Source organism: Bidens hawaiensis, unplaced genomic scaffold (assembly GCF_021521415.1).
Source record: "Bidens hawaiensis isolate Kalapana, Puna unplaced genomic scaffold, B.hawaiensis_p1.1 tig00020106_1, whole genome shotgun sequence".
In the NCBI taxonomy this organism is placed as follows: domain Eukaryota; kingdom Viridiplantae; phylum Streptophyta; class Magnoliopsida; order Asterales; family Asteraceae; genus Bidens; species Bidens hawaiensis.
Window position 1 is genome coordinate 1 of NW_027493056.1, and position 72089 is coordinate 72089.

At 35.7% G+C, this 72089-nt stretch overlaps 4 protein-coding genes and 2 pseudogenes across 6 annotated transcripts; 2 read left to right on the forward strand and 4 right to left on the reverse strand.

Annotated features, from left to right (window-relative positions):
* Window positions 1-3380: 3380 nt before the first annotated feature.
* Window positions 3381-6484, reverse strand: LOC143559875 (O-fucosyltransferase 20-like). The gene is made up of 4 exons (XM_077048313.1): window positions 5716-6484; window positions 5270-5343; window positions 4862-4981; window positions 3381-3508 (listed from the first exon to the last, which is right to left on the reverse strand). Exons 1-4 carry the CDS (start codon window positions 6315-6317, stop codon window positions 3381-3383), a joined length of 924 nt encoding a protein of 307 aa, XP_076904428.1. The 5' UTR covers window positions 6318-6484.
* A 16031-nt stretch (window positions 6485-22515) lies between these two features.
* On the reverse strand, window positions 22516-25851 carry LOC143559858 (oxoglutarate-dependent flavonoid 7-O-demethylase 1-like; annotated as a pseudogene). Its single transcript, XR_013140009.1, has 4 exons — window positions 25537-25851; window positions 24211-24448; window positions 22950-23274; window positions 22516-22873 (listed from the first exon to the last, which is right to left on the reverse strand). The product of XR_013140009.1 is annotated as an oxoglutarate-dependent flavonoid 7-O-demethylase 1-like (transcript).
* A 1131-nt stretch (window positions 25852-26982) lies between these two features.
* Window positions 26983-30748, forward strand: LOC143559887 (zinc finger CCCH domain-containing protein 14-like). The gene is made up of 3 exons (XM_077048323.1): window positions 26983-27193; window positions 28284-28344; window positions 29722-30748. Exons 1-3 carry the CDS (start codon window positions 27121-27123, stop codon window positions 30500-30502), a joined length of 915 nt encoding a protein of 304 aa, XP_076904438.1. The 5' UTR covers window positions 26983-27120; the 3' UTR covers window positions 30503-30748.
* A 1096-nt stretch (window positions 30749-31844) lies between these two features.
* On the reverse strand, window positions 31845-35652 carry LOC143559859 (protein N-terminal asparagine amidohydrolase-like). The gene is made up of 9 exons (XM_077048306.1): window positions 35475-35652; window positions 34533-34706; window positions 34384-34448; window positions 34189-34291; window positions 34042-34080; window positions 33165-33326; window positions 32906-33084; window positions 32211-32330; window positions 31845-32139 (listed from the first exon to the last, which is right to left on the reverse strand). Exons 1-9 carry the CDS (start codon window positions 35517-35519, stop codon window positions 32025-32027), a joined length of 1002 nt encoding a protein of 333 aa, XP_076904421.1. The 5' UTR covers window positions 35520-35652; the 3' UTR covers window positions 31845-32024.
* Window positions 35653-37766: 2114 nt separating this feature from the next.
* LOC143559876 (uncharacterized) lies at window positions 37767-42573 on the forward strand. The gene is made up of 7 exons (XM_077048315.1): window positions 37767-38109; window positions 40019-40068; window positions 40178-40223; window positions 40362-40439; window positions 42097-42189; window positions 42266-42333; window positions 42468-42573. Exons 1-7 carry the CDS (start codon window positions 37804-37806, stop codon window positions 42571-42573), a joined length of 747 nt encoding a protein of 248 aa, XP_076904430.1. The 5' UTR covers window positions 37767-37803.
* Window positions 42574-52785: 10212 nt separating this feature from the next.
* On the reverse strand, window positions 52786-55610 carry LOC143559860 (homeobox-leucine zipper protein HAT1-like; annotated as a pseudogene). The gene is made up of 4 exons (XR_013140010.1): window positions 54837-55610; window positions 54217-54518; window positions 53484-53563; window positions 52786-53140 (listed from the first exon to the last, which is right to left on the reverse strand). The product of XR_013140010.1 is annotated as a homeobox-leucine zipper protein HAT1-like (transcript).
* Window positions 55611-72089: the final 16479 nt, after the last annotated feature.

Consider the following 72089-nt stretch of genomic DNA (forward strand, 5'->3'; position numbering starts at 1 on the left):
AAGAGTACGGTATTCGGATGATCTTTACAGTCCCTGGCACTCCTCAACAAAATGGAGTGGCAGAACGAATGAACAGGACGTTAAATGAAAGGGCAAGAAGTATGAGACTTAATGCCGGGCTTCCAAAGACGTTCTGGGCAGATGCAGTTAACACTGCAGCTTATTTAATTAACCGGGGATTGTCAGTACCGCTGGGTTTCAAGACACCAGAAGAAAAGTGGAAAGGTAAAGCTGCAGATTATAAGCATTTGAAAGTCTTTGGGTGTAGCGCTTATGATCTAGTGAAAAATAACAAGCTTGATGCTAAAGCTAAAAAATATGTTTACATTGGATATGGGTCAAACGAAATGGGCTACAGGCTTTGGGATTTAGAAAGCAGAAAAGTAGTCAGAAGCAAGCATGCAACTTTTAATGAGGCTGAGTTATACAAAGATAGAAACACTTCAAAATCAAGGGTTCAGAAAGAGCAGGTTGAATATGAAAATTGATGCTCAGAAAAAGACAGTTGAGCCAGCTACCGAACCCGAGACAGAAACTGAAGAAACCACAGTTCCTGAATTTGAAGATGATGATATTGGTGGAAATGAAGAGTCAGAGGGAGTCTCTGACAGTGGGAGTTCAGAGTCTGAGGATGAACAGTCTCCACAAGAACCTGACCCGCCTCAGCACTGGGTTAGGAGGTCCACTTGAGTTTCTAAACAGCCGGTACGTTACAAACCTTCAGTTAATTATCTCCTTTTAACTGAAAATGGTGAGCCAGAGAGTTATTATGAAGCACTTAAGTTGAAAGATTCGCTCCAGTGGGAGCATGCTATGAAGGAGGAGATGAACTCTTTGAGTAAAAACCAGACATGGGTTTTAACCAAGTTTCCACCAGATAAAAGAGTTCTACAGAATAAATGGGTCTATAGAGTCAAGGAAGAACATGATGGGTCCAAACAATACAAAGCTCGTTTAGTGGTCAAGGGTTTCCAGCAAAAGAAGGGAATTGATTATAATGAAATATTCTCTCCAGTTGTGAAGATGACCACCATCAGATTGATCTTAAGTATTGTTGCTGCAGAAAATTTACATCTAGAGCAATTAGATGTTAAGACAGCATTTTTACATGGTGATCTTGACGAGGAGATCTATATGGCACAACCTGAGGGATTTCAGGTTGCCGGGAAAGAAAAATGGGTCTGCAAATTGAAGAAAAGCTTGTATGGTCTGAAGCAGGCACCTAGGCAATGGTACCTAAAGTTTGATGATTTTATGGTGAGAACTGGGTACAAGAAATGCGAGGCCGACCATTGCTGCTACTTAAAGAAGTTTAAAGGCTCATATATCATTCTACTTCTTTATGTAGATGATATGTTAATTGCAGGATCTGATATGAAGGAGATTCGCAAGTTAAAGAAACAGTTGTCTGATGAATTTGAGATGAAAGATCTTGGTCCAGCCAAACAGATTTTGGGGATGAGTATATCCAGAAAGAAAGATGGCTCCATAACACTATCCCAAGAGAAATACATAGGGAAAGTGTTAGAAAGATTCAGGATGAATGATGAGAAGACTAAACCGAGAAACACACCTTTGGGAAGTCATTTCAAACTTACCAAAGACCAGTCTCCCAGAACAGAGGAAGAAAGAACAGAGATGGCTAAAGTTCCGTATGCATCTGCTGTTGGCAGTCTCATGTACGCCATGGTTTGTACACGGCCAGACATTGCTCATGCTGTCGGGGTAGTTAGTCGTTTTATGTCGGATCCGGGAAAGGAACATTGGGAAGCGGTGAAATGGTTACTCAGATACTTAAAGGGTACTTTCAGTTTGGGGTTATGTTTTAAGGGGAAGGATACAATTCTCAGGGGTTATTCAGATGCTGATCTGGGTGGATGTAAGAAGACGTTTAAAAGCACTACTGGTTATGTTTTCACAGTTGGGGGAACAGCAGTATGTTGGATGTCCAGACTTCAGAAAAGTGTTGCTTTATAACCACTGAGGCAGAATATATGGCAGCAGCCGAAGCAAGTAAAGAATTAGTATGGTTGAGAACTTTTCTTGAAGAGTTGGGAAAGAAACAGGCAGAGTTCTTCTTATATTGTGACAATGAGAGTGCAGTGAAACTTGCGAAGAATCCAGTCTATCATTCGAAGACTAAGCACATCGGGAGGAGATATCACTTTGTCAGAGATTTGATCAGTGATGGTGTTTTCAGTTTGAAAAATATCTCAGGTGCTAAGAATCCAGCAGATATGTTCACCAAGCCAGTGATACTGGATAAGCTGAAGCTGTGCAGAGCTTCAGCAGGCCTTCAGGAATAATGTTGAGAAGACGAAGGGTAACTAGGAGGTGCAAAACCAGATGGGTTTTTATTTTACATGTACAAGACAATGCAGGTGAAGACATTTTACGTCTCCAAATAGGAGCAGGTTGAAATGTTTGACGCATCCAAGTGGTGGTTTAGAGAAGATGTCTCGAAGCCCAAGTGGGAGATTGTTATGTTGTGGTCTCCGATCCATCATGGGTCGGGTCCGGTTTAGACGAATAGACAGAATTAGGAGTTTAAGCTGTTTGAGTTTTGGCCAAGCCCAAAAGCTCTAATCAGGCCCAGTTTAGTTAAAGGGTTAAACCCTAATTGTCTAGTCTATATATTCTCTCCTGTACTTGTAAGTTTATATCACACAATAATAAGAAAACCCTGGTTATCGACAGTGGACGTAGGTCATACACCGTGACCGAACCACTTAAATCCTTGTGTCTCTTTCGTTTATTCTTTCGGTTTTACTATTGTATTCGTGTTTGTGTGTGACTCCGAACCTAACACAATGCACTTCCATTGATTCTCTTATATCATAAGATTCATATCTCAGCTTTGAAGAAGGATATCCACCAAAATCCGACCCACCAGATTCACTTTTAAATAAACTCTCATCATGGATGTAAGTTAGATTACGAAGCACTGGGGAATATGGTGGTAATTTTGGCATTAATGAAATAACATCTTCGACAAGGAAGAGCACACTGGACACGCTAAAACATAAAAACAATCACATAATAACTAGTACGGACATATATTTTAAGATTGAAACTTAGTGATATGAGCTCACAGTGAGGGCCAGTTTTTTTTCTTGTCTGCTGATGGAGGTGGCAAGGTGAAGGTCTCACAAGGATTTTCGGGAGGAAGGGTGTACCCTGTGAAATAAGCAGGTGGTGGACGAGGGCTGGTGGCAGTAGGTGGTGGCGGACGGGATACAACTTTCCCATCATCGTATAATGCGATCTTCGTCTGCTCCCACCACCACCCACCATTTACCACCACCACCGTCCACCGTCTACCACCACCCACCATCCGCCACCACCACTGCCCATCACTTACCACCATTGTCTACCACCACCTACCCATCATCGTCTAATGCGATCTTCGTTTGCTCGCTCATTGAAGCAGAACTTAACTTCTGATCTCTTATTTCATCAATACCTAGTGAAAATCTTATAGATGAATGGTTCTTCTGGTTGATATCACCTTCAAAATTGCCCAAAGGGGAACTAATTATTGATAAGAAAATAAACAAGTTTATCCACATAGTATTTACTGATCTATTATGGGCTAACAATTATAACTAGTACTATACCCGTCCCAGTCCGGGTAACGTAATGTACTATAAAAAAACTATAAAATAATATTTCTTTATTTTGTCAGTTATGTATTCCAAAACAACAATTCTGAAATTCAAAATTAACCAAAACTGAACCAAAGTAACTTAAAACTAACAGAAGTACGAAAATACTGTGGTTTAAACTAATAAACATGAAAAGTGCTAAATGCATGATGCAAACTCAAACCACATATTAACTCTAACAATGTCCCACTCAGGGTCAACCCATCTTGTAACTACCAGCTTTAAACAACTATCATTTTCGACTCATTACCCAACTCAACCCAACCACATGATCCGTTATGGGCGTTACCAAACACACCTCCACCACCTGTTATCCAAAAATGTAAACCATCCTGCCTAAATGGGTCTGGTGGTGAGCAACATTCCAAGCAAAACCTGCTTAAGAAACTCATGCTACCAAAAGAGTTGCGCCGGCGAAATGTCTCGTTTGAAATTGCACCATTTTCAGCAACCTTGGTTTTAACCCTTGTTGAGTAAAGGATATAGTCTTTATATTAAGTTATTATATGCTTATATAAATAAATGAGTATATAAATGGAAACCTACAAAAGTTTAAGAGTAAAAAACCTCCAATTCTATTCTATATATCATAAAATTCTAAACAAAACCAACCAACTCAAACATCCTACTTTCACAAGCTACAACTTCAAAAACAATATTAAATCTATTTTCAGAAGAAAAAAAATAAGACATTACCCCCTATCTTATGCGTCTTTGGTTTTTTATCCTCACATATGGAAGAATCCCATAAAATTAACAAATCAGGGGCTCCACTTACATTACTGGGCACGACAATACTTCAAGAACATGTTCGCAAAGTAAGAATTGGAGCCAATGAGGACGTGCCACATTGCTTGACCTTGCAGCTTGTCTGGGCAGCTAGATATCTGATTGCAACAGAAGCAGTCAACCAACCAACATAAACTATTGAGGAAAAGTGTAGCCACACAGAACTTTGCAAGGTGTTGGCGGGTATGCCTTTGTAATTGAAACAGGTAAGTAATCTTGATTAGCAACCCATCATAGTATTAGGATATCATGGTTCACAAATATATGGGTCATTTGTGTTATGAAATAAACCTCACAACTCCACTTTCTCTATGTCTCAAGCTTGTGCTATGATCAATTTGTGTATACCTTGAAGCATGGTCTAATTATTGAACTTTTATTTATATATATATATATAAACGACTTACCACTTCTAATAGGAAGTTTAGCTGAAGTATACAATGTTAAACCCTCCTTTTTATAAAAGTCAATCCGGAAGTCAATTGAGGCGTTGTCATACTTTGCAGCCACCTTATTAGCTTCAGCTTCTAGAAACACATCAAAACGCTTATAATGCCTTGAAACTTCAAAATTGGTGAGATTATCAACTATGTTCAGTCTCTCCAACAAAAAGCTGAGGTATGTTATTTCCTTTTATACTCAATCATGAACTTTTTGTTCATAGGCTATGAATTTGAGTTGAAATCAAATGGATAGTCTTTGTTTATATGTTTATATCAGATCTCAAGTTTCTTAAATTTAGGGAAATAAGTTAGGTGATTGAAATCATGCGAACTCAGAGTCGAACACTGTTTTAAAACTATAAAAGGTTATACCTTTGCTTTGAATTTGATCAATTTTGGCATTAGCGCAATAGCATCTTCCACAGGGAGGAAACACACTGGACACGCTAAAACATAAAAACAATCACATGAAATTAGTACAAATATATAATTTTAAGATTAACAAAAAGAACTAGAACTGAATTTTAGTGATTTGAGCTCACGGCGAAGGCCGGTCATTTTCCTGTCTGTTGGTGGAGGTGGCAAGGTGAAGTCTCAAAAGGATTTTCGGGAGGAAGGGTGTACCACATTTTAGGCTCGAGCCCGGCCCGATCGAGCTTTTTCACGAGCCGATCTCGAGCGGTTTGGCTCGTTTACACCCCTAAAATTCGACAAATACGGGGCCAAAAAAACAACAATCCGGGAAAACCCTCATTGAGGACTTTCCACAAACAGTTGGTATGCAACTACAACACCACCACCACCATGAAATAGCATACCTTTCATCACCCCAAATAACATTAACTTGCAAAATCGGGACGACGAGAGTGGCCCCAAGGATCCTAGCAATGACAACCGCATCCACAATCTGGTTCCTCTGCTGATTCATCCCACCAGACACCACCACCACCAAATACTTACTCCTATTTTTCATAATCTCAACACTTGCCTTCCTATACTCATTACTAAAATCCAAACACGGCTTATACCCTAACCCATCCGGCTGCTCCCAAAACCCATCATTTTGACTTTCATTCCCATAAATTTGACTTTTTGATTCGTCAATTTTGACCAGAGAAGAAGTCAAACCCTGATAGATCGAGTTTTTCCCACATGGGTATGGGAAATTAACCATCTTTAAGATGAAAAACAACCCACAGATCAAAATTAAGGTGGAATAAAATCTGGGGTTTTTGATTAACTTCAATTTGGAAATGATAATATTATTATAATTATTGATCTTGGCAACGGCTGCTGTTTTCTTGGGGGTGTCAGCGAGTGATTGGATTGAATTGGATGAGAGAGAGTTGATGATCTCAGATGGGACTGAGATGTAACAGTGAGGATGCTTCTTGTTGATGAGTGTCTTCTGAATCGCCATTGAAGAGTTTGAGAAAATGGGTTTGTTTGGTGAAGGTGGTTGGTTTATTATAGAGAGAGAAATGGACGGTGAAGATGAAGACAATGGTTGCCGGAGAATCCGCGTTTGGGTGGAGGAATTGAAATGGGAAGATGAGAAGAAATGTATGTTTTTGTGTTTAATGTTTTAAGTTTAATAATATTAATATTATTATATATGTTGGGTGGAGTGTATATATAGGTGTAAAGGTGTGTGTGTGGGGACTATTTTAGTATTATTGTTTGGTTTTTGGTTCAGTCTAAGTGGATGGGTTACTTTATTTTGAGAATGTTATTATGATCATTTATTGAAAGAAAAAAATGTTTTGTCACTTTTTTTGAATTAGATAGTTTTCTTGTTTTATTCTGAACAGACTATATTGTATTAACTGCACTTGTGTTGGCTTTAGAGTTTGACTTTAACATTTTCTCGGGAAACTATATCGTCGGTTGCCACTTGACAGTCCTTGTGTCGCCACAAGAGTAGAAATTTCTGGCGTAATACACGGTGGGCGAAAACCCGGGTGAGCTTGAGATCCGAACCGACAACCTCGTAAGGCCTAACAATATCCACCCAAAATGACACAAGTGGGTATCAAACTTGGATCTCCACTGGAGAATCCAAGCCTTTCTACCTATAGGCCACAATATGTTAAAATTAGTGTTTAAAGGTTGTGCCTTTGGTAATGGATCTACATCCACTGATCTAAGATGTTTTTCGAGTTGATTTTTTGAGTTTTAGGGTTTCTTGGGTTATGTTGTTTTGAGATTTTGGTAAGATGCATGTCGAGTTGTTGACTCTCTTGTATTGCATGTGTTGTTGGAGTGTATATGGTCGACGAGTGTTATTACATGCGTTGGATAACTCAATGTTTTTTTTTAATATTTATTGAAAGCTTAAGCTTTGTTTTTGTAAGTTGTTTTGGGAAAAAAAATTAAGATAATAAATATTGTTTGATTTAGAAGAATTTTAGAATCTTAAATGAGTTAGTAATTTGCATATGATTCATTGATCTCACAACTAATTACATGTATTATATACTAATTTGTGTAAAAGAAAACACTGAACATAGAGTAAACCATGTGTTATTAAAAAAAATATATATTACATAGTATATTTATCTTCACATTGTTCCAATATTTTTTTATTAAAACCCGATCTTATTGGTCTTCAAATCAATGACTGCACTCGCATCTATAGGTTTGGCATTTTGCTTAGTACTATTGTTTAATTCTTATGTTGTCTTTGAATATCAAATTGTTGTAATGTTAAAATACTCAAAAGTGGTATACATGCACACAGTAAGGGTTAAAATATAATAGGTTTTTTTAGCATAGAAACCATGAAAAAAGTTTTAGATTATAGTTAACTTTAACATGCATGTTTCTCAGATTTTCTAAAAACTAAATAACTTTTATATATTTTATTTTTATCTTATTTAAATTTACACCATAAAATCAATAAATTTATTTTAAGTATGGCGTTGTCCTTTGATTAAAAAAAGGACATTATATTTTAATAATCATGATTTTGCCTCAATGTCCGGTATTGTGCCCATCAGAAGATATTAGAAATGTATCAGGGCAACACCGACTTTCAACCTATTTTCTTCTATTTCTAGTTACAAGTATGATGGACTGATGGTGGCTATCGAAACACTAGCTAACCAAAATATTCTTCATGCCCTCGATATGCAAAACATTATCGTATTGCTCTTTGAGCGGTTGTGGCGTGCAAGCATCAATCCAAAAGCGTGTGGTTTTTCATTACCGATTTTACGCTTTATTAAGGGGTGTTTGGAATTCCTTATTTTACTTTCTTATAACTTTTCATTAATAAGTTACAAAAGTGTAACTTATAAAATTTTTTCTCGTACAGTATAAGCAATACCAAACATCATATTATTTTTCAAAAAAAATGATTTTTAAATCCATGTGAAACGTTCGAAACGAGGCAACATGGGCTACGGTTTTCATGTATGATGTAGGAACCGTAAAATGCGTTTTGACTTTGAAATCAATGATTAAAATTGTAATCGTAATAAGATTGTAATTAACAAGAAGTCAAGAATTTGAATGCATATAAAAGAAATAGAAAATGACTTTTAAGTAAATTAGAAAAAGAAATAACTTTCACCGTATATCACTAGTAAATCAAGTAAATAAAATAAACATTTTTATATAACTCCAGCCACTTTTACCTAATATTTTGATTATATATTATAAATCTCAAAAATAAAAAATTATGATAGGTCTTAAGAGTGTAAGATATAGACAATCTTACTTGTACCTCGTATCATTTATTATTAAAGAAACTGTTTCTGATGAGACTCTCAACTTGATAGTAGTTTTGTATCAATCATTGAATATAAGGCACATATCACTCAACCATCTGAACATATGTCAATTGGTTCATGTATCCATGTCTTTCGGCTATTAGCGCCACCACATAATGCATGTTTAACCTTCGTCACTTTTAACATTATTTTCACGAAATTAGTAAAATATCGTCTGCAATTTCATTTTTACCCCCAATGACCCACGCATATGTCTTTTAACCGATTGATGCATGTAACCTTATATTTTAGCTATTAAACGCTGCCACATGATAGATTATATGTCACATTGAATTTTAACATTTAATAAAACCAAAATAAAGGTATTTTAATATTGTAATAAGTACATATTTTGGTCAATTCCTTCGCAAAACGTGTGGAGGGATTAAAAGTTTTATAAAGTGTGTTTATTACGCTTAATTATTGATCTTTTAATTCATATTAAATTGATGCTAACCAATAAAAATAACTCTATGAATATTCCTTGCCGATAAGTAAAAAACAATTTTTTTAACACCAAGTGAATAAGCCTGACTACTCGGGATCATATAATAACAAAAGACGACCTTATACGCCCGTAATCGCAGAAATCTAACACAAATCCACCATCTTCTGTTCCGTGGAAACCCGTCACCCAAGGTCCACTGTGATAAAACCCGGTTGAGATCATATTTGAATTTGAGACCTCGTTGTCTTCAGCCCAATTCTTCACATCCCACCGTTACTAGTTGAGCTAGAACTCATTGACAGCTTAGAGACAGATAAACACAGGAGAGTTTTGCTAATTTAATAGGAGAGAGAAAAAAAAACGTGAGGTATATAGTTGCTTAACCGCATCAACAATAATACTAAAAGCAAATCGTTTTCTTTAGTTACTTGTTCGTGTTGTGGCTAGCGGCCACTATGATTTAAGATTAGTTCGACTCGGAACAGCGTGATAAAATATTCTTTATTAAAAAGAAAGTACATAAAAATTCAAAATTGATAAACACGTTTTAAATTGAAGTCTAAACATTTGTGTAAAATAAGTAAGGTATTTAATTGTTGCTTTCTTGATTCTTCATAAGTTCATCGATGGTCCTCTTAGATGCCAGCTGGTGACAGCTACTGGTTGGCTCTTTAATCCAATCCTACGTGGTGATACTTATCACCTTTTATATCATCCGTTTATAAAATTATTTAAAGTGTAAAATTTGACCATCCTTGGCATGTATGGCTCAATGAATGATTTAGATCATATTTTCAGTATAATTACGAATGCGTTCGGGTTTTATCAGCAGTGGATTTATGAATGGGTGGATTTCCCCTGAAACTGAAGATACTTCGAGGCGCTTTAAGTGTTCATATAGCTGAGTTGGGGCAGCTGACAGTTACCTTTTATTACTGAGTTATCCTGTACAGGATACCTGGACAATACTCTTTTTGCAGCCGTGTAAAACAAGAAAAGGTCTTCAACTCTATATTTTTAACTTAATTATATTTCTCTTATATTAGTTTAGTGTCCTTTTAGAAATTAGAAATATGAATTTACTCATTAAGCTTCCAAAGGAAAGGTTGCTTAATTTGAGGGGAATTACCTTTCAATAAAGATCTAAATTTTTCCTGAGCAATGATCAATAAAAACAAAAGTTCTTTGAGCAACAAAGGGACCATTGTCTGTCTACCTGTCGTCATGAACATTAACTAAAATCATTTTTGCAATCTAAATTACTACTTAGTATTTTTTATATCTTCTTTGGCTATAAACCCTCACTTAACATGTATAATTGTTGTAATGTTTGTATTCATATATTCAAATCACTTGGATATACAAGATTTTTGATGATTAAGTGTTTGGGAGGTTGTATATATGAAAATTCTAATGAGTGAAACAACTTTTTATAAATAAATTAAGTACCAAGTTCAAATGACATGTTTGGTAGTCTCTTTATTAAGAGTCTACATCTGAATTGATCAAATGTAGAGTTTGTTTGGTTTACTAGAAAGACACATATGGTTGAGTTTTAGAGATGTACTTAATGGTTTAGATGTTTTTTAATCAGTCAGACTTCTTAATGATTCAACACAATATTGTCAAACAACCCCTAATGTATTTAATAAGCATACTTTACGTATATATAGCTATTTTGTATATGTTTTAAGATGATGAATGATTTTGTAAACTAAACTATATGTTGTTTTGAAAATAAAATGTTGATACCTGTTTTACACGGTTTGAAGTCATTGGTCTTTTACAATTACGAGTATTGAAGTTGAAACTAGAATGATTATATTTTCATGATATTTTTAAGAAAACAATGCTAGGGTTAGAATTATGGAGCATTGTTATATTAAATAAATCTTGATCAAAGTAGTATTTACCAGCCCAATGTTTTATCATATAACATTGTTATATTAAATAAATCTTGATCAACCTAGGGTTAGAATTATGGAGCATTTGTAACGTAACCATGAAGTTAATGACACGCTCAATAACTTTCTAGTCCACAAACATCTTCATCAAAGTTAGGTGATACCCAACAAAACGAATTTGTATTATAATATTTATGATTTATAGTTTAAAAATACAGCTAATCACATTAAAATATATTTATTATTATTTTTTTTACGAAATGTGAACTTTTATAAACAAGCGAAACGTCAACAAACAAGCCACCTTCACAACCCGGAGAGAAGCCACCCACCAAAACAACTCCAAAAATGACATGAAAGAAAATTTACACCAGTTTAACAAAACTAACGATCTATTTTTTGTCATATATTTGAACCAAAGAAAACCAAGCGACTTAATATCCCCAATTAACTCTTCGATCTTGATCTCTTTTCCTTCAAAGCCTGTTCTTTTCCTTCAATTTATTTGTTATTGTTAATTACATTCTTTTTTCATCAAAAGTTTTTGATGAGCTAAAACTTTTATATTTGTATAAAATCAATATCTTGCATATTGATAATTAACGCTTAATTACTTAGACGTATAAAACTTAAAAGCTCCAAGTTAAAAACCAACTTGATAAATACCGGTCTTTTGAAACTACCCCAAGTACTAAACCGCTTGTTTTATCTAATCGTATTGGTTTAAAAGCCAGACAACATAATTAGCAACTTAAAAATTAAAAGGTTTAATACAATAAATCTGAAAAAAATAAACATTAGATATTCATATAAAATCAAAGATATTGAAAATGAACAAAATTAGATAGTAAACTAAAAACCTTTTCCATCTTTTATATCACAACCACCCACCATGAATGTATACCAAAAATTTATAGTAAAGAATTTGTGATTATAGAGGATTTAATGTGAATGCTCTTGTACCCGAGTTACATCATTTTGTCTGTGTTTTAAGTACCAATCCAATATTCAAAACTATGATAGATATTAATAATGGGGATCCCGATTAGTCCTAGTCCAACCAAGTTACAAAATCCACAGTCTCCAAAATCCACTTATAGTTTATGTGGCAGCCATTTGTGGTCCTAGGAAACTTGTGTCATACGGCATTTGATGAGGATGCTTAGTCAATAATTTTAATCATAAACCCATTAGCTTTTGTAGTTAAAGTTGAACTTTTACAAAAAAATTTTAACGATGTTTGAAATCAACTTCACTATTTGAGTAAGCCTTCATGAGAGGAGATTGTAAAAGTATTTTAGAAAAATACCTACGAATAGTCTATGAGATTAAGAGTGTGTGAGTTCTTCCCTTATCTACACGCCTGCAACCCATGGATGCTTCTGGATCAGTAAAATTTATGTTTTTTTTTTCTTTTCAATAATATTTTGTATATACAAGGATTAAAAGATCTAAGTTTTTAAAACTTATAGAAGTGTTCTCCAAAGTCTCAATAAATGTATGTGTGTATATATGTGTACGTATAAGCATAACTTTGCTTCATGACATTGCTTAAACAATGATTGGGAATTATAGAGCAAAAGCAAACAGAAATTAATGGAGAATGCCAACTGTTTTAAGGTGGTTTGAGAATAAAGTACAATGATTTCCCACTATTCGTGTTACATTATACATTGTTGTTTCTCTTTACGGAATTTATACGTATTTTTTTAGGGTCAATGTCCTAAGGGTAAAACTTATAAATACTTTAAAAATATTAAAAAAATGCTGTTGATATTTACTTAAATATAATTTCTTTTTATAATACCATTTTTGCCATCGGTAGCGTATATAAATATTTTGTTAAAAACCGTAAGAACATAGATCACTCGTACCTTTTCTTTTAAGTATGGCACTCAAGACATTAACATAACCGTCTACCATACTATATTATTGAATTATCAATGCACTGTATAAAATATAAAAGTGTTATACATTCATTTGAAGAACCAATTTTTTATGCCCATCTGAAAATTAAACTCACTTTGAGTCTTGATTATATTAACCAATTGAATGATTTAGACCTAACACTCATTTACATTTAACAAAATTACAAAGAAACAAAAAAGCCGGCACTTTACTACTTACGTACGTTGTACGCTCACATAATATATGGACTACAAATAGTTGAACTAAAGCTTTGCTTTCAGAAATGCTAGAAGTGCTTCATGTTTTATTTAAATATTTTAATTAGATCATTGTGCTAAAACATTTTTATCTGGTTTATTGCCATCACAATTATCTAAATTATATACGAGTTATTTTGTTTGTATTTCCGGACCCCTTTTTCTACATGTCTCAAGCGATCAAGCCATAGATATTTTTTGTATTATCAGGGACAACTGTGTATGCATGTGTGTAATGTTATAATCAATTACAAACAACTTAAATGTGAAAATGTATAAATAAATAATTATTATTAGTTTACAGTTTTATAACTAGAACAAATGAACAATTATTATAATTTTAATTAACTATTAAATTTTAAAAAACACCCTAATTATTTATACGTTAGGTAATTTAATTATTTATGTGTTTTAATCTCGGGTCCATCATTATATAAAGATAAAAAAATTAGATATGAACCCGCTCTACTTCTTTTCTCATTACTATTAACATGTTAAGAATTCAATTATTTAGACCTAAGAAAAATCCAATAGAAAAAGAAGATTAAGATGTGCACCTGCTTTGATTATTTTGCCGGCTAACAACCTATTTATTCTCATTCTACTTGCCTACTATTTCCCCATGATACATACACTACCGATTCATAAACATTAATACTTTTTTTTAAAAAAAACTTTGAAGTGGCGTAATTGGCCTTCTGGGCTTTTGGCTTCTGGTCTAATAGCATGAGGTTTATAATTGAGGCTCGAGATATTAAGATCTCAGGTTTAAAACGTAACTTAAGAAGGTTTTCTTATAGTGGTGGGCATAGCGGGGGCGACGGATCCATGCTCATTTTTCTAAGATGCCCATAATTATTAGAAAAAAAATATATTTTAACGTTTTATATATAATTTGTTTTAAAACATAAGTCTACAAAATGATTTGTTGATGCAATGAAAAAAGTGCTAGTGTGTAGAATCAAAGGTCATAAAGTTTAATTCATGCTATTGGTGTTATTAGTTTTATAGGAAAAACCGTTCATTTGTGTTTAATGACAATTTTAGTAACATTTTTATTATTACAATTATTATATTTTCCTTTGGTCCGCATTGGCCTTTAGAAATAAAACTTAATTGGTAAAATTGTCAAATTACTTATCACATGATTAAAGATATGATTTTAGAGACCTTTTTATGCTCGTCCAAAGCCCCAAAATTTTAAGGGATTATTGGAGACGGTCATGGTGGTGAGTTTCTCCTTGATGGTGTTCTTAGATGAGTCAGGTCTAGAGCGTCAAAATCAGCATGAACGGTTGGTATCTCACATAAGTATTGAAGATAGTTTCAAAAGTTGTTAAAAAAATATAAAATCAAAACAAATTGTGTTATCGGTTGTAATACTACTGTTTTGATAATTTATACGAATGTAAAGCCAATTAATCATTTCGCACTTGGATAATTCAATTAACTAACTAATTGTTTTTTATTAAATACTTGTATTTTAAAGTAAATAAATTTAATAACAAGCATAAATGCAAAATATACGCAGGGGCGGATCTACGGGAGGGTCAGAGGGGTCAACTGACCCTCCGGCTGGCCGAATTTTTAGTATACCGGAGTACTTAGCCAAAAGTATTAAGAGCTCATTTTGTGTAGTTGACCCTCTTGATTGTATTCTATATAGCATCAAAGTTAGAAAAAAGAAAAGAAAAAGGAAGCTCCACGTTTTTCCGGCAGTAGACAGTCCGGGACTGTAAATGAAAGAACAAAGAAGAAGAAGAAGAAAAAAAAAAGTGTAAATGTTTATATTTAATATATTACTACTATTATTTAGTTGAATAATGAGGCTTAGTGTGGGAATGTGGGCTCTTAGGGAAAATAAGCTTGGCCAACCATAACCCAATTTGACTAATTTAATTTCTTCTCCAGGTCCCAACTTTACAACTTTACTATACGATTATCATGGTTTTCTTTTCATTTTTTGGTTTTAAGTTTTAGTTTTATTAGTTACTTATATTTTGTAGTTAACAATTATGAAAGAACTATGTTTAAATGTTTATTTTACATTTGTTAATATATTTTATTCAACTATCTCACATTATTAATGTAACGTAATGTAAGAGCTAAACTTTTTTTATGTAATATTTATTAGGTTATATATTTAGATTATTAAAAATATTTACTTAACCAAGTCCAACGGGTTATGGAAAAGGTCATGATTTCAATATCAATCAATGTAGTTTATAAAATAATTGGTTTTGCCATATAAAAGGGGCTAGTGCACATGTTGATATAAATAATGAAAAAGTTATAATGCATTGTATGACTTTTAGATTTTATTTGATTTGAGATCTTTTGCTTTCTTTACTACATTCCAAAGCTATGGTTCCAATTCGGATGGAAAAAAATTACACTATGACCCCTCGACTGAAGAGTTCTGATTCCGTCACTGAATATACGAACATGAAAATCCAATTCAAAAGACAAATAATACTTATAATAACAACATTATGTCTATGTTGGAATTTAGGTGAAGATTCTTATAAGGTTGGCATTTTGCTTCCTTTAGCCATTTGTTGGCCAGAGAAAAATAGATCATTATCCATAAATATAATTAATAATTGACTATACAAAATTAAAAGCATGGACAAGTCCATATCCACGTCTTTTTTAGCCTAGATGTATGTGAATGTTATTAAAAATAATATAATGTGCATGTTACTAGTACTTTTTATGATTTTAATTCTTGACATAGGTATGTTCAAAGGTTTTATTTTTAAGGTTTGGATAACATTATATATGAGTTATTTTACATAGCAATTCGGTTATTGGTTCCATAACTGAAAATATATACTTTATACTGAATATTTAAAAGTTTTCTTTCTTACGTCACTTACAAAGTTTTTCTATAAGATGATTGTTTTGAAATAAACTAGAGAAAATTAGGAGAGGAAAAACACTTTCATTAAGGATTACTTACAACTGTCATATACACATATAACTTATACCCTAAACTCCAAAAGCCCATAAACATCTAGCCAGGCCATAAGAAAGTCTGCTTTTCATAATATGTTTGACTCAATCAGTCAGTTTGGTTTATTTATAGAATTAAAGTGAAAATAAGCCGACCGGTTATTAGAAACTGTAACTGATTGGTTAAATCGTGTTTATCCGCTTGTATGGGTGATTTGCTTGGCAAAAGTTTTAAAGTTGTCACTTGTGTGTGTGTGTGGGGGGGGGGGGGGGTGGTGGTTGTTCGCATGCTTGGTCAAATTTTAAAGAATGGTTTGAATTTTATTAATTTTTAAACATGAGTGATTTTTGACTTATATCCTAGTATCCTACCAGTAGTCCAGTACCGGATGATATAGGCCCATAAACTCTTTTCTTTTTTTGGGAAAAACTAGGTCCCATTATGGTCTTTCAACGTAGGCTATTGGTATTATCAATACCTGATTTTTCTATCCGATCATACCTGGAATCGGGTATTAAAAAAACATGATTTTTCACCTCTACTCCAAGTTGCTATCGAGCCTAACTTGTTGCTAACTTCAAAGTTCATATGATCCAAAGTCCATATTGGCGATGTGGTTTCTTGTGTGTTGAAAGGTAGTTCAAAGAATATACAAGTTACTTGGAACCTTTCATGATGTCAACAATGGTATATTACGAAAAGCTTGTCGATGAATGTCACATATCACTAAGTCAAAGATTGACGATTGCATGATCGATGTCCAAGAGAGAATCACTCATTTTCGTTCTAGATTCTAAGTAAATGATTACAAAAGTTTGTAACATTTGATAGATGATAAACACATAACTGTTATAAAAGAAATTCTTCGTTTGACCGTGTGTTTAATTGATTGTTTTGTAAATACTTGATTATAAACTCATCGTTAGTTTTAGTTTACAATGGTAAAAACATGTTACGTTTTAACTCACAACTTTACCTATAAACCGTCAAATATAAACACACGTAACAACATATTATGTCATAAGAAATATGTTTTAAATCTCGAGGTAATATAGTGTTCTACCACCAAATTAGTCAACGAATTAACATCATTAACACCTCTAACCGACATGGTTAGATTTCTTGAGCCTTACTAACAGTTGGTTAAAAATAAGGCTAAGAAATAGAAAACGTGTTATACGTTTATTTAAACTAGTACTAAAGAAACACTATAGATAATGGACTATCTATCTCTAACCTTGTTTGTTTGTTACTTTGTTTGTTTTAAGGAGTCCGTGTGTTTCAGATCCACTTACGGGCATGTTTGGGATTCCTTATTTACACCTCCTTATACCTTATGTAAGGAGTTTTCCATAAGTTAAAAATCCTAACTTATGAAAACTCATTTTTTTCTTTCTTTAAAATGTTTAATAAGTTAAATTACCTAAACACTATTTTAATCTATAAAAGTGAATAAGTTATAAAGAGGTAAAAATAAGAAAACCAAACACCCCCTAGGATTGATTTCATTCAAGAACTATCTTGAGTTGTAAGAAATTAAGAATTTAATGTATAGACCAAATTAAAACACATCATCATTCATTTAAAATATTATAAGGGCATTTTTGTCTTTCATTTTATTTATCTTTCTTCAATAATTAAATCATCATCATTCAATTTCTCTTTCCTCATTAATTTTTTCTCAAATATAAGTTGATTTATGAGATAGATAATTTGAGTAAACAAATGTCAACAAATTTTAAAAAAATGGATTACTTGTTATACGTAAGTACACCATGTTGGACGGTTTTAATAAATTATACGGGCTTTACAGTTTAAAACAAGATATGACTACCGACTTGATCTAAATCGTAGTTCAGATTCAAGTCGGTTCAGTGAGGGCGACCGCGAAAGTCACCGAAGGGGTCAGTCTTTTCCTTCACCCCAGATTAAAAAAAGTAAAGCGGGAAGGGCGTTGCAGATGTCCGGGACGGACACGACTTCTTCTAACGCTAGAAGACCATTGGAAGACACCCGGGACCAGAGCATGTCGTGAAAGAAGCACACTGGGCGGGCGTGCTTCGACCGTGTCTCCGGGGCACAGTTGGATGTAGATATCATGAACGCGAGGTGCAGGATACCAGGCCGAGAAAGCCGGGCAACCACTCCCCTATGTGCCAATCGCTAGTGCAGTTTTAAACGAGACGAAAAAGGGAGGGTTAAAGACCACTCAAAAAATAAAAAGATTAATATCTTTAAGATATTTTAAAGATATTTTAGAATTCTTGAACTTGAGTTATGAGTACAAATGATTTTTTTTCAGGAAGAAAGCTAAAAAAAAATGACTATGAGTTAAATTATAGACTAATTTTTTTATGGAGTCCTTTCCTATTTATTATAATTTTATCCATAGACAAAACTTCTAATCATTTTTTCTCGAGCCGTACGAGGAGAAAGCTTCTTATACGGTTCTAGGGGGGGTTTCTTTTTCATCTACATCTATCCCGATGAGTCGTCTATCGAATAGTTGCAATTGATGTTCGATCCCGAAGAGAAGGAAGAGATCTTCGGAAAGTGGGTTTTTATGATCCTATCAAGAATCAAACTTATTTAAACGTTCCCGCTATTCTCTATTTCCTTGAAAAAGGCGCTCAGCCCAAAAGCAAGAATGCAATCTCGAGCACGTCCCTCTTATCTTATTTCGGAGAAATTGAATAAGAAAGTGATGTTCGAAAACACTGATTAAGTAGAGTCAGTCTGAGGACTCTATTAAGTGAAGTCATTTAATAGCGGATAGACACAAGTTATGACAACCCTCACACGAGGGCCAAAAAGAAAGCTTTCGTTAAGATAATTCGCCCAAATCTCTTTGTTTTACAAATAAGTGACTTTTAATATTATTTTTTTCCTAAATTTTGTGTGCCTTTTAACTTTACAGCACACAAGTTTTAAATAAACTCCAACTTTTTTTATTGATATATTTTTTGTGTTTATAAGTTATCGTATTTATCAACTTAAATGCATATAAATACTCTTTTACAATTTAATAGAAATTCAAGCGGTTTCTTTTGTGTTGAGATGGATATGTGGGGCTGAACAGATATTCTACTTTTATGTATTCATGTTTAATTTTATGCTTGTGTGTTAACGTTCTTTTTATGAATTTTATTAAAATTGAAAAAATAATAACAGATACATAAAGTTTGATTATTACTAATTACTCAATTAAATTTCATTACACAATTTATATAGAATTCATTATACGATAGTTATTTAGTTTTCGGTTAATTAAATATTGTGATGTGAGGTTCAATTTGGGTAATTTGAGTATTTTGTGTATTTTGTGTAATATGTGTATTTTGTGTTGTGTAATTTATGTACCTTGTGTAGTATATGCAATTGGTAATTTATGTAATTTATGTATTTTGTGGTACGGTAATTTGTGTAACTGGTGTAGATTCAATTTAGGTAATTTGTGTAGTTGAGGTAATTTATGTACTTTGTGTAAATATCGATAATTTATGTAATTTGTGTGGTGTAAGTAATTACATGTTTGTGTATGTAATTCCTTACATGTGTAGTTTAAGTAATGTGTGTAGTTTGTGTATTTATGTGTTTCGTGGTTTTGTAATTTGTGTAATTAATGTAGAGATAAAACATTAATGAAAGAGTTTTTAGGTATTTTTTTTATTTGTACTTTTCCGGTAACTTTGTTTAAATAGCAAATTTGTATAATTGTCATTTTTCTATAAATAAATCAGAATTTATTATCAATTACAAGTTTTTAAATATGTTTAATATCGTAATAAGTTTTAATACGATTCATAAAAAATATGGTTTATTTTTATTATTTACCAATCTTGATATGGTTTTTATAACATAAAAAATGTGATTTGAAAGAATTTATTTGTGTTTTTATTGAAATTTGAAAAAGGTGAATGCATCTTTTACCTAAATACCCTTTACTTATTAAATATTATTACATTCTCTCTCCTCTCTCAATTTTAAACTCTAAATTAATCACAACAAAAAAAAAACCAAACATTTAATTAAATTTATGGTCATAAATGAGTTTTCAAAGTTCTTACAACTCAACTTATCCCTCTCCACACCCCATCATCATCATCGTACTCAGTATATCCCACCAATAGCAATGCTATGATAGGGTCTGAGGAGGGTAAGATGTAGACAGCCTTACCTCTATCCCATAGGGATAGAGAGGCTGCTTCCGGTGAGACCCCCGGCTCGATAGTAGTTTTGCATCAAGCCTTGGACATAAGGCACATAGCACTCAATCATCGGGACACCGGCTGATTGGTGCATGTGCCCTTGTCTTTCGGCTATCAACGCCACCACATGATGCCTGATTAACCTTCCGCCACTTTTAACGTTATTTTCACGAGATTAGTAAAATAACGTCAAAATTAGTGCAATTTTACTTTTGCCCACCCGAGGGTTCACACATATATACATTATATGCGCGCACCGCAAGCAGGGCGTATAGAAAATCTAATATATCAATCAAATATAGATAATCTAATATATCAATCATCTTACTGTTGATCTCGGATCACAAACCAAACTAAACCAAGAACCAACACCTTCCATTCATTCCGTAGATCTCCGATCTCTATCGCAGCTTCATCATTTTTCATTCAATTCAAGGTAATAATAATAATAATTAATGTGATTTCGATTACTTACAGTCTCTTGATGTTCATATGTACATTTTGACAATGCCAACACTTTTAATCCATCTACGTTACGTATTCATTCCTTTTACTCGTTTTTATTATAAATTTATTACATCATTCAAACCATCTTATTCAACTTATTTAATTTTATACATTTTGAGATAAAACCCTAACCAAGCCTAAGCTCGACTCGAGCTCGGCTGCACAATGTATCATTACGCTGTTCTCTATGATCGAAGCCCCTCCACGGTGCCACTTGAGCACTTGGCGCGTCGAAGCCCCAACCTATTACGCCCCGCTGTTGTTTAAAGCTCCTTGGGCGCCCCATTACACACATACATATGTATGTATGTGTGTGTGAGAGATGGTGAGAGAGAGGGCCCACCATTATTCCTCAATGGCGCCAGTTGTTCCAAGGCCGCCCCCAACCATTCGCGCCCCTCTGCGGTGTTTGGCGCCAAAGGCGCCCATAGCGTGAAGCCTTAATATATGGAGGTCCAAATTAGGTAAAAACGAAAAAATACACCAGGCTCGATCTTGAACAAATAATATGGATGGGCCGGACCTTATACATACAATTTTTTTAGGAAAAATTACAGTATTAAGTGAAAAAGCTGGGTGGCTCGGCCTGACCTCGGCTAAGATCCGCTAGTGCGCTCAAGCTCGGGCTCAATAACTAAACGAGCTTTATTTGAGGCTCGAGCTCGAAAAAGCTCGGCTTGGCTTTTTTTGAGCTTTTAATCGATCCACACTTGAGTAGCTCGTGAGCGACTTGGCTCGTTTGCACCCTACCAATGTTTTATTTAGGCCCAAAATTTTGAAGCCCAAATTGCAAAACCAAAACCGAACCCAAACAAAAAACCGAAAAAAATGAAACTGAATTGTTTTCAAAAACTCAAACCGAAGTTCCTGTTTTGTGGTCAGTTTTAGCCCAAAACCGACCAACACGGCCCAAATATCACCATCGTTGCATTGTTCTTATTAGCTTTAATCTAACACTTGAAACGAACTTGAACAAAGGTGTGATGAAGAAACACAGCTCTCGGAAGGAAGAGGTTCTAGAGGCGGAGGTAAAACGGTTAAAAGAAGAGCTAAAGAAGGCTAATTTGGAGAAAAGCGAAATGAATTCCGAGTATGAAAAGTTAACCACAATATGCAGATCACAAAGACAACAACTACAGGGGATTAAACAAAGCTCTTGCTTCTAGCACAACACCTGGAATCCAACCACAGGTAGTCATATATAAATATTGTAACGGGTCGGTTTGGTTTGGTTTATGGTTCATATCTAACGGGTCAAATGTAAAATGGGCACAGGGATTGGTCAACAAGAGTTGTTCAAGCCCGGATCAGAACTCATGGCAGGCGTTTCCAGAAGATTTCAAGGCGGAGGTGGCCCTGCCTCCTGGATGGGCTGCATTTTAGTTAGTATCGGATTTGTTATCGTAATTGCTTTTGGTTGTTGCGTTTTGAGTTGTGACGCGTATGGTTGATAACCTTTTAGGTTGATTACTGGTTTTATTGGCTGATGTGAGTTGAAATTAAGAACAAAATTTCCACAAATAGTTTTACACGGGGCTGCATATTATAATCGATCGAAGAACAAAATTTTCATAGAGCACTAATTATGATACGGAGTTAGCAGACTCGTATATAGACTCATTCAATAATATATTAATTTTCTTATGAAGAATATTCTTTTATTTTGTACTTTAGCTCCACATTTGATTCATAGATTGTGTATTGCAGAAACATGAAGTTACAATATAAGACCAACTTACAGGAATTGAAGTCTTTCTTTAAACTCATATTTTCAAGGTATCAACGAACGGAACTCCGTCATCACTGAGTTTATCGCGGTCATAGAAGCTTTGCATATAACCATCATACATAAACGATTTGTATAGAGCCACCGAGTCTGAGTTTATCAGCTGTTCATCCGGCTTGACTTCAAACTCTTTACCAGGATAACAAAATGTCACCACTGAAAACCTATCTTTCTTATTATTTACCAATGCTCTATGATAAGGAGCTTTATATATCCCATTACTCACAACCTACCAATTTATATAAAATTTAACTTAAAAGTTAAAACATAACATTCTAAGTGAAAGTAAAGTATAATGTTACTACCTCCATTATGATGCCAATGTTTACGACGACGCCATTGGTCATAGGCTGAACAAACACCCATTGATCGTCTTTCAAAACTTGCAAGCCTGGGATGCAACCACAATCAGTCAAGAGTGTGATCGCTGATATATCTGCATGAGATGATATACCGATAACTTTTTTAGGCTCGGGACAAGGCGGGTAGCAGTTCATCCTCACATCATAGCTTCCGACTTCAAAAGATTCACGGAAACGGTTTGCATCGAGTCCTAAAGCCATTGCTATGAACCCGATTATTGAAACCGCGATGTTCTTCATGTGATTCGAGTATGTATCTAATTCTTCCCTGATTTAAAACAACCCAAAAGTTAATAATTGTCAAAAACGACATAAAAGGTGACTGGTTGAGCTTTAAGATAGAATACTGTTACCGATATAACTGAATTGTAACCGGGATATTTGACATAACCAAACCCAATAAAAACCGACATTTGATTTTATGTTTTTTTAAAAACCGATTTTTTGGTTATGTTTCGGTTTTGCTATTAACAAAACTAAAAAAAAAAACTGAATCGAACAACCAAAAAGACTAGTTTAAACCGAACGGACATGAACGGAGCATGTTCGTGTTCCTTGCTTAACTTTAACCGAACTAACAATCGAGCACGAACAATTAAATGAACGGGGTTTCTTTGTTCATGTTCGTTCGTTAAGAAAACGAACATGTTTGTGTTCATTCGTTAAACAATGTGTTGAGACTTGAGACTAAAAAGTTGTTAAAATTAAACTAAGTTGTAATGGGCCAAAGAAAATTAAATGAATACATTAACGAACGTAAACGGATGAGCTTAAACAAACTTTAACTAACGAACAGAAGAAAAAAGTTTCCGTGTTCGTTCGTTTGATAAACAAACATAAACAAACTTCTTGCCAAATGTTTCACAAATTGTTCACTAAACATTCGGTTCATTTACAGCCCTAAAAAGACTCAAAAAAACCCGATTTTTAGTAATAATAACTGGTGTAGCCCCAAAATTTTTAGTTCCAAACGCGTAATAAGCAATTAATCATTAATTAACAAAAAATAGGCCCAAGATATCAGGTCCAAATTCATTATTTTGAGTATTTTTTTTTTGGCCGAAAACTTTTATACCCTTTAGCCACTAAAAAATAGGCCCAAATGGTAAAACCAAACCCACTGTGAAAACCAAAAAACCAAATTTACAGTTTTTGGTTTGACTCCTAAACCGACCGAAACTAACCCATGCACGCCCCTAGTTACCTGAAATGATGAGGCCAAAACTTCAACTTTCGGGCATGAGTCGGAATAGCCTTGAGGAAGATCATATCACACCATTCCAGCTTTTGATCCTCAGAGATCACAAATGCTTGACCATAGCCTTCTAGACTTCCAGGTTGTTGAGCATAGACCTTCTTCTCCTCAGAGGACAAATCGAAGAAGTCTTGAATTTTGCTGTGCATAATTTTACAGACTCATCACACACTTCATGACCTATTAACTGCAAGCAAGAGATTATCACATTATCACATCATAGTTCAAATTCATGTAGTAGCTTACGATAAACGAAATTATTAGTAAACGTGCTTAAGTTATGTTAAGAATCGTTTGATCCAGCACATTAAGGGTGTGCATGGTTGGTTCAGTTAGGGCTGTAAGCGAGCAGAGTCGAGTCGAGCCAGATTGTGCTCGAGCTCGAGCTCGAACTTAATCGACCTGGCTCGAGCTCGGCTCGTTTTCTTATCGAGCTGAAAAATCGAGCTCGAGCTCGGCTCGTTTAAAGCTCGAGCCGAGCTCGAGCTCGTCTAGCCGGCTCATTTAATTGTTTAATTTTTTTTTTTACAAAATTTGATATATAAAAGAAAAAAATTATAATTTTAACATACATATTATATAAAATTTATAAACTAGAGAATTTTTAACGTTATATGTTCTTTTTAGTTATTCTTTTATAAGGTTTTAGGTATTTAGTGGCATAATATATGTATAATTTTTATTTATTTATTTCTTGATAAGCAATGATTATATATAAATATTAAAAATTAAGGTTTAATATAACCGAGCCAACGAGCCGAGCTAACGAGTTGAGCCAGACCGGGCCACAAGCTGAGCTGACCTTGGCTCGAGCTCGGCTCGTTCAGAAATCGAGCCGAGCTCATTTAGAATCGAGCTTTTTCGAGCCGAGCTTTTTTCGAGCTATTTTCGAGCAAGCCGCGAGCTTTTTGAACAGCCCTAGGTTCAGTTCGGTTTTGGGCTAAATCCGAAACGTTAGTTTGAGTTTTTTGAAAACTGTTTGGTTTTGATTTTGTCATTTGTGTTAAAAATTTTGGGCCGAAAAGAAAGTTGGCGGCCTAAAGTTTTTTGGCATTTAATTAGTGTATATTTATATATTTGTGATAAACTATATACTAAATTATTATAGATTACTAAAAAGTAAAAAGTAAAAAGCTCAACTGAAACCAAAGAAAAAGTTGGATTTTTAAAAAACATAAAAGCAAATCGTCGGTTTTTTTGTTTTTATGCACACCATGATTTCAATTTCGATAAAATTGTGATGAAGAAGAAGATTGATTATTAAGTATGGTTGACCTGAAAGATGCCCCAGTTTTTGCAAGCATTGTGAAGCTTTTGAAGCTCGATTTCACGAAACTGCGGGTGACGAAGCTTGGACAAGTCTAGAACCGGCACCTGAAGTGAAGAATCTGCGGTGGGGTGATCGCGGTCGACGTTAGTTCGGTAGCGGTCCGGGACGGTGTCGGGAGTTTGAGATGCGATGTCTTTGACGCTTGGTACGGGGATTGATGATCCCAAGTTAAGAGTTGACATTTGAAAGTTTCAATGATTGAATGTATTATCATGTATGTGTTAGATTCAGCCATCAATCACTATACATATACATGTATTAATATTAATGATTTATCATGTCTGTCAAAACTATTGACATTTTGTGTTGGGAATCTGGTTTTTTGATGTTACAAAATATTCACTCTTGAATACTACTGTTAGATCACTTCTTTTTATAAAAACAATTAACTCAATCCATGTAACTTGTAAGACCTTTGTAACTGAAATAACAATTATATCCGGTAAATCCTACATATAAGGCTATGTATAGTGAAGGGGCTACAAAATAAGGCGATTTACGCCGTGTGACGCCCAGTCAGCAAATTGTGGATTTTTGTTTTATGAGTGTAATGGTGTTTTAGCCCTATATATACACACACACACACACACACACACACACACATGTATATATATCACACAAACACAAATATAATGATAATATAACAAACATGCATATGGGCGACAAGAACCTCTCGCCCTTACGCATTTCCCCCCTATGTAACGGTGTTGTAGCCCCAAAACCTCCATTTTGTCGTCCCACTACACTCACCCTAAAGAAGCTATAGGTAGGCAAATCTTACTTCTAGTTCTATCCATAAGGATAGAGATATTGGTTTCAGAGAGACTCTCAGCTCCACACCAAACAGAGCAAACAAACAAAACTATATATCTATATAAAGTTTCAATAACCGAAGAGAAATAGAAAGGGTAAAGTAAAAGCATATGTAATATTAATATATACACACAAATGGAGATGGCCAGTAACCCAATCTATAGGAAGATCTAGGCCCATCCACAAAACTAAGAGCACAAGGACATAAAAAACGTTAATGATATTAAAAAATAAAAAATAAAAATCATATCATCACTCAACGTCAACAATAAAAAAAAATAAAAAGATTATCTGTGCAAAACAAAAAGGAAAAATACTAAAAAGAATGTTAAAAACCTTTAATTTATTAAAATATGAAATTGAGTGACTTAGTTATAATAATTTTTAAACTTAAGTGACCTAATTGAAATGCTTTTAAAACTTAGTTACCTATGTCTCTCACGAAAACCCGACAAAAATCCAATAAACCGACGACAAATCAGTGAATCACCCACCCCATTTGAACCCGTCCGAACCCGTTCTGTAATAATAAACCGGGTTCGGACCGGGAAGTAAACCAAACCAAACCAAGTCTAAAACCAACCATTTGACGTCCCGCTGAACCCCTCTTTCATTCGGTTTAGCAAACCCTAGGGCTTTTGTTTTTGCTCACAAATTCACACACACTCTCGAACACACTAATCACTCACATATACTCCGTTAGATCTGACACAGCAATGGAGTTTGGCGGACGAAAACGTGGCCGGCAAGACGGCGGTTGGAATGGAGCTCCGAAGAGGCCTCGGGACGGTTAGTATAATTCGGTTCTCGTTAATTCCGTCCAGATTTGTTATTATTAGGTTTGATTAGCTTATTAGATCTGTTAGTTGTTAGTTTGTGACTGCTAATTGACCTAATTTGATATCAGTTTATGGTTCCTGTGAGTTTCTAGGGTTTTGTTTTGAGACGTGTCTAATTGGTGTTATTATTGTCTAATTAAGTATGGATTAGAAAGTGAAGTAATTGCAGGTAAAGGTTAAAATACAAAGGGGCATAAAAATGAGAAGGGTGAGAATGATTTGTGGCCTTTAGATTGTTGACTTCAAAAACCCCTAAAATGATAATAAAAAATAGTCATAATGAATACAAATCAAAAACTAAAAAGGTAAAAAAAAGCTACAATTTTTCCCACACTGTTCTCGTTCCAATTCCCACCCCCCCACCCCCGGCGTGCGCGGAGAAATTTCAAATTAGCTTCAGGAGGTTTATCTTTTAGGGTTAGGTTTTTTTTGGGTAGGGTGGGTTTAGGTTTACTTATTTATATATTTTAAAAAGAGAAAGGGGGGGGGGGGGTTGACATGGCCACGATTTTGATAGGCATATCAGAGATTTGGAGATCTCTAGAAAAGTCTTTAGTACGCATTTCGGCAAACTCCCATCATCTTCCTTTGGCTTTGTGGGGTGGTGGGGGTAGTTTTTTTGTGTGTGTGGGGGGGTGGTGGTGGTGGTGGGGGGTGGGTTGATGAGGTCATGTGAGATGTAGAGGATCAAAGGACACAAAAGGTGCACCATAAGATAAGATGCATGGCGGCCACAAATCCGTCTCACCTTTCTCATATTTTTGGCCCTTTGTAGGATAACTCAACTCACTAATTGTATTAATAGTACAACAAAGATTTTTTGTGAATATTTCAATCTGCTGGGAAATTTGGAACAGGAAATGAGCAAATTATTATATTTATTAATTTTATTATAATTGTTAATATATTGTTATGAAGCGTAATAATGTGGTGATAAATTAAGCTTGATGTGGAATTTAGATGTTGAGAGTTTGTTAATTGGCAGAAGGTGAATGAATCAAATACATAACTAAAACAAATTAATTAATTTTCTGCAACAGACATGGAGTCCTTTACACCTGGTGTAGGAAGCAAATCAAAGCCGTGCACGAAGTTTTTCAGGTTATAATCTTAACTTATACAAGATAATAATAATTGTCTAAATCAAATCCTTACTGTAAATCTTGCGTAACATCGAAATACACCATTCGGTGTAATCTGGGAGAAATTATACAAAGTTTAACACACAGTGGTTGCAGCTCAAATACAAAGGATTAAATTTAGACGGATATTTTTGCAATGGTTCTTATTGTTTGACCGGAGAACAGATGAAGTTAAAATATTACAATAACACGTAATTGATAAGATGCTGTCTGGTAATGTAGTTTTCTGGATCCTAAATGCACTCATCTGGTTTCTATACCATGTAAAATAAGCATACGTGGTTGATGAATCTTAACGACATTTTATGTGGTGTTATGTTGACACACTTGACAGAGTTGCACCTCTCTGAGGACATGGTCCAGGATAGAGATTCGTGGAGACGTAGGATTAAGGTTAGCGACTTCTAGGGGAAGGCACCTAGTTAGCTAGCTTTCTATTTAGGGTCTAGTTGGCTAGTCTTGATCCTTGTTGTTTATGAATATATATATATTTTTTTTATGCTGCTTTTTGTTTCTTATGCCCTTTTCTTAGTAGGTTACAGATTCCTTGCTTTTTTGGTAGTTTGTTATCTATGTATTGCTAAGTGTCTTTTGCTTGTAGGATGTATGTTTACTATGATTACCTGTATGTAGCTTTATGAGCCGGGGGTCTCTCTGGAAGCAGCCTCTCTATTCTCTCGGATGGAGGAAAGACTTGCCTACATCTCACCCTCCCCTGACCCTACCGATAGCGTGCTATGCGGTGGGATATACAGGGCTTGATTGATTGATTGATTATGTTGACACACTTATTATCTTCTCTTGGGATACATGTGATATTAGAATAGTTTTGCTTTGCATCATTATAAAGGTGAATAGATTACGTAATAAGGTAAGTTGTATTCTTGTATGGTTAGTTAATGGTTATGTTTCTAAAGTAGAAATGTGAATTTTATTGCTTAGTTTTACCGATCACCTAAAAATGTGATTTGACTTGTATTTGATCTTAAATGAATTAAATATGTTAAATTCAAAAACTTGCCTAATATGAAAAAAGGTTAAATGGATTGAGTGTAAATCTTTTCTACGAAGTATTCAAATGTTGACCTCTTAAATTTCGTCAATATTTTTTTGTAATTCAAATACTGGGTTATTGGAGAAAATTCAGAAGTTATTGTGGATAGTAGAAAATAATGGGTTAGCCCACCTGAGCCTATTTTGGCCCATTATTTAACATGTATGGCCCGTCCATTGTACCGCCTAATGTCTAGATGCTACCACATTTTTGTTTGGTAAATAATGTTATTCCAGTATACCTTCTTTTGGTGTCTCATGTTTGCGATTTTGGTTAATGCAGCACTTCCGGTTGTCCATTTGGTGAAGGCTGCCACTTTCTCCACTACGTCCCGGGCGGTTACAATGCTGTGAAACAGCTCACAGCTGCCAGTGGGCCCGGGAGGAAACCGCAAATGCAACCACCGCCACCGCCCTTTGCCACAGACGGCCCGCCAATGCCGCTCAAAAGCAAACTCTGCAACAGACTCAACACGCCAGAAGGCTGCAAGTTTGGAGACAAATGTCGGTTTGCCCACAATGAAATCGAGCTTTTAACCAAACCCTCATTCCAGGGTTACGAAGACCCTCGTGGTCAACCTGGTCCGGTCAACTATGGTGGCGGCTACCAACCACCTGGTGTAACAGCTGCAGCTAACTTTGGTCAATCCGCCACTGCTAAGATTAGTATAGACGGGGCGCTTGCGGGGCCCATTATAGGAAAAGGCGGTGCGAATTCAAAACAGATATGCCGGATGACTGGAGTCAAATTCGCGATAAGGGATCATGAAACTGACCCGAGTCAAAAGAATATTGAGCTCGAGGGGACTTTTGATCAGATTAAGCAGGCCAGTGCAATGGTGCATGAGCTAATTGTGAATCTTGGTAATGCTGGTGCTGGTGGTGGAAATGGGATGCCGCCAAGGAAGGCGGGCGGTTTTCAGCAGGCGGGTGGTGGCGGTGGTGGTGCTGCTGGTTACGCGCATAAGATAAAGACGAAGATATGTGAGAACTTTACAAAGGGACAGTGTACTTTTGGGGATAAGTGTCATTTTGCGCACGGGGAAACCGAGCTTCGTAGGTAGGTAAGATGATGATAACATATGATGATTTGGTGTTGTTCGTTTGGGTTAAATAATTTATGTCATGATATATTGTTGTAGGGTGCAGTTTGTGGGCTGTGGTTAAACAGGGATTTTATTTTTTATGAAACTTTGTGTTCATTTTATTTCGGTTAAGTTTTCGGTTGTTATCGTCTTCTTCTGCTAAGTGTTTTAGACTAAAAACTGTCACATGATAGTGAATTGAAATTTGATTTTTGTTTTTTCTTTTTTTTGCTGCTTGGTTTGGTTTGGTGCAAGTTTCGGTAGTTTAACAAGTTGTTGCATCTATCATGTATAAAAGCTGGGTTTGATTCGTCAAACTCGAGTCCTAATGAGCGAGCTTTGCTTTTGGCGTGTTTCTACTTGGAAGTATGTCAGCAATTGCTAATTGAGTAAACACATACGAACCATACCAATATAGTTCAACACGTGAAACTAACTGTGTCAAAAATCTGACTAACGTGTATACGCTGGTGGGCGTGTTATAGATCACTTACAGGTCAAATTGGCCAAAACTTTGTTAGTAGCCTATCATATCTTTGATCTATTCCTCTTATCATTAATCAATTTCAACAGCTTACTTACATCTTAAAGTATATGTGAATAACCCATTTTCATCATCATTTACACCTTTAATTCACTAGACTACCCAAGAACCCTTAACATAAACTTAAGTTCAAGAATGGAATTTCAGTGTTTCTAACATGCTTTCACATAAATATAGGTTATTCTAACCTAAAGCAACATGTTCTGGATTATCACACAAATTTGTCATAAACCCATAAACATCACAATTTATTGAATTCTGGATTAAAATTACATACCAAGCTTTCTTCTAATCTAGAGATGACAATGAGATCAAGTTTCTTGATTAACTAGTTTTATCTAGATCTTTGGCTTTCGTTTGGGTGACATTACTATAAACCCCGAAGTTGTCTATCCATTAAAATTTACCTCAGTGTTTTACTACACCCCGTAAAAGATATTTTATAAACCAAAGAGTCTTTGGCTTAGTGATATCAAGAAGTTAAACAAAGTTTTGCCTTTCTAAAGAGTGAGAGTTCAAAGTTCAAACCCATGGATGACAAAAATTAACCTTTTAAAAAAGTATTATAAATGCATCCGATAAAAGATCAGAATGTTACAATGTACAAGTACAACATCCCAATCTGCCCCATGTACAAGAGGCGCTCTTGATGTGTACGCCTTATGCAATTTTGACTTGAGCGTCATGCATCACCTCGAGCAGTCAAAGTCAATGCCTTGCACTCGCGCTTAGGTGTGCCATAAGACAAATTTAACAAACTAAAAGCACCTCCAGCAATTTCACTTGACAAATTTACAAATCAAACATGATAATTTTGTCAACCAAATGCATTACAAATGACAAATTTATATATATTTGACAAATGTCTATTCTAAATCCGGTCATTTCGTATTCCAACTCATTAAGAAAAAAATTATATACATGCAATAACAATGAAGAGCCCGTGCGTGTAAACAACTATGTTTCGGAGATCATTACCCAACTTGTGTTTCCAACCCTCTGAAAAACACGTGCCAACTTCGAAGGAAAGACTTGTTTCCAATTTGGATTTTGGATCAAGTACTCCCATACCCTAAACCATAGGATTTATGTCAGTATTTACCAATTACCACCTTAAAATTTGGATTAAACAAGTTTGTGTACCTTTTCTGATCCTTAACATAATCAGGGCCTTCAGCCAAAGGTGATGTTGAAGTAGCAAAGAGAATTTCCAGATCTGATCGGCGCCTCATTAACGAAGCATTACGAACCAGCCACTTGCTCCTGTTAATACCAGACAACAATTGTTATTACTATTACTATTACTTTCGTATGTATGGTTGTTTGCTCCGATTCTTTTAACTTCATTTTATGTTATGTGGATAATTATACTACCAAAAAAAAAATGGAGCCAGGGGTTTTAGTAAGATGAGTTTGCCCTCATCTCACCATAAGACCGACATACCCTACCAATAACTCTGCTATGAGTGTGATTATACTCGGTATGCTTGTTTGTTTACTATTACTAGTTTGCTGCCATTGTTATTAACAAATAATATTAACTTTACCAAGTGGGATTACACAGGATACGCTAGTTTGACTGTTAGTATGACTACTATTATTATCAACTACCATTATTATAAGCAAATAATATTAACTTTATCAATAACTCTACTATGAGTGAAATTATACTGGATACGTGTGACGTGTGTTGTTACTATTACTACTATAATATTTAACAAACAATATTAACTTTGTCAATAATCTGCTATGAATGGGATTATATTGGGTACGATTATTTGTTTGTTTGTTTGTCTACTTATACTATTATAATTATTAACAAATAATATAAACTTGACCAAGGAAACGGCGTGATGACAAAACGGTCAGTTTGAGTTTCATATGTGTCTATTAACCGCCCAGACCAACTAGGGTCCTCAAATGAAGCATGTAACCGAATCTTCCTGATAATGTCATCTGGACATCTAGTACTTGCATCGAAACTGGCTGGAAAAACCGAACCGCTAGACGTCTCCACCTGAACAATTATAACCTTTTAGAAAATAAGTAACCAACTCTACATACTAATTGAATTTGTTAAAAGAAAATATAACTAACCGCGAGCCCATGGAAGATCGGATACGCATCTCCTTTATTGTCTTGTCTTGTGTTAAGTTTAAGCACCTGAAAATTTTTAATTTCAAACTTGTAGATGCTCTCTGCTAATTTTTCAACTATTTTTACACACAGCGGAAAAGAATAACCTTCAACACACTTCTCCTGTTTAAACAAAAAAGGAGTCGGTGATATAACACACGGGCGGTTAACGGGAAAATTGGCATTTTAAGCAGAACGGGTCTGGTTGGGGTTAATCCGCAAACAAACTTTTCTCTAATTGTTTTAAGTTTTATAAATAACCAAAATCAATTTATTACACACACTTTTTTATTGAAATTTAAAAAGCAAAGTAGATAGGCCTGTAAATGAACCGAACGAACACGAATTGAGCACGTTCATGTTTGTTCGTTTAACTTTAACCGAACAAGCAATCGAACATGAACAATTAAAGAACGGGTTAAATGTCCGTGTTCGTTCGTCAACCTAAATGGAGAACATACCTAAGCTAAAATAAGTTAAAAGTAAATGTAAACAACAATGTGTTGGGCCTAAAAAGTTATTAAAACAAGAGTAAACTGTAATGAGCCTATAGCATTTAAATGAGTATATTATCAAATGCAAACGAAGGAACTTAAACAAATGTAAACTAACGACCATAAATGAATGTAAACGAACAAACATAAACAAACGAACGTTCACGAACAATAATCAACTAACGAGACCCATGGTCATGCCCGTTCTTCCAACTGAATAAAATAAATCTTTAGTTCATGTTCGTTCATTTTTTAAATAAACGAACTTTCTGCCGAACCGTTCACTGAACGTTTGACTCGTTTATACTTTATAGGCCTAAAAAGTAGAGGTTGTTGAACCATACATTTGGAGCAGAATCCTCAAACGCGCCAACTAGATGAACCTGCAACGAATCAAAGTTTAACAAGATAAGAAACGTTTAGTAAGTTTGGATCAACATTTGAATAAAAGTATAAAAAATAATTGAAGTCATAAGGATATAGAACATTACATCCAAAATAATATTATCAACATCAGATTGTGAAACTAATGACATCATCTGAAAGAGACCAACTTCAACAACATTTGGAGAATCCAAATGACCAACACACGTCCTACAATAATAACATCAACAGTTCGAGAATTTCAAATAATAATATAGATTAATTACTGAAAAAATATATAAATTAGTAATAAATATTCTTACATGCCAGTTTTTGAATTTCTAATAACCATGCCAATACATGTTGTTGCTTCATCAGTACCAACAATCTTCATAACAAGAAAACGAAATAAATTTAAGTAAACTTATGATATAAGTTAAAGTATTAAATTTAGAAGATATCAAGAACATACATCAACAAGTGCAGGGTTTACAGTAGCATATTCTCTTTGAAATACATAGACACATTTAGCTTGAACTGGTTCTTCAGAAACAGTTGATAACTTCTTTTCTGGTATAGCACAAAACGCACGTGAGGCAGATACCAAATCAGGATCATCCAGTAAAGCATTTACCATGTCATGGCCCTAATTGTTAACACGATGTTAGTAAAAAAAAAAAACTTATTTTTGCAAAAAATAATAATAATAATAAATAAGCCTGCAAGAGAAAATTTATGAGGAGATCCATCATCTCGAATTCTAATGCCAAACCTATAACACCATAACTGCTTAATATTATAACTTTATTCAGTTTTTCCTCTTCTAAATCCAAAGTTTCAAAGCTAAATTGCCTCTATAACACTGTAACATTGTAGCTAGGCTTGTAAACGAACCAAGCATTCAGCGAACAGTTCGTTTATGCTCATTCGTTTAATAAATGAACGAAAATGAACAAGAAATTTCGTTCGATAAGTTAAACAAAGGAGCATGAATAGAGCCCCCGTTCGTTCATTCACGTTCGCTTATGCTCGTTTTGCATATGTTGATGATGAAAGTTTTCTGTACATTATTTATATTATCTAAACATTTTATATTCTTCATTTAGTTACCCCTAACATAAAACAGAAAACCATATTCTCACATTTCCTTTGTCATTATTCACAAGGCCTTGTTCGTGTTCGTTTGCAGCCGGCCCTAGTTGATGAGAATTCAAAGTTTGAAAGCTAAATTGTGTCTAACATATATGTAGCAGTTATAATAAAATATATTAAACTGAAACGAATTCGTTATAACAATCAGTGTCAAATTAAGCAGCATTATCAGATTATAAAGTAACAGAAACTGAAACTGAAAGAATAAAACCTAATTAATATAATAATAATCTCTAGTGTTTAAATGATTAATTTGACTTACGGAAGATGAATCCGGGTTAAATTGAGCTCCGTTAACGTAAATCATGATTTGATCGGAACAAGAGAATAGAATGAATTGATTGATTGATTGATTGATAGGAGTATTATTATTATTATTATTATTATTATTGTTGTTGTTGTTGTGATGAGCGTAGAGTTGAAGCCAAGCGTTTAATATAAGTTTCAAAGTCTACTAGGAAACTTCCGTCAACACAAATACACATTCCTTGGTTATTCCACACACCCTACCCTAGATCACGCGTCTTATACTTCATTCCTCATCATCCACGTAAGCGTAGGCTAGGCTTTTCTTCTACCATTCAACTTATTTATACCTCATTCTCTACCCTTCCATCATCATTGGGTGAGGATTTAAATAGTGTGCGTGGATTGGTTCATCGATACCAACCCATTAATGGCCTGGGGTAGGGGCATGATGTTTCGATGACACCGTTTGTGTCAACTCAACATCATTAATAGTGTTCCGTGAGGTATATAGAATGGTCTTAGTTGATGTGTTATGAGTCACTTTACATTATTTTGGATCACTCGACACATTAGTGTCGTTTCACCTTTTCTTTCAACGTTCATCCCCGCCACTTAACCTACGTTATACTCTATTCTACACAATTCCATTTACTTATATTATTTGTAAACAAAAATAAAAGAAAGGAAAAAACATGATTGAAGAGTTTGGAGGGTGAGCCACGTGAGGATGGTCATTAAGACCCCACCAATAGTGGTATGTGGGTAGGGGCACACGGTGTTTCCATGACACCACTGATACCACTTCAGCACTACTAGTGATGAAGAGTGACCCATACTTCTTAGTCTTTATGATTGTCTAAAATAACTCTATTAAATCTCATGTTTCTAATTTGATATTTTCGTTTCAATTAAAGCCTCTAACTATAACATTTCAAAAACGTTCAGGAAATGTTTAGTAGAGGCGTCGAGTGTGTGGGGTCAACCGAATCAACAATAACAATAATAGCTTGATCAAAACAAACACTAAAATCCAAATAAAAACCAAAATATAAAAGGCCAAGCCAATAAATGAATTATATTTGCTCTTGAAACCTTCTTTGTGAAACAAGATATTGGTCTATCCGTTTTATGTTATTTAATCTCCAATTCAAAAAAATATCTTAATCGTTTACAGTTTACGTAGGAAAATCTCAACCATATTCATTGTTATATACGAAATTTCTATTCATACGTGAACTGACTTTTCACTACCCACCTTCATAAAACATAAAATCCGTGAATTCTCTTAGGTTCTTCGTAAATCGATGTGCCATTAAGACACAAGTTGGTATTTTGGAATAGAAAAGTGAGATCCTGCTTTGAACTATGGCTGATTGTGATCTAGATAATAACCACATGCATACTTTTTTTTCTTTTTTTTCCCCCTAAATTGGGCCCTTGGAAAGCACGTGTCCATAGCCATTGCTCAAAATGCCTCCTCCCTTGGGGTGACGGGTCCCATCCCCATTAATAGTTTTGTGAAAAGACCATAGTGTTGGGAACCACCGACGTTTTTGTATGACACATTTTCATTTTTGTCAAACAAATTATGAAGTCTCTTCCCCCCAATAGTATGTATAAACAGTTATTTTGGTATTATAAATACCATGTGTGTATGATGAAGAAATGCATCCAGTAGAATTAACAATTCTCACATTTTTTTACTCTCTTGTTTCTTAGTTATATTCAAGTTCAATTATTACTTCAATAATCTTGTTATAATTAGAGCTAATATTATAACACATGTTCATTTTAGTTAAAAAAAATGAAAGAACATATATGTAATTTTAAATCATTATATTCACTATCTATCTAAATCCAAGTTTTCTGTGAATAAGCCAGGAACACTCATTCACGAGTGACAATCCTAACAAGGAGCCAATCAAATACTTCTTCAAATGAGAAGGATGTGCAACTCCGTCACAAGCTCATAACCCTTCTATAGATTGTGTTGTGTGATGAAGTCTCGGAATATATCAACTAGATCACTAAAAAGAGGAGTGTGGGATTTCGTGTACCAGTTTCAAAATTAATACATGCAGTGGTCTAATTTTAACTCGAATAAACAATTAACACAACATAGTGTGTTCAGATTTTTTCCTTTTGATGGTTAAATCAAACACCTCGTATTTTTATTCGTGCTATAAAACGTCGATCATAAAAACACGATGACTCACGGTTAAATATCAAAACGATTTTAAAACCAAGAAGCCGCTAAACTCTTTCCAACACGATCAATCTTCCTCGTACAACACAATCAATCATCAAGTCAAATTGGAATCCTTAAAAACCCTCCTCGGACAATGTCATCTCCTCCACCACCATCAAATCCCACCGCCGATTACTTGACATCAGTGGCGCGTGGTAAACACTCCCACCACCCATCAATCTTCTACAATTCACCTCTTCATCAACATCATCATCATCAACAACAACCACCGGCGGCCACTGGAGTTAAAGGGTTTATTCCAAGACCTAATTCTGATCACAATTTACCCAATTTCGGTGGTTACCCTTATCGCCGGTTACTCAATTCCGATCAATTCATTAACCCCCATTTGCAACCTGCTGTGGGCCCCACCACTGCTTCTTCTGCAAATCATACCAAGGTTTTATTATTATTATTATTATTATTATTATTATTATTATTATTATTATCATCATTATTATTTTGGTGTATTTTGTTGGAAATTGGCCTGCGGGTGTGAATTTCTGACACGGACCGGATACACAAAATAACCCAAAACGAAATTTGCGGGTTTAGGTTTGGTATAAACGGGTTTCGGCTCATTTCTAGGTGAACCGGCAAGGGGTTTTGGGTCGGGTTTCGGTTAATCTGGCGGGTTGATCCGTCAAACCCATTTTTTTTATTTTTTCTTCAAAATGTTTTTATGTAGGAATTCAATTTGATTAGGTATTTTATGCTAAAATTTAAAACTAAAATGGAAATTGATCCATAAGATGCTATAATTTAAATGTAATTGTTTTATATAAGTTTGTATTTTATGTTGCAAAAATGTAAATTTAAAATGTATAAGAAATATACATATAAATAACTTTCGGGTCGAACGTGCCATGTTCGGGTCAACCTACAATACGCGGGCTGGGCTTGGGTTCAAGTGTCTTACACGATTTCAGGTTTGGGTTTGTATCAAATTTTCGGGTCTACCGTGAGGCCGTGACCTGTTCAGCACCCCTTCAAATTGCAATGGTTCTGTTTAGTTACCTTAAATTATAATTTGATTGCTACTGTTAGCTTTACAATGGAGTGGATTTCACTAAATTGCATCTATAAGCACATTAATTTTAATAGGGAAAATGATGAGTATAAACTGCACTAGATTAGAAACCGAAAGCTTTCTTCTTGTTTTGTCTTGATAAAACATAATTCCCCTTTCCATAAAATACAAACTTATATGCTCATTAATTGAATCATTCGCTGGGAAGTTCGTAATAAATGAACGAACACGAAAACACATTCTGTTCGTTAAGTTAAACGAACTAACATGAACTGAGGCTGTGTTCGTTCGTTTATGTTTGGTAATATACTCTTTTACGTTCACTCATTTGTGTCTGTTCATTTAAAGGTTTTTACATGTTATATATTTTATTCTATTTATTTTAGGTTTTAAAATTTGAAACGTTAGTTCTACTAAACTACTATACGCCCCCATCAACATCCCTCATAATTATACCGACTATGTTTGGACATTTATATCAAGTACTTATTTATTTTTTGTGGATTCTTCAAAATCTTTATGATGAAAAATGCGTAATTTATTTTAAAATGAATATATATGTTTGTTTGTGTTTATGAACGCCCGCTCTGTTTTTTTATGTTTATGAACATTTGTTTGTATTCGTTTACGCTCGGTAAGTGTTCGTGAACCTCATGAACATGTTCATTTCCTTAATGAACAAACATGAACAAGAAATCTCCTTTAGTAAGCGTTCGTGAACAGTTCATGAACAACTTCATTCCTGTTCATGAACAAGGCCTGATTCGTGTTCGTTTACAGTCACATACATGAACGATCATAGTATGATGAGTATAAACAAACATAAATGAACAAACGAGGCATCTGTTCTTGTTCATTCGCTTAATTACATAAACAAAAGTTGTGTCAATCTTTGTTTAATAAATGAACAAAAGAGTAATTTTGCAGTTCAAGAATCATATGGCCAGTTGGATAATCGATAATCAGATATTTCTGTACATATTTCGATAATCGATAATCAGTTTACTAAAGTTGGATAGTTACGATATTGATCAATCTATGAAAATTCTAAAATTAGCAAAAATTTTGTATAATAAACCGAGTAATAAATATTTAGAAACTTGTTCAATTTCGTCGCAAAGAAAATAAGAGAATAAAATATATCAGTAGAATGCTCATATAACAAGCATATATTTATTCATTTATTCATTCATGCATATATCTGTTATTTTGCTTCTATATTTATAACCAGACACATGGTTTGTGATATTTTTTGTGCATACTGTTTTATCACCTGCAGGTTGCTGGACAATCATCAGTTGTTGCTGATAATAGCTTAAAAAACAAAAGGTAGTATCATGCTAGCTATCCACTTGTCAAATATTATCATTTCGCGTTCATAGTTTCTGTCTTCATTTTTTTAGACGATTGTAACCTTTTATATTATTATGTATTGTAGGGATACGAATGGCGACGATAGTTTCGTCAATATTAGAGATAGAAAGGTAGATTTACTTTATTCTCCTTATGTGTTCTTGATTATATTATGATGAATCTTATGTCAACTTATCTTTATCACAATGTGTATATAAATCGACTCAAATGTTATTTCTAACCGGTGCTATTTTTTTGATTTTTTGTAGGTTCAAGTTTCTGAGGGCACTTCACTTTATGCTCAATGCCGATCATGGTTAAAGAACGGGTTAATATTGGAAAAACAGGTATGTTTGCTTTATTATTAATTCTCACATATTTTAGCATACAATGCATTGGTAACTTAAAGCCATGAAAAAGAAAATAGTTGAAATCAAATATATATAACATGTGTCACTTGTTGATTACTTTAGCAAGTCAACAATGTTCTTTATAACATGTAAGTTATTGTTTTTTCCACTTTTAACAGCTATACCACTCCAGCCACATTATAAGCATTTTTTTCCCTATGGTTGCTCTGTTAATAATACTTTTTCAGGCATATATGATTATATCTCATCATACTCTTTTGTTTGCTTGTATGTATTATGATCTTTTTGTAGCATTGCTTTTAATTTGCAAGATTTCTTCATTTGTTAAAGGGTGTTTTTAAATGATGTGTATTCAAACATTTCCATTATACTTTGGCTTAGATAGCGGCCCGTGAGTTACTTGAGATCGACTCGCTGAAACTCGAGTCGAAAGGAGTTTGAGCTCGTTCTTAAGTCATAATTCATTTAATAATGAGCTTCACATACCAAGTTTGATTAAGCCTGTGAGCCTATTATTTATATAAATTTATCAACTTTTATTTTATATGATAAATATAAGTACATAATAAATATTACTGATATTGTTCCAATAAAGTCACTGATATACATTTTTGAATTATAAAAACTACTCAATTAAGTTTCATTGATTGTTCTATTGGTGTGATTTTTTTATAAATGCTATTTTCTTTATTTTAGGCAATGTTGTAAAAGTAGGTCTACAAGGCCGAGTACTCTCCGAGTACTCGCTACAAAGTATGGTGCCGAGGGGAGTTTCTTTGACTCCGCCTAGTTACTAAAGATTGTTCAAAGGTGGTCAACATTAGTCAGAATCACATCTAATCGGTTAACTTGGGTCTATTTTCACTTAAAAAATACTACATAATTCGTATTTCTATAATATTAAAGAGCGAATATCATTTTTTTTTAATTAATGATTAACATTTTTAGAATAATTTAGTGTTTAAAAATGTATTTCTCTTATTTATTGATATTAACTTATTTTGTTTTAAATATTAGTAAGCTTATGATATTTGAACTATATATATTACCCAAAAATTAATTTTCTTTATATTTATAATGTCCGAGTACTCTCCGAGTACTCTGAGTACTCCTTCCAAGGGGGTCGGCCGCCTAGGGACCGCCTAGCGATTTTAGGTGACTTAAATGGAATACATGAAACTTGATTACTATTTAGATAAGTTTCAAAGTTTCCAACGGTTATAAAAAATTACACGACAATGGGCCAATATTGATGAAACTTAAGTGGTTTTTGTTATTAGAAAAAAAAAGTATGATTGACATTAGTGGAACGTCGAAGAAATTTGGTTATTACTTGATGGAATATTTTTCAATAATAGACAAGTTGAGTTCGAGCTTTAAAAATTATTAAGGAGTCAAGCTCGAGCTTTAGACTTAAGCTCGGCACGATTTAGGCTCGAGCTCTCTTAAATTAAACGAGTCGGTTTCGGCTTGTGTACACCCCAAATCAAAAGTTACATAATTTGTGACTGGAGTGAGTAGCAATGTTGATTTTTAGTGCATGTCGTATATCTATCAATATGTGTGTATGTTACGTGTTCATTGCGTGTTTTGTATAATTAATATTTAATCCGATGCCATCAATCATTGACAGCCACAATATGTGGATCATGTGAAGCCTCTTCCAAAGCCACTGCCTGCAGCCATCGTAGAACCAAGAAACGATAATGACATGGAAGCTGAGGAGGTTTGTACATATGTACACTTGTACCACGTTCTTTGTATCCCTAACAAATGACCGTTTTGCCCTTATTTGGTTTCAGAAAACCGAAGATGTTGAACACTTGTCTGCTAAGGAGTTACTGCAACAGCATGTTAAGCATGCAAAAAGGTTCGAGCAAGGTAAAATATTCACACGTGTTCTTACTTCTTAATTCATTTGTAAACCGAGCTTTTATAAAACTTTCAACTTGTTGACTCTTAAAAAGTCAAAAAGTAAACACTTATCATGCTATTTTTTTGTAGATTAAGAATTCAAAGGCTGCAAAGAATCGAGAGGTACAAAGACCGTCTCGCACTACTATTGCCCCCAGTTGTCGACCAACATCCAAAAACAGACCCGATTGCTTGAAACCGAGCAGTATCAAAATGTAATTGGTCTATTAAATTATGCAATAATAATAGGAATTAAATTTAGGATAATAAGTAGTGTTTGTAAGAACCTCATGTGAACAACAATGGTTTTCATTGATTTAAAATTTAGGATAATGTATATAACATAATATATATTTTATTATTATTATTATTATTATTATTATTATTATTATTATTATTATTATTATTATTATTATTATTATTATTCAAAAAAGATTGGTAATCATGGTTGTATCCCCACCAATGACCAATTTATATTCTCAACTATTATAAAGTACCTTTTGTCTTTTATTTACTTTTATAAACTTTAAGGGATCCTAATATCTATCTACTTTGTGAAAAAGAATCATTTTCTTATGAACAAAAATTCAACTTTGAGAACGTGGCAATCCATTTCTCAAATCATTACCAAATGCATGAGTATGACTTATTTTTAAGGACCATTTTTGGAACTTATAGGTGTTTAGCCTTTCTTTCTTTCTTTCAAGTTGGATGATGCATTAAACTTATTGTGAACTAACTTTTAGTATGTCCTCAACTTTATGGATGCTTAAAAGTTGCCCCAATTGAAAACATTATGTTTTACAAACCAAAGCCATCAACTTGAGAGTTGAGAGGCCATTTTCCTTTAATTGTATGATTTTGGACATCAACCATAATGTGTCATATAATCAAGTTTTAAACTTCATAGTTATTGATACAAAATCTGTTGGTAACAAAAACATCTATGCATGTGTGTATTCAGACATGCATATATACACGTATATGCGTATGTGGTTTACGTGTAGAGACAATTTTATATTTATTTTTACTAAAAGACTTTATAAAATTCTAATAAGTTAAGATTATGTATTGGAGAGGAACAGAAAATTTGGGCCGGAAACTGCAAAGTCTCAAATTCAGATATGGTCCAAACCGAATTTTATTGTAGTGGTCCTTCGGGCAGTAGGTTTTCTCTTAATTATGAAACAGGAGATGGTGGGCTTGGGTTACCCAGCGTTTTCTGTGATCGCGGACATGTATGGTCCGCCTTTAGTAATTGGGTTGGTAGTTGAAAAAAAGGATTTGCAAGATTTTAGAGATTAGAGAGGTTTTTAAACTTGCACTCTTTCCACTTGGCAAAAGACCTTTTACTTAATTCTTAAAGAAGTCAACTCTAAACATTGCATTCGTTTTCCAAATTATTGCATATTCTTTTTTGGAGACCTTTAGAACTTAAGGATTAGCTTTTCATGCTATATTAATTTGGTTGAATAACATTTAAAAAACAAAGTTGTAGGTAAATCCATAGCCTATAGATAGTAATAAATTGTCAACCATGAGCCACCTATTCTTTTTATGAGAGGAAAAATGTACCATTGAGTCATTGACTAATAGAAAAGTTATGATTTAATTAAAGTCAAATCTATAAAATTCAATACTTGTTATATGGTCTACCACTATTATAACTAATGATATTGAAATCTTCCTAAATCTTAAATTACTATAGAAAATTATATGAAAAAACATGCACTAGATGGCATATTTAGCAACTCTCATTAGTTGTAAATTTGAGGGAAAAAAACAGAAAATAAAGGTATGATCTTATAAGAATCAATCATAAGTTTCTGATTCATGTAGTCTGCACAATAGTTTATGTGTAATATGATGTCGGGATAATTTAGGGATAACAATGTCGGATTTAGTATTTTTCACTCTTATAGCAAATCATATCTTACATCATTAATTACTCATTACCCTCTTGGTTTATAGTTTTCTTACGGGTACTAAGGGTCCACGTTTATTATCTTAGATAGTTAATATTCACCCTTTAGTTATTTTTTTTTTGAACTGCAAAATTTTTTCACATAAAACTCCCCTTAACTTGCGTTCGTAAGGATTTAAACAATCCAACTCACTTTTGGAGGGAGAGACACCATATTCATCATTTAGTATTCTCATCACTTGATATATGATCTCAAACTCATAACAAATATCAATTTGAAATATTAGTATTCAATTACAATTCCAAATTTTTACTAATGAAGTTTCTAACAATTTAAAAAATTTGAAATACTACCTACTATATCTTTTTAATGTGATATAATATAGTAACATATTTGGTTTTATTGTTGTTCAAAGTCTTACGCCCCCTTAATCAACTGAGCTATACGGCGGGGACTATCATCTAATTCAATACTCTTACAAGAAATCGGTCAACTTGTTTATGACTATTCTCAACTTGTTCAATTCCAATCGTATCAAGTTTCACCGTCTTTTGAGTTTCATAAAACTTATCTTTACAATTTCAAGTTGAAATTAAGGAGTTTGGCGCTTTTTCGTGCTTTATGAAAATACAAATCACAAATTATAACCTATCAAAAATTAAAAGAAAAATCAAAATAATTATAACAAATAATTTCGTCTTATGTCAATCATTCACACCAAGTCGGCAGTGGACAAAAAAAAATCAAGTTTTCATAAATTCTTCAGCATCTTCATCATTAGTTACACAAGTAATGATGGCGATGTTGATATTAATAAGGTTGTAACTAAATTTAACAACACATGATTCTATTTTCTGACATGATTTAGTATCCTAGCCAATCAACATAAAATTGACAAGCCTTACACATGAGGATAAAACGGGGGCTTTAAATATACCAAAAGTTTTTATTTGGTATACCAAGTCAACCCTATTAATCTACTACTAATCATTTTTATTCTATTTTATTTAAATATAACTACTAATCATTACATAATAATTATTTAAACTACTAATATCTATTTTTTAATTAGGTTTTTTTAAAGGCTATTGTAATTAGTTTTTTGCAATACTAGTATGAATAATAGTATATTAAATATTTTATTATACAATTATGAATATTACTAGTCTTCTAAAATGTACTCAAATATATAAATACGAAAATACAAGTTCATTATGAATGTAAAAACACTAAAATAATTAATCACTTAAATCCACAAACCCACTTTCAGGACGATAAAGTTGGCTGTACAGTTCTAGACGCGACTTATACATTGTTTCCCACCTAACTGCAGACCGGCTAATATTGTTAAGATTCCAATAAGGCGTGATAACAGGCATTGGGGATTCTCCTTGTAAAGCAATTGTAAGAGCTCTGTGATGTTGACTTTCTTCTGGACCACTCCAAAATGGGAAAATAGTGGTACCGCCTGACATGCTTAAAGAATGGATGATAACACCAAACCTATTGGCAATCAGAACACCTGCCTCAGGCATTTTCATCCAGTGTTCTTCTGGACAAGGTGACCCAAAAAAACACAAGTCATGATACAATGAATTTACATCCCTGACAAACATATCTTTATAAATATTTTAGAAAGTTGTCCCAATCACGTGCTGACCTGATAGATTGCCTACAGTTCTTGAATATGTTGCGACTAATGTGCCATCTACAAAGTAATTGAGTAGCATTCGGGAAAACTTCTTTGCATGCATTCACTAACGTGCCTTCCATATGCTGTACAGGCGGATGGTTATGTTCATCACATATCATCGTTAACGTCCAGGAATTATATTCTATTGAATATTTCCCTTCTAATTCGAATGGGCAGTCAGTTTTTTTTGTGCCAGAAACTTTACTTGAATCCTTAACTTTATATTTTCCGCCACGATCACACATGATTACAACTTTATACACGAACCCATTAGGATATTTGTTCGATCTTTTAGTGACGACGACAACACCAAGAGAGCGTGCCAAGTTTTGTACCCAATTCATCAATTCTTCATGGGACCCGAACACCTAAAAATTAATAAAAAGTTAATAAAAAGAATAGATAATACACTTAATAATAAAAAGTTAATAAAAAATGTGTATATATAAGTTAATAAAAAAGAATAAATGATACACCTAATAATAAATGTGTATCATTAAATGCTGACAACTAAATGCTGACAACTTTTGGTTTAATGCTGACAACTTTTGGTCTTTGACTTTGGTATATTTTTTGGTATATTTAACAGAACCCGGATAAAACATTTCAAAACACTTTTGAAGGATTTTATATCCAACTTACTTTTAAAGTAACTATAACTTTGTTATTGGTGACAGTACTAGTATGCGGTGAATGGTGAAAATAAGATAGCTCTTTATAAAGAGACGGCTTGTTTAGAGAATAAGACTCAAGGTGCTATGCAAAAATAGGGCTTCATTTGTAGGTGTTGGTCATTGTGTGAGCCACCATCCGCGGTAGTTCACCCAGGGCAGAAATAAGTTATGTAATTTATTTTCAAATTTAACGAAAGTCTTAGCTTTCGATCTACTATTGTTTATCTCTTTGTTTGTGATTGTTTCTTTTTTTTATCGTTTTTCTTATCAAATTTTCAACAGAAACGAAATTTCAAATGACGGCACTCTTAATTTCTCTGGCAACACCTGAACAAGTTCAAATAACGACACTAGTGGAGACAGTGCTTGGTGTCACGACACCACTGGCAGTGACGCTATCCCATTATTCTTATAAGAAAAGTATTTTGGAGACAATTTCTTGGATGAATTTTTAGAAGACATTGCCAAGACAATGGGAAGTATTGTCAAAAATAAATAAATTTGGAAACAACTTGTTTTCAATTTTTGCGTCTTCAGAAATGGTGGATCTGGGGGCTAATCAGTATCTTTAAAAGTTGGGTATTAGGTTGTTATACAAGGAGGTCTCATCCAACTACAAAATGATTGGATCATGTGATTTGATTTTAGTCAGTTAGGTTTGAATTCTCATTTTATGCCGTAAAGGATCACAATATAGGAGAATCGACTTGACGAAAATTAAACTTTTTTGATCATAATTGAGCTTGTTTGATCAAGTTGATCCTTTTTTGTGAAGAACCACTTATTTGATATTAATTAGTGGAAGTTCAAACCTTTATCTTTATCTATAAGATAAAAGGTCACTTTGAGGGGATGAATCAAAATGAAAGATTTAATGTTATCAGTTGATGATTTACAAAGACGAAAGACAACATCAAACAAAATATGATCATACTATAAACACGTTTAACCAAATGGAGCATTAAACTTCTTGATGGTGAAGCTGGTTATTTAGTTTAACTCTTGGAAGTTCAAACCTTTATCATATGCGTATTACAATATTATCATCAATGGAATGATATGAGGCGTTGATTGATAAATAATAGGACTTACATTTAACAAGAGAACGTCAATGAAAGACATTGGGTCATCAGTGGATTCATGAAGATGGCTTTTAGAAATACCAAACAATTAAATACATATAAAATAACATATAATTTATTAAAAATTGAGTTTTCTCTTTTTTTTTTCTTTTTTCATAACTGCCTATTAAATTTAAACATTAATGTAAATGTTCATCGAACACTTTTAAAATAGAAATAAATTAATACAAAATTTTAGTATCTTTGTAAAACATGAAACTAATAACAAGTTTTGTTAATTACTAATGATGTTGCAAGCACTAATCCAATCCAGAAGACTCCATAGAAACTTTTAATTAAGTAATAGAAGGCGGTGGCTAAAGAGTAGTTTGACTAATTAAATTTAAGCATATTTTATTTGACTTTTATTATTTTTTGTTTAATTATTCAAGCGATTATGATAAGAAGCTCATTCACGACAAAGCATAAAAGATGAAGTAGCCACCTCCAATCATTTAGTCATTTTTAATAAAGCTACAAGGGTCATGTGTCTTGTCACATGTTATAAATCAAACCTAAAAACTTTGATTTTAGTAAATCCTTAATATACACACATTAGACTACAATTCAAGTCATTTTTAACTTTAAATGCTAAAAAATATATAAAAAAAGTATAAATATATGTTCTCTTCGTTGAACATATTGTTAACATAAGTAATCAAATCATAATAACTGAAAATATTAAAAATACAAAGATTTTTTGTTTATGAATTGAGTTGCATGATCTTTTTCATATATGATTTATTATGTTGTTAACCATGTTATCACCTATATATGATGAAATTTGTGTGTAGGAACTTCGCTTAAACAATTTTTTTTTTTGTAAACTATAGTTTGTGTGTATGTTTTTGTTAAGTTTTGAAATACACATGTGTAAGTTATATGTATTTCGATGTAGGTTTTATACACACACACGTATACATACTTAATGATGCTAAAATACACGGGCACGTAATATGATTTTTTTTTGTCTATATGCTATTTATCATGTAGGAAATACTTTTTATGTAGAATACACAACTGTAGATTACGCAAAAACACAAATGTTGTGTATAAAGAAATTATAGTTATGTATGATGAAATCAAGATATAGGACTAATAAATCATAAACACATTTTTTTGTTTTTTTTTAGTTTTAATATTTTAGTTATAATGGTTTGATTAATTATGTTAATCAGATAGAAAATTATTATAGTTTGATTTGATATATTAATTGGAGAGAAAATATATATTTAATGTCACTTTAATATCATCTTCATTTATTTTTAATTATCTAAATTGTTAAGAATTAAATGATTTTTATTGATTCTTGCAATTTATTTTGGTAACTTGATTTCTCGTATATTACATTATTACCTATGTTACATATGTATGATTTATATGAAAGGAAACTAAGCACGTCAACAAAAACCTATTGAAACAAAAACATATTATTCAACCTTGGTGTTCCTAGAAAACTATATTATCTTTATAATCAGCATTGTCTCCTTAGAAGGGGAAAGAGCAGATTATGATGATGATTATTATTATAATATTAAAAAAAGTTATTCTGATTATTTCTTCCATTAAAAACTGTTTATTAGAAAATGATTATCTAAGGAATGAGATAAGACTTGGCAAAGTAGCACAAAACCATTGGAGGACATCAGTTCTATATTGCACTCTTGAAATAAATTAATTATTTAAATTTGTCACAATACTTTATTCGTTTAGTTATACATCAGTTCTCCACCGCCATCTCTATCCATGATTAAAAAATAAATAAACAAACTAATAAATAAACAAGAAGCAAATCGAAACTGAAATACCTTACAAAAGGTAGGTTAGATTATAGTGGTGAACAATATTTAAAGTTTGATTTAAACTTTCATGATGTTCGCAGTAGCCTTGGATGAGTTGTCAAAGTCGATTCAGGGGACTCTCCCGTGGTGCATGATGTTCGCAGACGATATTGTGTTACTTGCTGAGAAAAAACAAGATCTAAACATGAGGCTTGAGGAGTGGCGAACAACCTTATAGACAAAAGGTTTAAAGATTAACCGATCTAAGACGGAGTACCTACACTGTGATTTTGGTGGGATAAACGACAATGAAGACGCACACATCACAATTGAAGGGCAGGTGGTCCCGCAGGTAACGAAGTTCAAGTATTTAAGATCATTTGTACAGAGCGATGGGGAATTAGACAGTGATGTGACCCACCGAGTTCAGGTAGGATGGTGTAGATGGAAAGCAGCCACAGGTATATTGTGCGACAAGAGTTTCCCGACTAAACTAAAGGGAAAATTCTATAGAGTGGCAGTTAGACCTGCAATGCTATATGGAACAGATTGTTGGGCCATCAAGAAGGCACAAGTGCGGAAGATGGAGGTAGCAGAAATGAGAATGCTACGTTGGATATGTGGGCACACAAGGCTAGACCGAATAAGAAACGTTGTGTTTCGCGAGAGATTAGGGGTGGCGAACATAGCAGACAAGATAAGAGAGTGGAGATTGAGATGGTTTGGACATGTAAAGAGAAGACAGACGACGAATCCTGTTAGATCCGTAGAAAACATTACTATAGAGGGGAGGATGGGTAGAGGACGACCGAAATTAACTTGGGATGAGAGGATTAGGCATGATTTGATAGACCTAAACCTCTCCGAGGACATGGTTGAGGATAGGAATTCGTGGATAAGTAGAATTAAAGTTAAGGATTTTTAGAGAGAATTGAATATCTTAGGGCTTAGACTTGACTTATTTAGGTCACATACCATAATGGTATTTCCCTTACATATATTATTATTATTATTATTATTATTATTATTATTATTATTATAATTATTATTAGCTTTTATATAGCTGTTAAACTGTGACCTTATTATTAATATTATTATAATTAGTAGTAGTTTTTATATAACTGTTAAACTTTGATTTCCTTTATTTTGCTTCATACTCATACACATACACATGTACTTAGAGCCGAGGGTCTCTCTGGAAGCCACCTCTTTATTCCTTTGGATAGAGGTACGGTGTGCCTACATCCCACCCTCCCCAGACCCTACCTATAGCTTTGCTGTCGGTGGGATTTTACTGGGTATGATTGATTGATTGATTGATATTCATTTGTGAATTTACCCCTTACTCATCAAACAATAATTTTCACGGGTCATGAGTCTCATCAATCCCGAATAGCCCGTAAATGAGTTATAACATCGCATTTATTTGTAAAACTCTTTCATCATCAAACCCTATATAATTTAATTGTTCTCCTTTACAAATTCTTTGTCGCCGGTTTATCCTCTCAGTCACCAGTTAATTTTCAATTACCAACCGCCATCATCAACCTCTCCTCTCATGCATCAACCACCATCACCTATATCAACCGCCCCTTTTTCATAAGACATATATTTATGTTCATGCTTGTTTGAAAAAATCAACGTGTTCATGTTCGTTTATGCTCGTTCATTAATGGTATAAAATCCCTTATTACCATGATTACTTAGGGTACCTGTAGTGGGGCGACAAAATGGACAAAAGGGGGCGACGACTTTGTGAAACATCGCCCCTGGGCTACAAAGGGGCGAAATGGGGGTGGGGGGCGGGAATATTTGTCACCCACTCATTCTTTTGAATTATTATTTTAATGGTGTGTGAGTGTGATATATATATATATATATATACAAGGCTACAACGTCATATTAAACCCTAAAACAAAACTTACCATCTGACTATACGCCACATAGCACAAAACGTCCAATTTTGTAGCTCCTAACTACACATAGCCTTATTTTCAACGTGAATTTAAAGAATGTGTACTTAGTAAATTAAAAAATATTTAAATATCAAAACTTTTCTTAAAAATCACGTTTTAAAGCAAATCTTAAATAGAATAGTTTAGTGATTATGAATAAAATAAAAACATGATAAATGATAAAACTACATATTTATAAATAACGTATAATAGAAATGTGAGCATGGAACTTGTGACAAAAAATAATAATGAATGGCCAAGGTAGAGTCCCGTGAGAGGCAACGTGACAAAGAAAGGTTAAAATTGGAAATAATGAAGTGTTTGTACTCTCCTTGTGTGTCCTCATAATTGGTGGTCCTCGTAGGGTACCAACTTTACCAGACATTTTTTCATAAATTTGACATTCTTATCCCTACCTTCTCTTTCACACACAAAAACACATTTCAACTATGTGTTCTTGTGGAAATCATTAAACAAATAAAATGGTCGCCACCATGCCCCTCTTTTCTTAAAGCAAACCCAAGCATGCCTTAAAACAATAAAACATGCTTCTACACATATAAAAATATATTTCCACACTCTGAAAAATAATATAAATATCTACAAAATAATATTATATATATAAAGTTTTCAAAAAAGTAATGACATGATTTTATAAATTTAATAAAATGATTAATTAATTTACCAAAGTTTTTGAAAAATAATAATATATTTTTCTATTTTTTAACTATTATCAAACTATTTTGAACAAATTAATCTATATTTTTAGTAGCTATATGAATTAAAAAAAATACAGATCATATAGTAAAAGTATTATCAAACTATTTTGAATTCTTATTTTATTTTAATTAATATTTAATCACGTAGGTTATTATCTTTGTAATTATGACGAAAGAACAATTATATATGATAAAAAGAAGGTATTATAAAACCCAAATAAATAAATAAAAAGTGAAAAAAGAAAGGTTAAAAACTAACAAAAGTATATGATTACTTAAAAATTAACAAGATTATAATTTTGTCCCTTTGTACAAATTCTATATTGCACCAAAATAAATTCATATAAAGAAAAAAAAATCAGCTTTTTTTCCTTAAAAATCTTAAATAAAATCATCCTAGTCCATATTATCCTTTTTTGCTTCTTTTTGTATCTTTAAATATCTATATGATCACCAAATTTAATCAACAAGATTCACATCACAAAATTTAAAGCGTGGAGCGTATGTACATAAATTGATATCTACTATCTCTCTCTCTCTCTTATTCATGAGGGTGCAGCAGGCTGGTGGTGAGAGTTACTAGACGGTGGCGCGTGTGACACCGGAAACATTAATGATAATGGTTTTGGTGAGAGTGAACTTGTTTTCTTTGTTTTGTTCCACTGGCTTGGTGGAGGTTGGCAAAGGGATAGCGGCGGAGGTGGTTGCTACACGCTCACATGACGGACACATGGTCAGTGTTGTGGCTGGAAGTTGCATGTAAAATGGGTTGGAACTAGTCTTTAATGCTCTTAGTTCTTGAAGCTCTTTGTGTAGCCTTCTGTTTTCATCTGTTAGGGTTTCACAACACCTCTTCAAGTACTCAAAGTCCACCTCAGTTTGCTTCAGTTTTGTCCTATATTTATATAAGTCGGTTTTCATAACTAATAATATGTTGAAAAATATGTATAAACTTTGTTAAGCTATATATAGTGCATAAAAGCTCACTATATAAAAGATATAACACATTAATTTGTTGTTTTTATGGTTTGCAACATAATGTTATTGGTTGTGAAATTAATTAACATTCGTCTCTATATATGTACCATACATACAATATATAGAAACGATTATTTCTAGACCAATAATATGTTAAGAATTACCAAATAAAGTGCATAACGTTTTCTAAACTACTTCTTTGAATGTGAAATGCTAGACGAGTCTTTATAATTTGTGTCTACCAATAGTAAATCTTATACCTTGCTCTTCTATTCTGAAACCAGACTTCTACTTGTCTAAGTCTAAGATGAAGCTGTTCTGCAAGTGCAAGCTTCTGTTTCTGCTCCAACAAAAAGTAAATTAGAAGAATAAAACAAATATTTCAGTTTCAGTGATGTATATATATATATATATTCTGTACATAGTTTATAAATCTTTAATCATTCGTCAAAATATTAAAGTAACTTTTGCTAAAGACAAATTCTGTATTTTTACGGACCCAGAATAAAAACAGATATGAATATTAAACTTTTACAAAGATCTGTAAAATTTAAAATGGATATCGTCATAATAAGCTTTCAATGAGTGGGTCGGTAGGAAAAGCATATGAAAATAGTTTTTTTACAATAACTTCAAAATACAATAAATAAATATTAAAATGAAAAAGAAAATATTCTAATATAAAAGAGCAATATTATATTTTAGGTAAAATCTATTGGAAAAGATGACTTGTTCATGCCCACAAAATTAGTTAAGTTCTAACATAAATTCACAAAAGTGTAAATATTGCATGTAATACATATATATATAGTTACATAAATTATAGCCCTCATGGTTAGAATTATTGTAAACTATTTGAAATATAAATTACAAAACACTATGATGATTTACACAGACTTGTCAGGTAAACAAACACAAAAACACACTTGTCACAACACACACATGAAGATTTTTTATTTTTTTTAAAGACAACACATGAAGATATTAACTTACTGGATTTAAGGTATTATGTTCTTTGAAGCTTTCTTCTAGATAAGCAGATTGTTCCTTAGACAATCTCAATTTCTTTCTTGACAATCCATGGTGATCATCTTCATCACTTGCCCTAGAAGAAGCTCGTTCCACCGAAACGGCATCGTTTCCTATCTCAAAGCCACCCCTCTTATGATTCCCACTTCCAGTCCTTCCACCGTAACTCATGAACTCCAATCGAAATGACGACCTTGCTTCCTCCGTCCCCACCATCCGCTTCACACCGCCTGCCGCATTTCCTGAAGAATCACCCTCTGAACTTCCTGATCAACCATGACCCATATTATTATTTTTATATAAAGATTGCAACTTAATATACCCTTATCATATTTTATGTCAACAAACATACATATGGTATTTTTTGCGTGTATAGGGTCGACGGAGGACCCTGATATGCACGCGGTCTTACCCTACACTTTATGCAGGAACCTAATTTCTACGGCTTAAACACATGACTAATGACTATAGTAAAAAAAACTATAGTAAAAAAAACAACAACCTTACCAGTTGCTCCTAGACTAGCTAGCCCTTTTGCATAGATACATATATATATATATGAGACAAAGAGAGATAGATCGAACCGTTAGGAGACCATGGAAAAGATGTATGAAGACGAAGAACCGGTGCCGAAGGAAGTAGATCAAGTTGAACCGGTGGATTCATTAAAGAAAGTCTTTGACTACTAACAGTTACATCTTGGAACCCTTTATTTTCTTTCAATATATGTTCATCATGATGTTCTTCATCAATATTATTATTATCATCATCATCATCATCCTCATATTCATCACCATCATCATCATTATCATCATCATCTTGAGGGTTCATCCCTAGGGCCATGCAAGACCCTAGACTCTTATTTACTCCTTCGGTGGTGGTAACGGTGGCTGTGGTGGTGGTGGTGGTGGTGGTGGTGGTGGCATCACCTAAACTCAAACCCAATTCCATATCTCATGAAATTTATTGTTTACAAATTGAGAGAGAAAAAGAAAAGAGAGAAGAAATGAAAAGTTAAAAAACTAAAGATTTGGAATTGAAAGCACTAGAAAGAGTCTTGAATGGAGACTTTAAACCACGCTTGTTTAGATTATTAATTTTGATATAATAAATTGAGAAGAATGTTATTTAAATAAGGTTTCATATTTTCTTTTTTGGAATAAGTTGTTTTTAAAATAATAATATTCAGTTGGACGAATTGGGATAAGTCCACGGCAATAATTAATAAAAAGAAATGTTGATCGAGTAGTAGGGGCAGGGGTGGACCAACCGTTCGTCTTGTTGGAACTAGTGAATATTTATACCAATAAATACTTTTCTATTTTTGAGAGACTATACCAATAAATACTACGTGCCATCTATGGAGATATATTAAACATATTAGGTTTAATTAAACATTTTAAATTTAAATCGGTGCTAGAGAGTTTACCGGTTTATTATTTTTCTTTATTCAAAGTCCCGAGTAAAGTGGTAGAAAATTTAGAAAGGATTAAAGGAGAAGGGGCACTTATGGTTAATACCCATGCACCGACCAATCATACACATTTATTTCATTTATACCCTTAAGTACCCACAAACCATAAAATAACTGGAAACACATACCCACAAGTACCCTAAAACATTTTTTATTTAAATTTAAAAATAAAAAACAATTAAATGTAATTAAAATTAAAATTTCATTGAAATATTAATGGGTGTTTAATTTTTCAAAAACCTCCAATGAGTTTGCCATGTGGTAAACCTTTGCTACAAATTGTAATTTGGCAAACTACCCACATAGTTAGGGGTGAGTTTGTCATGTGGTAAACAACCCATAAACCTTACCCACACTAGTGCATCTTCCCCTCTTATAAAGAGATTCTTATGGGGGGTTCGAGTAATATTAGGAAGATTCATTGGGTTACTTGGGAGAAAGTGGCAATCCAAAAAGAAAAAGGTGGGCTCGGTATCTCGAGCCTTAGAGACATCAACTACTCTTTATTGGCTAAATGGGGCTGGAGACTTAAAATGGATGAAGATGGGTTGTGGAAACGTATTATCTTGGTTGGGCATTCGAAGGGCTCCGGTTGGGAGACAATTCCTTTTAAAAGTGAAAACGTTAGGGTGTGGATAAATATAGCTAAATCAGTGAATAAGCTAAGGTTTGATGGTAGCAAAATGGTGATTTGATAAAAGGAAACTTGAGAGATGGTAAGCAACTTAGTTTCTAAACCAATAATTGGGTCGGGAACTCGAGTTTAAAGGAGGTGTGTCCTAACTTATTTAAACTTGGAAAAAAACAAGTTTTTAAAGTTACCGATCGGTTTTGGAGGCAAGGGTGGGCTGTTAGCTTTGACGTGGGAATGGTCGAGAAATTCAATGCAAGAGTAAGAAATAGAAGAATGGGAGAAATGCTTCAAATTGTTAAGTGTAGTGAATTGGAAAGGGGGGTCAGATTACTGGGAATGGTTAGGAGATAAGGATGGTGAGTTCTTAGTAAACTCGGTTAAGAGGATGCTAGTAAAAAATAAAACCAACAACAATTATACGATGAAATGGAGCAACACGGCAAAGTGTAATATCCATGTGTGGAGAGCTGAAATGAATAGAATCTCTACGAAGCTTGTGCTCAAAGAAGGAATATCCGATGGTGGATAGTAAGTGCCCGTTTGTGACCTCATTACTATCGGTTGATTGGTTGCAGCGGTAATGTTAGATTATGTTAGTCGTTGGTGCAAAGTCCCTCCTATCTTGGGCTTCACAGTTAGAGACTTGTTAGATCTTTATAAAACTATTGTTCTCGGTGAAATGGAGAAAGAGGTTTTTCACAGGATCGTGATTATTGCTTGTTGGAAAATTTGTGCGAGTAATGAAAAAATCTTTGAAGGAAAACTGGTTAATAGAAGATATAATCGGGGATATAAAGTCGAAAGGAATTCTTTGACACAAGCATAAGACAAAAAATAGACATATAAATTGGACGAAGTGGTGTAAATTCTTGTTCATGTAATTCTATTGTGGGTTTCGTTGGTGGTTTCTCTTTGATTGTGGAGGTTGCTTTTTGGATGTTTTGTTTTGTTTATAAAATTTTATTGTTCCACATAAAAAAGTTCCCAAAAAGGACGTACAAGGAAATTAGGTTTAATTAAACATATTAAATTCAAATATAACCAGCTTAATGGGTATCGATGCTTCTTTCAAAATTGTAAGAGTTCAAATAACTAACACAAAAGTATAGATTTAAGTGTAATCTAAAGAATTTGAGAATTTGTTTTTTAAACAAAACTCAAATATAACATTTTTTTTACTTAGATACAAATTGAACAAAAATGAGATAGGGATGATAAACCAGTCACAAATTATTCAAGATCGACTCGTTAAAAGGTTTACACGACAGAGTCTTAAAGAGCTAGAGTAGGCTTGCAAGCGTACACGATAAAATTACTATATAAATAACTAAATAATGTAAATGTAATAATATGAAAACAAATTTATAATGCATACAAATGATCTAATAATTTAACTATTAAATGATAAAATATTAAATGATAAAAGAGCTAAGTCCAAGCTAAAAAAAACTACTCATTAGACACATTCAAGATAAATAAAGCTTTAAATGAGTCACGTTCAAGTTCTCGTAATTAAGTTAGACTAGGTATCTTAATTGGCACGTTGCGCTTGGCTGGTATATTTTCTTTTAAATATTAAGCATTGACGTGAATTCGGCCAGAATTGATGGGTTTCGCGTTGCAGTAACCAACCCACACGAATTCAGTTGGTATCGGGTCACATAACCGAAAGTAAAGCAAGATAAAAAAAGTGCACAACAAATTAACATGCTTAAATAAAAAAAACGCGGCAAAATAAATAAAAAAAACATGCGTGAAAGAACTAATGCGAATTTGTTTGAAATTGATGGACAATTAAAACACGCGGGGAACAAAAAGAAGCACACGTTGCAACTGCGAGTTGACGTGAATTCGACCAAAGTCATTGGACGATTTCGATGATAACAAAAACTCTCGTTTTATGGTGGTTTTATGGTGGTGAACCGAAATCAGTTTTAATGTACACAAAGATAAGCTATTAAACATTGTTATATTTATGTTTTAGTTTGAATATTCTCTTAGGCATCCAAGACTTTAAAGCTAATATGGGAATGGTTAATGAGTGGGACATCACTTTTTTCATGGGTTAAGTGGCGTTAAAACTGATTTGGTAAATGTAACGAGTGAGACAACACTCTCTTCATGGGTTAAGGGTTGCTAAAGACAATATGGGTTAAAATGTTAACGGGCTTTCAAATCTCTACATTCACACACAATAATTTGAGAATTGTTTTTTAATTAAATTGAGAGGGTGTTAAGTGAGGCTAAGCCATTTTCTTTAAGTGAGATGAATTAAAAATGTGTAAAGTAGGTGATATGAAGTCTACGTGAAGTTAAAAAGTATGAATGTATACCAGATGATATTAGGAATACTTTTTCTCTCAATTAAAGTAATAATTACACATTTACATATTGTGTGCAGTTCATACACTGATACGGACAAAATGAAGAACTAATGGTTTAACTTATTAATTGTGCATTCCAGAAACTGAAATATATGCGTTTGTGTGGTGAATGAGTATATTCGGACGAAATAATAAGGATTATAATTATAAAGAATATTTTCTATAACGATATTATTTAAAAGTACCTTTTTGGAGTATGCAAAACTAAAGTTGCAAAAGGCTACAATTTGGAGAATAACGTATTCCACTTTTAGTTAGTATGGTTGGGCGGTTTCTTATCTTAAGTGAAAATAAAGATTTTAGGTCACACCCTCGTTGCTACGGGTAATTACAATCAATCGGTCCTAGAATAATGTAACTCTTTGTTATAAAACAATCGAGTGTGTTTCATACATAAGAGCATCTCTAATATGTTTCAAGTCTTCTCGTCCGGACGAGATGAATTTGGGCAGACAAGCATGGCATGAACCAAGCTTGAGATGGAGCTCAAGTCCGCAGAAAAGGTCTTCAAACGGATATGGTGGGGCCATGAGCATTAAACGGCTTCTTTTAAAAAAAATTATTTTAAATACAAAAAGCTTTTAAATATCAATTGCCTTTTCAAATATTATAAATATTTAACTTCTATCAAATAATAAAATCTATAAGTTAACATTTGTGCACTTCATAATTCACACCAACAAATCTACTTCCAGTCTAAAACACAAACACTTTCAACCAAATAAAATAGATAATAACACTATGTTTCAACAATTTTTACACAATGCTACAAATCTAAACTTGAGACAAAACCATTTTCGAAACCATCCATGGGTTTTGGTCAATTTCAACACATCACTTATCCACCATTCCAATACCTGAACTAAATGCTGCAAAGTTATCAAAACGTCCAAAATCTTCAACAAATTCAATTTCTATTACAGTTTCATCCTAGCTTTACACATTGTGTCCATCATCTTTGTCTACTCAATCATCGGGAGCAGCGCCCCCATCCCTGGTTGCTTCTGTTAGTAGAAAGGAAAAGGAGAAGCCCACTGCCAAGTCATCTTCTAAGCCAATATATAGTTATAATACATGTATGTAGTGTTGACGAAGAAGTACTTCTAGCATGTGTACATTGGCAATACTTCTCATAGTAGCTATCTGGAATTGGTTATACTCATGGAGTGGTGTTTTACACTCATCTCCGGCTAACAAGTGTCAGACCTTCTTCCCTTGCTTGAAACTAAATGATACGTACATCAAAGCTTAAAAAGTCGCACCAAGACTAGGCGTGCCTTAATTTATACGGTTATTTGGTTGATTTCGAAAGCAATGAACGTGCAAGTCTTTAGAAAGGATACTTGTTTTGCTTTGAATATTGCAAAATGAAATTAAATTTCTTCATTTAACATGACTAAAAATAGGGATAAGACATGTACGTTGACTTGGTTTGACCGTTTTCTTTGTCAAATTGTAATTTTTATCGATTTTACTAGCATTTTTCTAGTTTGTTTTTGTTTTATGCTAGAGTGATTGTTTAACGTAAGTTGACTGACACATGTTTAAACAAACATCTCTATAGAATGTTGCAAAACGCTTAGACCACATGTAGGGATCACGCCCCATAGCGTCCCCACCATTCCTCTCATTGGTAGGGATAAATTCAATAGACATATGGGTGCTATGGTGATACCGGAGTTCCGGGCGCCATAGGGGCGTTATGAGGTGGAAACGCCCCACTATCAAGGCCTCATAACAATGTTGACACAATTAGAAAGCCACGACATAATTATGTGAAGGAAAGAGGACAAATGAGAAACTCGGTTATGGTTCTAAATTTTAAAATTATAGAACATCCATTGTCAAGTTATATTCCTCTTAAATTTCACTTCAGATAATTTAAGGTGCATTAAACTCAAGTTTGAAATTCATATAAATTACACTTGTAGTTTTGACTTTGTTTGACCTATTGCTAGCCAAGACTACGACCTTTTTAAAATATTATTTTATATACATTAGTTATTATTTATTAATACATATCGATAATCAATTTCAATGTCATCAGGTCTATGGTGTGGTAATTAGGGGGTTTTCCTTTGAGAGGTTTCCTATCGGGAGATCCTAGGTTTGAATAATTGACGGTTGAAATTTGTTCTCATGACTTAAACTCAGGAATTGATGATTTGATAGGCCTAATAACTTACCGCATAATCGAAACAATAAAAAAAAGAATGATTACAATTATTTAACCGCCAAAAGTATGGTTTTTGATAAACATGTCGTATTAATCAAGATTAATTCAACTATGAATTTGTGAATTGGAAGGCGAAATGTCCACAATATTTTTATCTTTTAGTTGAACTTATCGCTGAAATCTTTATGTTGAATCTGAACTATGTATGTTGAAGGTTTTAGAAACAAATGGTCCGGTCAATTTTAAACTTATAAACTTACACTTTGAGCTTAAATATACTCTTGGCTGTTCAAACACGAACAAATAAATAACAACATTTGATTTTGAGCAATTAGTGTTGCACTTTGACTGAATAAAACATTCTTATTAATATTCAGATGAACCTATATAAAGAAGGTTAACCTAACATGATATGCACCAAAATGTCTACTTTAAGTATATGTGTGAATTTTTTTATGTAAGTGATCAATATGGTAGTTTAGTAGTGTGGCAAAGATCATGTGTTTTAATTGGATGTAGCATACTGATCCTACAGCTTATATATTAAAAATCACACGGTATTTACAGTAACGACTTTTAAAGTAAAAAGTTAATTGTAAGGTATATGAGTTTTTTAATTCAATGCTTACTTTCCTAAAGTTACGATTGAGACGACTTAAACATCATCGAAATAAGGACCCAGTTTCACAAGTAAAATCATTAACCCTCACCAACTTGACAAATTAACATGTCTACAGAGTGAAAGTTTCCTCGGTTGATGCAAAATAACCCAAAACTTTAACCTCATTTAAAAATCTTTGTTGCGAAGGTGAAGAAACACTAGATGACCTCGGCGGATTAAGGATAATCTGGGGGTTAAGTAGATGTTTCCCACGAGGGTTAGGTCCAGCAAAGATGGTTATTCTTCTCAACCTGCAAAACAGACACCGTGAGCTCGTCACTGAGAAGGGGGGTGTTCCTTCTTGTGACCACCCTCCGGCGTGAGAATCAGACTAGATTGCTCTGAATATAAGTGTATATAGAGAGAAATAGCTAGAGAGAAGATAAGATTATGATACCGTTCCAAGGTGTTGGAGTATTTATAGCCGAATGTAGGTTTCCAAGCAGGTACGGCCAGCTGTATATAATATTCCTTTTCCACCAACCACGGGCTACGTTCGTACCATGATGGGAGTTGGTGGGTAGGCAGCGGCTGATAGTGACATTTTGTACTGGAGCGTGCTCCTCCTCGTACTATTGTCGGTGAGCTGTCACCCTGTGATTGGTTCATGGGCTGCTTTTGTCAGATCTTGTCTATTTGTCCGTACCTTGGTAGGTATAGTACAAAAGATCTTCTAGAAGCATACGGACTGGCTCTTTTGGGCGGGAATATTCCCGCCCTGCTCATTCCTTCATGTGACATTGCTGAAGTATGAGTTAGTGCCTTATGCGTGTAGCCTTACTGTTAGTGCGGGTAGCCTTCCTTCTTGGCTTGTGCCCATAGCTGCGGGAACAGGCAGGGTACTGTACCAAGGGAGGCTTTCCTGCGGGAACAGCTGGCTTACTGCGTGTAAGGTCTTCTCTGAGCATGGTGGGTCCTGCGGATCAAGTTGGTCTTTGCGCAGACGTACCTCTTCAAGGTGTGTCTTGCGGGTCCAACTGGTCTTTGCGGGGACCGACCTCTTCAAGTCCCCCCAATCCATTGTTCTTCTCATGAATTGTTAATAAGTGAGAGGAACTTTTGGACTTTAAGCAAGGGGTTTTAAAGAGGGGTTTTCGTTTTTTTTAAGGTTCTCCATGGGGGTTCTTCCCGCGGTTTTCCTAATGTCACTTGCAGAAAGTTCCCGATTTATTCTGCCTGATCTTTGGATATGATGTGGGTAGGTGTGTAACCTCTTCGCAAGTCGGGAGCGTTGAGTTTCACTTGTATAGATTCTCCACGGGGTACTGGTAGTTTTAGACATAGTGATCAGTTATGTTAAACAATCAATTCCACCTTGAAGCTTCAAACAATCTAGTTCTCAACGTTCCCGCCATGTGGGGGTGTTATTTCCCTTTCCGCAAGCATGATACATAAGATCCATCTTGGGTTCAATTCCCTGCAAGTGTTGAGTATGTGAAGGGTTTCGCCTTGACACTGTACCCTCACTTGTCTTACGGTTCCTTGTTTTCCAAGGTATCTTCTTGGCTTCAATTCCTTGCAAGTGCTAAGTATGTGAAGGGTTTCGCCTTGACACTGTATCCGCACTTGTCTTACGGTTTCTTGTTTTCTAAGGTAAGGGGGGGTATATTCCCTCTTATTTTTGAATCTTTTTGAATCTTTTTGGAATTCGGAGAGTTTGTGAAAGGATAAGGACAGTCCAAACGGTTGAAGGGACGTTGGCGTATTCTGATGGTTTCAGGACGTGCAGGAAGTTATGACGACGTGACAGCATGTGGTCAATCAGGACGCTTTTTCAGGCGCGTGGGCGCGAGTTTCATGTCACGCGCCATTCCGACACCTGTTGCCAGCTTGCTTTATCCACGTGTCGCCGTTTCATTGCACCTGCGCTCTCTTTCTCTCCTCCGCATTAAATTCATCGCATTTATTGCGATGAGTATATAAGGGGGTAGAGGGTGCATCTCATCCCATACCTTCACTTCACTCTTCTTTCCCTTTTAAGCGATTTCCGGCGAATACTCATCTTTTCCGGCGAGCATTCTCCTGAAACCGCTTTCTTTAACATTTAAAAAATGCCTTCTTCTACTCATGATCCTGAGGTTAACGTCGAGGAGTCTGACGTTTACCTCGAGAACCCGACGTCTACGTCCGATAAGGACGATAAGAGTACTGCTGGCGAGTGCCAGTGTACTCTTTCTGTCGATGTATACCATTACATCGTCAAGAAGTTCATGCTAGAGCCGTACGAGCCAGAGTTTCCGGAGCCCAACCAGACGGTGTACGATGCCCCTAAGGGCAAGATAGGGGTTTACGCCTCGTTCTTCATATATGGGAATCTAAGATTCCCATTAACGAAGTTCGTATACCGTGTTTTGGAGAAACACGGTGTGCATTTGACGGAGGTGCACCCAATGGCGATTGCTAAAGTTCGCCATTTCGAATGGGTGTGCCGTATTTTGGGCATCGAGCCCCACGTCGACCGTCTGATGACCTTCTACACCTGGAGGTGCATCCAGGGTTGGTATACCCTTGTTACTCGGATCAAGGGTTTGAAGATCTGCGCTACTGGGCGTAGTCTTCGTTCTTGGAAGCGGGAGTTTTTCTTCATCTCCGCTCGCGTCGTCCACATCGCGATGACGTTCAAGAACGGGAGGGCACTTCCTAACCTTCACGCCTCAAATTACCAGGAGACGGAATGGTTCGCCAAGATCTCCCAGATCCAGACTCCGGTTTATCGCTTCGCGGAGTCTGGGATGGTGATGCTTAGGACGAGCCGCGTGTGGAAGGATGCCGGGTCTGGGACGCCGCAAATACCCATCGTCCTTGAATACGGTTTGAGCTCTATTCCTTACGGTATGCTCCGTCTTTTGTGTTGATTTAGGGTTTTTCTTCTAACATTATCTTTTTTATTTCAGAGGGGAACGACTTACAATCGCTCTTGCATCCGCGGGAGACTGGTGGTCCCGCACGGTTGGGTACTCGTGATCTTGATGAGATCGAGTTGCCCATCTTGGAGCAAACGGCGGATAGATTCGTAGAGGTCTATCCGCCAGGCCACGAGATTTTGAGCGCCACCCGGCCAGGTAAGGAGTTCTTTAATCCTCGTCCTCTTCATGCTCAAACTTCTGCTGGAATTCCTCTGATTTTGTCATCTTCTGATGAGGGATCCGCAGATGGGCCTTTCTTTGTGAGGAAGAAGAAGGCTGCTGGCGTGAAGGGCAAGGCGAAGGTTGCTTCCGTCGTCGACCTGGGGAATCAGTCTGATTCCGAGACTGAAAGTGAGGAGGCGGCGGGGAACCTTGGTGGTGGTGACGAGACTATTGTCTCGGAGGTTGAGACGACTGTCACTTTCGAGCCACCAAGCATTGCGACAGTGACTGGCGTGAAGAGGCCAGTCCCATCGGGTCTATCTCCGCCTGTCAGGTCTTTCAGGATCAAGAAAACCAGTAAGTATATATTTTTTGTTCACCTTTTCCGCATTTCCTTCCGCCTTTGTTTTTAATATCTTTTCTTCATGTAGGAGTGGACTTATCCGCTTTCGATAGCGGTGCGGGAAGGAGCAGTTTAGGACCCACGACGATAGGTTTGGTCAACCTATCCGAGGCGATGACCCAGGCGGCTGCGCCTGTTGCTGGTGCTGGTTCAGTTGCTCATACTGTTGAAGCAACTGTTCCAGTTATGACGTCATCTCCGCCTGTCGTCAGTGCCATCTTTACTACATCCTTCACCGGACCGGCGGTGACATTTTCCGCGAGCTCATCTGCTGCTGCTACCACGGTTATGAGTTCATCTCAAATGAGTTCATCTCCGATGGTGTCTACCTCAATGGCTTCTGCATTGTCGCATTCGGCGTCAGCGACTACCTCTGTTGGGGCCAGTTCTCCAGGTATGTTTAGAGTTGGAACCTCTAGACTTACCTCTGTTGATGAGGGGGTCCAACCTTTGCCTCTTTCCCATCTCCTTAACCTCTTGGATGGATATCCTTTAGGTTCAGGTGATGGGTTTAGCGGCTATCGGCCTGTTATCGACCCTACAGGTGCGTGGGGTTACTTTGGCCTATTATCTATTCTTATCATTTTTTCCTAACTGTTTTTTGTTTTTGCAGTTTCGGATTCCAATGAGGTGTATGCTCCAAGGTGGAATATCCGCCGGGGAACAACTCTAAGGACGGCTGCGGACTGCGTCGACTTGGCGCGCCATGCCGCTCCAAGCGGTGCGTTGGGGGAGGCAATGGCTAGCTACCAGGAGGGTAGGTTGTCCAATGAGCTTCGAATCCTTCTCGCCCTGATGCAGCCGCGCGTCGAGTTACTTTGTCGTGAAAACGACAAGTTAAAGACTGCGCGTAGCCTGAAGGTGGCTCAGGCGCGATCGTTGCGGGAGGAAAACAAGAGGCTTGCCGCCATCGCTGCGGAGAAAGAGAAGGCCTTCAAGGACCTTGAGGTCGAGATCCAAGCCAGGCATGAGGACCGTTCTAAGGCTACCAAAGCTGTTAACGAACAGCTTAGGTTGGCTAAGGAAACTGCGCGTAATGCCACCGAAAGGGCCACCAAAGCCGATGCCGTTGTTGAGCCTCTGCGCGCTGAGAATGAAGAGCTTAAAGCCAAACTGGAGAAGCTTCAGCAGGCTCATGAGGCTTTGGCTTTAGAAGATGCCAAGAAGCTACAGGAGCTCTTGGATCAGAGGGATGTGCTTGATCGCACTGAGCGCAAGCTTAAAGGCGTTGAAGAGGCTGCTGCCAAGGACGTGTTGCTTGCTAACCTCAACAAGAATGAAGCCGAACGCCCCCGCGATCAAGCTCAAGCTACCCTTCAGGAAGCTCTATCCAATAAGGGTTGGCTTCTACGAGAAGCGTTGCCGCAGGTACGCGTAGCTCCATAATTTCTTTGCTTTGCGCTTTTCCATAGAAAAGTTTTTTATATATATTTTTTATCGTAGGTTGTGCATCGGATTTTCGCGAACACATCTTATGACGATGCCATGAGCGCAGCCCTCAACGCTTCTCATGAGGATGGGGAGAAGGCTGGCTTCTTGCTTGGTCTAGGATTTGCAGAGAAAGGCATCCCGCCTTCCAGATTTCCTTTATACGATGTTAACACTGAAGCTGCCTATGAACAAGCTGTGAACCAGTATGCTGCCTTCTCGCATCCGGTTGTGGAGAAGATTAATGAAGTTTCTGCCGCTGATGACGGGCTAACTGTTCTCAAAGCTTTCCTCGAACCGCCGCAACCGACTGATGGTGCGGGTTCAAGTGGGTTTGGAGGAAATGGTCCCGAGGCTTGAATCTTGAGATTCCTTCCAACCGTTAGGATAGATTTGTATTTTTGTAGGCGGGTAGATACATAGCCATTTTGTAATGTTTGAACAACTTTTATTGTGAATAAAAATATTTTGTTAACGCCTTGCCTTGTAAACATTATATGCTTTGCTCATGCATATTTTAGTTTTAACTTAGCAATTTTCTAAGTGTTCTGAATAAGTTAACCTTTCGGCGCGTGTCAGATAATAGGTTAGTGTTCTGTTTCCTCTATCATGATTGTGCGGGTAGGACCGTCACTTTCACTTTGTAGGATGACCAAACTTCATCTATATCTGACCTGCGTGAAGGTTTTCCTCATCTTCCCCTTAGAAATATTTACTGTTTTTGTGTTTATGCGGGTTATGCCGCTTTCCACACGCAACGACTTACTTCCTCCCTCACTTATTTATGCGGTGAATCCCGGCATATCAGTGTGGTCAGTTCATAAGTATATCAATACAATGTGATAAGGAGAATCATTTTCATTAGAAGTGGCTCTAGGCCTTTTCTTTACAAGTTTGGAATTGATCTACATGTAACATCTGCGTAATTGAACTCCATTCCATGTTCTTGGGATGGGGGTGCCATCGAGCCTTTCGAGCCGGTATGCGCTCTTTCCCAAAACTTCTTTAATAATGTATGGCCCTTCCCAGACCGGGGCGCTCTTGGTTCGAAGCCTCGTTGTTACACAGTATGTAGTCTCCGACATTGAAGTTGCAAAGTTTCACCCGCGTGTTGTAGTACTTTTGCATTTGTCGCTTGTAGTTCTCTTCACGCGCTGCGGCTAAGTCTCTGCGTTCTTCGGTTAGCATAAGGTCTAACCCTCTTTCCGCATCATTGTCTTCTGGTTGAGTTATGACTCTTGGTGAGGGTAGACCAATCTCGACTGGAACCATGGCTTCAGTGCCGTAGGTGAGGCTGAACGGAGTTTCGCCCGTGCTTGCTTTTTTCAACGTTCTGTTTGCCCAAAGGACATGTGGAACTTCGTCCACCCAGCCGGATCTATGCTCCAAGAGTCTTTTCTTTATGCCGTCGAAGATGCTCTTGTTTGCTCTTTCCACCTCACCATTACCCTGCGGGTGTGCCACTGAGGTAAAGGTGTGGGTGATTTGAAGCTCTTTCAGCCACTTTTGTAGCTTCTGGTCAGCAAAGTTGGTGCCGTTATCGCTCACCAAATTCTGTGGAAGTCCAAAACGACAAATAATAAATTCTAAAATAAATTTTTTGATATATTTTGGGGTTGTTTGGGCTAGGGGTTTTGCTTCTATCCACTTGGTGAAGTAGTCGATGGCTACAACTAGGAACTGAACGTTTCCTGCTGCTGTGGGAAATGGGCCTGTCACATCGATGGCCCACTTCTGGAATGGCCATGAAGAAGTGACTGGAACAAGTTCGTTCTTCGGGCGATGCGTGTTGGGTGCGTAAAGCTGGCATGACCTACATTTTCTGATGTAGGCCAGCGCATCCGTGTGCATCCCCAGCCAAAAGTATCCCGCATTGTTTAGCTTAGCTACAACTGCGCGTGGACCTGCGTGTACTCCACAGATGCCTTCATGTACTTCCCTTAGGAGGTAGTCGGCATCTTGGTCGTCAACGCATCTGAGGTGTGGGCCAAGAAAGTTACGCCTGTAAAGTATGTCATCAACAAGTTGATAGTTTAGTAATTTACAGCGTATCTTTCTTGCCTGTGTCTTCGAATCTGGTAGTATACCCGCTGCAAGGTAATTTATGATTGGTGTCATCCATGTTTCTGTGCCTGTTTGGATGACACAAATTTCCTTGTGCGGGACTGACGGTTCTCCAAGAAGTTCAACGCGGATGTCCTTTCCCAAGTGGGTGAAGGCTAACGATGCAAGCTTGCTTAACGCATCCACAGATTTGTTTTCGCTTCGCTTGATGTGCACCACTTTGCAATCATTAAAATCGCGCATAAGGGTTTTGGCTTGTGCAAGGTACAGGGCCATTATGTCATTCACGGCCGTGTACGTCCCGTTTATCTGGTTGGCTACTAGCATGGAGTCCACGTGGGCTTCCAAGTTTTTCACTCCCATCTTACGCGCAATTCTTAATCCGGCCAAGAATGCTTCGTACTCCGCTTCATTGTTCGTACTTGGGAAATCAAGCCGAATAGCGTAAGTGTATTCTTGGCCTGCCGGGTTAGTTAGTTTCAACCCTGCTCCTGAACCTTCGTTGTTGGCTACTCCATCAGTATAGAGTCGCCAGACATCGTTAATGTCTTGTGCTGGAGAGGGTTGAGCCTCTTCCTGGCACTCTTTCTCCCGCGATGCGGGGACTTCCGCAATAAAGTCGGCCAAGACCTGGCCTTTTATGGCTGGTCTTGGCTTGTACTTTATCGCGTATTCCCCCAACTCAATTGCCCATTTGGCTAGGCGTCCCGACAACTCGGGTTTGCCTAGAACGTTTGCAAGTTTGAAGTTGGTAAGAATGGTGATTGGGTGACCTTGGAAATATCGACTTAGCCTGCGTGAAGCCTGTATAAGTGCTAAGACTAATTTTTCCAGGGTAGAGTACCGGGTTTCTACGTACGTTAAGACGCGGCTTACATAGTAGATGGGCATCTGGATGCCTTTTCGTTCTACTAGTAAGACTGCCCCGGTTGCTCTATCTGTGGCGAAAAGGTAGAGAATTAATTCCTCCCCCACTTATGGTGCTGTGAGCGTTGGGAGTTTGATCAAGCGTGACCGAATCTCTTGAAAAGTTGTTTCCGCTTCTGGTGTTCAGCTGAAGTGCGTTTTCTTCAAGCAATTTCTCAATGTTGACACGAATGGGAACGACTTATCCGCATGGTTTGCCAAAAAGCGGTTAAGTGCGACTAGTCGTCCATTCAGTATCTGAGCCTGTTTGATGGTAGTAGATGATTCTATTTTCATAATGGCTTCGACCTTTTCAGGGTTCGCTCTGAAGCTATCTTTGGTAACGATGACTCCTAATAACTTCCCTTCTTCCATCCCAAAGGAACACTTGCTCGGGTTGAGCTTCATGTTTATTTTTCTGAGCGTGTTGAAAGTTTCTTCGATGTCTGTCAACATCGCCTCTGGCTCAAGGCTTTTGATGACCAAGTTATCCATGTAAACTTCTAAGTTCCTCCCGATTTGGGCATGGAACTCTTTGTCCATCAGGCGTTGGTACGTGGACCCAGCATTCTTAAGTCCGAATGGCATCATTTGGTAACAAAATGTGCCATCGGGCGTCCGAAATGCGGTTTTTTCCTGATCGTCAACGGCCATGCGGATTTGATGGTATCCCTTATACGCATCAAGGAAGCATTTAAGGCGAAACGGTGCTAACGAATCTACCTTAAGGTCAATTTCGGGTAGCGGGTAACAATCCTTGGGGCATGCTTTGTTTAGGTCTTTAAAATCTATACACATGCGCCATTGTTTGTTGGATTTCGGTACCATGACGGGATTTGAAACCCAAGTTTGATATTTACTAACGCGTACGATGCCTACGTCAAGGAGTTCCTTGACTTGGGTTCTACACGCGTTAGCCTGTTCCGTACCCATTACGCGACTCTTTTGTATGACCGGCGTAAAAGCCGGATCACATTTGAGCTTATGCTCCGCCTTACTTCGGGGTACACCAGTCATGTCAGCTGGTGTCCACGCGAAGATGTCAGCATTTTTTTGCAATAAGCGTGAGTAAGGTGCGCGTGGGATTAGTGATCGTTGGGCCAATGGTAACGGCCTGGTCAGGGTACTTGCCATTGAAGGCCCATTCTTCCGGCTCGGTAATGGTTGGTTTAGCCATCTTTGGTTTGGGTTTAGATGAGACAGATGCGATGCATACCTGGGGAATACCCGTGATCATCGCGACACCCTCAGCTGTTGGCCATCCCATCATGCCATGGACCGAAGACACCACGGCATTAAATCTTGCCATCCCATCTCTCCCAAAGAGAATGTCGTATGTGTGGTGTGGCTTCCTCATTACGACGAAGTCCACGTCTTCTGTGCGGGAGTACTTCCCGTCCGTGAGAGTGACGGGGAAAGATAGGATACCCAAGGGGGTGTTTGTGCTGCCATCGAACCCTTCCATCGAGGCGTAAACCGTTTCTAGGCGTTCTTTGTCGTCGTCTAGCTTGTCGAAGAACTGCCTGTACATGACCGTTGACGAAGCGCCGTTATCAGCAAGAGTGCGGGATGTGATGTAGTGCCCCAGCTGGCTTTTGATGACTATGGGGCCTTCTTTGTTGGGCCCTCCTGGCACACGCGGGAAACGCACTTCAGCTTCCTTCCACACACTTGGCTCTGTTGTTCGTCGTTTTCTTCCTCTGACGTAGCCATGAACCATGTGAATGCTGATGTCTACGGGCTTTCGTCCATTGCCCTTGTACCGATTGTCATTCCTCCCTCCGTTCTTGATTGACGCCACGAGGTGCGTGAGTTTCCCATCTTTGACGAATGTTTCGACGATATCCTTCAAAGATGTGCATTCCTCCGTGGTGTGGCTTTTGGTCCTGTGGAAGTCACAGGATTTGCTCTGATCAGCGTTATGACGCTGTCGGATTATTGGAGCCTTTGGCCATGGGAGTTTCTCGGTAGCAAATATCTCGGTGATGCTTTTGGTGAGTGGCGTCCATCTGGGATTCCGGTTTGACGAGTGCGTTTTGTCCCTTCCGCCTAAGAGAGGGCGAGAGCTGGATGAGGTGTCAAAGTTTATCCTTGACTTCCAAATACCAAGCTTCCTCTTCTTATTTTGTCGGGCGGTACGGACGTTATTTTCTCTTGTTCTCTGCGTGTAGAGGTTTGTGCTTTGGGGAAGATTTCTACCCAGTTGCTTCTCCGTCTCGGCGAAGCGTTTAGCTGGCGTCATGATGGCATCCCACGTGGATGGCATGCCGTCTTTACCCGTCAACGTGCGGATGAGCTCTGGGTACTCGGCGCCCTGGATGAAAGCGGCGCGAACAAGATCTTCGCTAATACCGCCCAGACTTAGCTTCTTTGAGTTGAAGCGAGTAATGAAGTTTAGCAAATATTCGTCTTCCTCTCGGATGCAGTTGAGGATCGTCCATTGCTCTTCAGTATATTTTCTTTGTTGACTGAAGTGCTGGCTGAACTTGTGCTGGAAGTCTGCCCAATCGTAGATGTGGTGGACCGGTAGACGATCAAACCACGCTCTGGCTGCCCCGACGAGCGTCATTTGGAACATGTAACACCACGTGGTTTTCGTCCAATTGCTGACAGTTGCCCCCGCTATAAATCTGTTCAAG

Excerpts from the sequence above, each read along its gene's own strand:
- LOC143559859 (XM_077048306.1), bottom strand. The coding sequence starts at position 35,519 with ATGATTTACGTTAACGGAGCTCAATTTAACCCGGATTCATCTTCC. Across the intron at positions 33,085-33,164 it reads CGATCTTCCATGGGCTCGCG|GTGGAGACGTCTAGCGGTTC; the intron begins GTTAGTTATATT and ends ATAATTGTTCAG. Across the intron at positions 32,140-32,210 it reads TATGTTAAGGATCAGAAAAG|GGTATGGGAGTACTTGATCC; the intron begins GTACACAAACTT and ends CCTATGGTTTAG.
- LOC143559876 (XM_077048315.1), top strand. The coding sequence starts at position 37,804 with ATGTCATCTCCTCCACCACCATCAAATCCCACCGCCGATTACTTGACA. Across the intron at positions 38,110-40,018 it reads CTTCTGCAAATCATACCAAG|GTTGCTGGACAATCATCAGT; the intron begins GTTTTATTATTA and ends TATCACCTGCAG. Across the intron at positions 40,224-40,361 it reads TCAATATTAGAGATAGAAAG|GTTCAAGTTTCTGAGGGCAC; the intron begins GTAGATTTACTT and ends GATTTTTTGTAG.
- LOC143559887 (XM_077048323.1), top strand. The coding sequence starts at position 27,121 with ATGGAGTTTGGCGGACGAAAACGTGGCCGGCAAGACGGCGGTTGGAAT. Across the intron at positions 27,194-28,283 it reads TCCGAAGAGGCCTCGGGACG|ACATGGAGTCCTTTACACCT; the intron begins GTTAGTATAATT and ends TTTCTGCAACAG. Across the intron at positions 28,345-29,721 it reads CCGTGCACGAAGTTTTTCAG|CACTTCCGGTTGTCCATTTG; the intron begins GTTATAATCTTA and ends TGGTTAATGCAG.
- LOC143559875 (XM_077048313.1), bottom strand. The coding sequence starts at position 6,317 with ATGGCGATTCAGAAGACACTCATCAACAAGAAGCATCCTCACTGTTAC. Across the intron at positions 5,344-5,715 it reads GTTATTTGGGGTGATGAAAG|CGTGTCCAGTGTGTTTCCTC; the intron begins GTATGCTATTTC and ends TTTATGTTTTAG. Across the intron at positions 4,982-5,269 it reads TGATCAAATTCAAAGCAAAG|AAGCTGAAGCTAATAAGGTG; the intron begins GTATAACCTTTT and ends ATGTGTTTCTAG.